Source organism: Triticum urartu, chromosome 1A (assembly GCF_056163025.1).
Source record: "Triticum urartu cultivar PI428250 chromosome 1A, HENAU_Tu73, whole genome shotgun sequence".
Taxonomy (NCBI): Eukaryota; Viridiplantae; Streptophyta; class Magnoliopsida; order Poales; family Poaceae; genus Triticum; species Triticum urartu.
The window spans coordinates 302,276,998-302,349,086 of NC_141873.1; the positions used below are offsets into that span (position 1 = coordinate 302,276,998).

A 72,089-nucleotide genomic window follows, 5' to 3' on the forward strand; every position below is an offset into this window, starting at 1 on the left:
AATACATACTTCTCCAAAAGTCTGTATAAAACTATATACTTTGATCACACTATCAAAGCATATATTCCAACTCCGAGAGGCTTGCACCAGTTCATAAATGGATCGCTAGAGCTTGCACACTTTGTTAGCACGTTTTGGATCGACAAAACCTTCTGGTTGCATCATATACAACTCTTTTTTAAGATATCCATTAAGAAATGCAGTTTTGACATCCATTTGCCAAATTTTATAATCATAAAATGCGGCAATTGCTAACATGATTCGAACGGACTTAAGCATCGCTACGGGTGAGAAGGTCTCAACTCCTTGAACTTGTCAAAAACCTTTCGCAGCAAGTCGAGCTTTGTAGATAGTAACATTACCGTTAGCGTCGGTCTTCTTCTTGAAAATCCATTTATTCTCTATGGCCTGCCGATCATCGGGCAAGTCAACCAAAGTCCATACTTTGTTCTCATACATGGATCCCATCTCAGATTTCATGGCCTCAAGCCATTTTGCGGAATCTGGGCTCATCATCGCTTCCTCATAGTTCGTAGGTTCGTCATGGTCAAGTAACATGACTTTCCAGAACATGATTACCGTACCACTCTAGTGCGGATCTTATTCTGGTTGACCTACAAGGTTCGGTAGTAACTTGATCAAAAGTTTCATTATCATCATCATTAGCTTCCTCACTTACTGGTGTAGGAATCACTGGAACTGATTTCAGTGATGAACTACTTTCCAACAAGGAAGAAGGTACAATTACCTTGTCAAGTTCTACTTCCTCCACTCACTTCTTTCGAGAGAAACTCCTTCTTTAGAAAGGATCCATTCTTAGCAACGAATATCTTGCCTTCGGATCTGTGATAGAAGGTGTACCCAACAGTCTCCTTTGGGTATCCTATGAAGACACATTTCTCCGATTTGGGTTCGAGCTTATCAGGTTGAAACTTTTTCACATAAGCACCGCAGCCCCAAACTTTAAGAAATGATAACTTGGGTTTCTTGCCAAACCACAGTTCATAAGGTGTCGTCTCAACGGATTTAGATGGTGCCCTATTTAACATGAATGCAGCCATCTCTAAAGCATAACCCCAAAACGATAGCGGTAAATCAGTGAGAGATATCATAGATCGCACCATATTTAATAAAGTGCGGTTACGACGTTCAGACACACCATTACGTTGTGGTGTTCCAGGTGGCGTGAGTTGCGAAACTATTCCGCATTGTTCCAAAAGAAGTCCAAACTCATAACACAAATATTCACATCCACGATCAGATCGTAGAAACTTGATTTTCTTGTTACGATGATTTTCCACTTCACTCTGAAATTCTTTGAACTTTTCAAATATTTCAGACTTATGTTTCATTAAGTAGATATACCCATATCTGCTCAAATCATCTGTGAAGGTGAGAAAATAACGATATCCGCCACGAGCTTCAATGTTCATTGGACCACATACATCAGTATGTATGATTTCCAATAACTCTGTTGCTCGCTCCATTGTTTCGGAGAACAGAGTTTTAGTCATCTTGCCCATGAGGCATGGTTTGCAAGTACCAAGTGATTCCAGAAGTTCATCAGAATGGAGTTTCTTCATGCGCTTTACACCAATATGACCTAAACGGCAGTGCCACAAATAAGTTGCACTATCATTATCAACTCTGCGTCTTTTGGCTTCAATACTATGAATATGTGTATCACTACTATCAAGATTTAGTAAAAATAAACCACTCGTCAAGGGTGCATGACCATAAAAGATATTACTCATATAAATAGAACAACCATTATTCTCTGATTTAAATGAATAAACGTCTCGCATCAAACAAGATCCAGACATAATGTCCATGCTCAGCGCTGGCACCAAATAACAATTATTTAGGTCTAAAACTAATCCTGAAGGTAGATGTAGAGGTAGCGTGCCGACGGCGATCACATCGACTTTGGAACCATTTCCCACGCGCATTGTCACCTCATCCTTAGCCAATCTTCGCTTAATCTGTAGCCCCTGTTTCGAATTGCAAATGTTAGCAACTGAACCAGTATCAAATACCCAGGCACTATTGTGAGCATTAGTAAGGTATACATCAATAACATGTATATCAAATATACCTTTCACTTTGCCATCCTTCTTCTCCGCCAAATACTTGGGGCAGTTCCGCTTCCAGTGACTAGTTCCTTTGCAGTAGAAGCACTCAGTCTCAGGCTTAGGTCCAGACTTGGGTTTCTTAACTTGAGCGGCAACTGGCTTGTTCTTCTTCTTGAAGTTCCCCTTCTTCCCTTTACCCTTTTTCTTAAAACTGGTGGTCTTGTTGACCATCAACACTTGATGGTCCTTCTTGATTTCTACCTCCGCAGCCTTTAGCATTGCGAAGAGCTCAGGAATCGTCTTATCCATCCCTTGCATATTATAGTTCACCACGAAGCTCTTATGGCTTGGTGGAGTGATTGAAGAACTCTGTTAATGACACTATCATCAGGAAGATTAACTCCCAGCGGAGTCAAGTGGTTGTGGTACCCGAACATTCTGAGTATATGTTCACTGACAGAACTATTCTCCTCCATTTTGCAGCTGTAGAACTTATTGGATACTTCATATCTCTCAATCCGGGCATTTTCTTGAAATATTAATTTCAACTCCTGGAACATCTCATATGCTCCATGGCATTCAAAACATCGTTGAAGTCCCGGTTCTAAGCCGTAAAGCATGGCACACTGAACTATCGAGTAGTCATCAGCTTTGCTCTGCCAGGTGTTCATAACATCTGGCGTTGCTCCCGCAACGGGTTTGTCACCTAGTGGTGCTTCCATGACGTAATTCTTTTGTGCAACAATGAGGATAATCCTCAAGTTACAAACCTAGTCCGCGTATTTGCTACCATCATCTTTCAACTTAGCTTTCTCTAGAAACGCATTAAAATTCAACGGAACAACAACACGGGCCATCTATCTACAACAACATAGACATGCAAAATACTATCAGGTACTAAGTTCATGATAAATTAAAATTCAATTAATCAAATTACTTAAGAACTCCCACTTAGATAGACATCCCTCTAATCATCTAAGTGATCACGTGATCCATATCAACTAAACCATGTCTGATCATCACGTGAGATGGAGTAGTTTTCAATGGTGAACATCACTATGTTGATCATATCTACTATATGATTCACGCTCGACCTTTCGGTCTCAGTGTTCCAAGGTCATATCTGCATATGCTAGCCTCGTCAAGTTTAACCCGAGTATTCTGCGTGTGCAAAACTAGCTTGCACCCGTTGTATGTGAACGTAGAGCTTATCACACCCGATCATCACGTAGTGTCTCGGCACGACGAACTGTAGCAACGGTGCGTACTCAGGGAGAACACTTATACCTTGAAATTTAGTGAGAGGTCATCTTATAATGCTACCGCCGAACTAAGCAAAATAAGATGCATAAAGGATAAACATCACATGCGATCAATATAAGTGATATGATATGGCCATCATCATCTTGTGCCTTTGATCTCCATCTTCAAAGCATCGTCATGATCACCATCGTCACCGGCTTGACACCTTGATCTCCATCGAAGCATCATTGTCGTCTCGCCAACTATTGCTTCTACGACTATCGCTACCTCTTAGTGATAAAGTAAAGCAATTACATGGCGATTGCATTTCATACAATAAAGTGACAACCATATGGCTCCTGCCAGTTGCTGATAACTCTGTTACAAAACATGATCATCTCATACAATAAAATTTAGCATCATGTCTTGACCATATCACATCACGACATGCCCTGCAAAAACAAGTTAGACATCCTCTACTTTGTTGTTGCAAGTTTTACGTGGCTGCTACGGGCTGAGCAAGAACCGTTCTTACCTACGCATAAAAAACCACAACGCGGTATAGTGATTGCTTTTTGATCTTCCGAAAGAACCCTGTTCATTGAATCCGATTCAACTAAAGTTGGAGAAACAGACACCCACTAGCCACCTGTGTGCGAAGCACGTCGGTAGAACCAGTCTTGCGTAAGCGTACGTGTAATGTCGGTCAGGGCCGCTTCATCCAACAATACCGCCGAATCAAGAATCAACTAGTGACGGCAAGCAATATGTATATACCCACGCCCACAACTCCTTTGTGTTCTACTCATGCATATAACATCTACGCATAAACCTGGCTCGGATGCCACTGTTGGGGAACGCAGTAATTTTAAAAAATTCCTACGCACACGCAAGATCTATCATGGTGATGCATAGCAACGAGAGGGGAAGAGTGTTGTCTACGTACCCTCGTAGACCGTAAGCGGAAGCGTTATGAAAACGCGGTTGATGTAGTCGAACATCTTCACGATCCGACTGATCCTAGCACCGAAGGTATGGCACCTCCGCGTTCTGCACATGTTCAGATCGGCGACATCCCACGAACTCTAGATCTAGTTGAGTGTCGAGGGAGAGTTTCGTCAGCACGACGGCGTGATGACAGTGATGATGAAGCTATCGGAATAGGGCTTCGCCTAAGCACCGCTACGATATGACCGAGGTGGATTATGGTGGAGGGGGGCACCGTACACGGCTAAGACAATTGTCAACTTGTGTGTCTATGGGGTGCCCCCTCCCCCGTATATAAAGGAGTGGAGGAGGGGGAGGGACGGCCCTCTATGGCACGCCCTAGAGGAGTCCTACTCCCACCGGGAGTAGGATCCCCCCTTCCCTAGTTGGACTAGGAGAGGAAGGAAGGGGAAGGAAGGAGGAAGGAAGGAGGAAGGAAAGGGGGGCCGGCCCCCCACCCAATTCGGATTGGGCTTGGGGGTGCGCCCCCTCCTAGGCTTCCTTCTCCTCTCTCCCACTATGGCCCAATACGGACCATATACTTCCCGGGGGGGTTCCGGTAACCTCCCGGTACTCCGGTATATTCCCGATTTCACTCGAAATCATTCTGATGTCCAAACATAAGCTTCCAATATATCGATCTTTATGTCTCGACCATTTTGAGACTCCTTGTCATGCCCATGATCACATTCAGGACTCCGAACTACCTTCGGTACATCAAAACACATAAACTCATAATACCGATCGTCACCGAACGTTAAGCGTGCGGACCCTACGGGTTCGAGAACTATGTAGACATGACCGAGACTCATCTTCGGTCAATAACCAATAGCAGAACCTGGATGCTCATATTGGTTCCTACATATTCTACGAACGTCTTTATCAGTCAAACCGCATAACAACATACGTTGTTCCCTTTGTCATTAGTATGTTACTTGCCCGAGATTCGATCGTCGGTATCATCATACCTAGTCCAATCTCGTTACCGGAAAGTCTCTTTACTCGTTCCGTAATGCTACATCCCGTAACTAACTCATTAGTCACATTGATTGCAAGGCTTGTAGTGATGTGCATTACCGAGAGGGTCCAGAGATACCTCTCCGATACATGGAGTGACAAATCATAATCTCGATCTATGCCAACTCAACAAATATCATCGGAGACACCTGTAGAGCATCTTTATAGTCACCTAGTTACGTTGTGACGTTTGATAGCACACTAAGTGTTCCTTCGGTATTCGGGAGTTGCATAATCTCATAGTCATAGGAACATGTATAAGTTATGGAGAAATCAATAGCAGCAAACTAAACGATCATCGTGCTAAGCTAACGGATGGGTCAAGTCAATAACATCATTCTATAATGATGTGATCCCATTCATCAAATGACAACTCTTTGACCATGGCTAAGAAATTTAACCATCTTTGATCAACGAGCTAGTCAAGTAGAGGCATATTAGTGACACTCTGTTTGTCTATGTATTCACACATGTACTAAGTTTCTGGCTAATACAATTCTAGCATGAATAATAAACATTTATCATGATATACGGAAATATAAATAACAACTGTATTATTGCCTCTAGGGCATATTTCCTTCAGAACCCGCCTTTGTAACTACCCAGTCACATAGTAGTGTTTGGTCGGCCCAAAGCAGGTATGTCACCAACCTGAGTACGTGCGGCAGCTCAGGTCTTAGGACATAGAATGTATGTTGTACTAGAGACTCACAGATGATGTATTCTTGCGTCTCATAGTTGGGTCTGTCTGACTCGGATCTGACTACGTCGAATCCGACCAGATCCTTCCGGGCACATATTATCCAGTTAGCATTCAATGCTCCATGGCTAGTGAGACCAAGCGATCCACCGTGTCATATAATAGTCTAGTCGGTTGCACGTCCACACAACCCTTTCGACTAGGGACCTTTTAGGACACTCATTATACAATGCATAGTCACACAAACAAGTCACGTACTTGCTGATGCACATCATTGATAATGTTCAAGGACTGTCTTTATTCATAAACACATAGGAAATATCATCATACATGATTGCTTCTAGGGCATATCTCCAACAAATTTCACATGTCTAAAATGATGGAGAGAATTCCTTATTTAACACTGTCTTAAAATTTATTGCCTTATCTGACACTGGATTTCCCCCCTTCCTTATATAACATTGTTTCTAAATTTTATGCCCTTTATAACACTTTCAACCAGTTTGAGCCTTAACGATGTCAAATGACACCTGAAAAGACCTATTTGCCCTTCATGTGACATGTGACATGTGACCAGAAATTTACGTGTATGCGTGTATCCGGCCAACTCGTTTTGCTAGGTGTGTGAACCAATTCCCAAGCAAAATCGATTGACATATGTTCGTCTTGCTGCACCTATGAACCAGCCCACCCATTACTTGTGGTGTCCATGTCTATATAGAGACTTAGAATTATTTTTTTAGAGCTCTGACCAGACAGAAATTTGCAGCTTAGACCGCATCTTCACTTTCAGTCTTTCACCGGCGTGTCCGCGCCTCTGTGTATGCCTCACGAGTCGCGAGTGCATATACGTACGTCGTTCATGCCCTTATCACTGTTGGGGATCAATCGCCCATGAGCAGTAAATAAATATATGTACATGCAAAGCTAGCTAAAGAAGTAACTTGATCGATCATACACAACTAGTAGTACATGTGCATTTTACCGTAGACCTGTGTACGTGAACATGGCACGGGCTAACTCTAGCTGTGCACTGCCAACAAACTTGCGTACGTGAACATGGTCTGATCACCATTGCTCTGTTTCAGCCCTCACGCGCGCCACATGAGCACCATGGTTGATGGAAATTTTATCTATTTTTTGGCCCATGACAAATGGGCCCACAGCTGATGTGGCGTTCGCGACGTGTATTGCAAGTCTGACACATCAAGTTTGAGGACCGTATTGAGACAGATCATTAGTTTGAGGACAAAACAACGTCAACAACGTTAGAGACCACACATGCATTTTACTTGAAAAATTGGCCACATACCCATGAGGGGCAAATAGGTCATTTCATGCGTCATTTAACACTGCTAAGACTTAAAAATGGACGAAAGTGTTATAAAGGGCATAAAATTTAGACAGGGTGTTAAATAAGGCAGAAAAGTTTTCTAGTGTCAAATAGGGAAACAAAATTTAAAGTAGTGTTATATAAGGAATTTTCTCAAAATGATGTAGTTGCCACGCATGAACTACCATACTTGCCATGTCTGATATGCTATGTTTGCCATGTATGTAATACTATAATTGTCATGTGCAACACACTAGATTTCCACTTAAACAATGTTATAATCACCATGTGGGAAATAATAGAGTTGCCATCTGAAAGGTGATTTGTTTGACATGTGGACATGACTAAAAATGCCATGTCTGAGCTACTGTATTTGCCATATATACACTACTATAGTTGCCACGTCTGATCCACTAGATTTGTCATGTGGTATCCGCTAGATTAGCCATGTGGGATTTGCTAGATTGTGAAAAAAAATGCCATGTGTAAACATTTCAGAAAACACTGACCATTAGGAGAAGGCAACAACCCTTGTAGTACATCTTTTTGGCAAAGGCATCATGAAGGAAGTCATCAATAAAATTATACCAATTCATGTTTTAAACATCTTTCAGCTTGTCCTGCAAATTCAAAAAGGACAGCATGCACGGTTAAAAAACAAATTGAAAAAGCATGTTAGTACGAGACAACAGAAAGAAGAAAGCAAAACAAAAAGTGATGAAAATGTACCAGGATAGGTAAGCATATGTTGCTTGGGCGAAGGGACATGGTAGGCGCAAAGACGGACGAGATCAGGTACGTGAGGAGCTTCATCTTGAAGACATTGCCGTGGATTTTCATAGCAGCCAACGAATTCACAAGGGCAGTCATGGCAGACATGGATTGCTCGCTGGGAAACAATCGAGGGAACAAATCTTCCTCAGCTTTGCTGTCCACCTGGTAAGGGACTTCCATTCCTCCATGGGGGACACCCAAGGTGGTGAAAATAGAGTACTCGTTCAAAAGGAGCCTTCCATGTCCCGGAATGACAAATTCCCTAGAAGCAGGGTCATAAATCTCCCGAGCCAATCGCACATAGTATTCACTAAGTTTGTGCATCGGGCATCCATCAATGCCTGCATCCCCATCTCGGCAACAACTGCCTTCTAGTCAGAACTGAATCCCTTGTTCAGTTCAGTCAATCGTTCTTGCGTGGTTTCTTCTTCTGGAAACAATTCAACAAGAATAAAAAATGAAGGTAATAAGAAAGAAAAACTTAAAACTTGTCAAATGTGCATCTGAAAAAATAAATAGAATCTTTGTTCCACTTGGAATATATAATGTATATGGTTTTTTTTTAAAATTAGGGTGCTGAGGTTGACATGTTTCGTGTGCTGGTATTGCCATATGAAGTAAACTGTGGTAACCAGGTGCAATGTGCTAAACTTGCCATGTGGCAGCTACTGCAGAGAAAGCATGAAGTCTGGAAAGGTAGTTACCGTATGCAATATGTTGTAATTGCCATGTGCAATAACTGAATGTTGCCATGTTCACTTTGATATTTTTTTTTGCCATAATAAAGGCACAAACCGTCAAAGGGGAGATGAAAAGCAAGAATAAACCTCCTTCTTGTCTTTTTTTGCAACCAGCCGCATCATTTGGTGGCAGCGGCATGAAGTCATCATCTTCATCTTCCTGATGGTTGCGAATCATGATGCTGTAAAAAAGAACAAATGCACTAAAAGAGAAAAGGAAAAAAATGTTAGAAAACTGTTCAAACAGTGCAACTACGTTGCACAAGAAGTACACCAGTATGGCAACTATTTACATGTTCTTCCTCGTTTTGCAATATCAACTTCATCTCCATTGGAAAATTTTGAGTATGCAAATGAATAAATACGTAGTTCATATGTCTTGCTTAATCATTAGGCATGACAGAAAATCAGAGTGATAAACACAAAAAAATAGTAGGATGTAAGGGGGGGACCTGATGGAGCGTGGATTGCAAAGATTGAAGAAGGCCGCTGAATGAAATGCAGGTACTGTGTCATGCCCATGATAACTAAATAACATGGTAACTTTGTTTGAAAACATCATGAAAATGTTGAAAGTCAGAGAAAAGATGCCATGTATTTATGCAGTACCATGGTAAGTGATGGACCGTGGTTTAGAGAAAGTTGCCATGGTTTTTTTAGTAGTATTGTTATGTTATGCTCCAAATTCAAGTATAAAGAGAAAGACTAACTTCTGACGAGCAAGCAGAGCGAGGCCCGTCGCCGGTAAGCTTGGGCTGAAGCGGAGAGTACACACATGGCAAGTATTGGGTTGTTAAGAGGAAGTTGTCGTGTTCGTCATACACACATTGTGATGAAAAAAAACAGTTGTTGTGATCGTGTACACTGACATTGCAAAACAACCATGGGGACCCTCGGATCTATTTACACGTTGACATCATGAAAGCCACCGAAACTTGGACATTCACACTAAATAACCCATCATAATAGCAGGAAATGTGGCATGCCCAATATGACTAAATAACATGGCAATTTTGTTGAGAAACAACATGACAAAAATTAAAAATCAGCTACAGTACCCATGTTTATGTTCACTGGCATGACATTTGATGGATTATGGTCCATAGGAAGTTGCCATGTTCTTAGTGTAGGACTACGACAAGTGTTTAGGTTATGGCACATGGAGAGTTGCCAAAGTTGCCATGTTCATATTCAGTGGCATGGTAGTTGATGGATCCTGGTCCAGAGAAAGTTGCCATGTTTATTATTCAGTAGTATGAAAAAAATGATCGGTTGCAGTTTAAAAAATTTGCCATGTTCTTATGAAAGGAGTACGACAAGTGTTCAGCTTATGGCACAGGGAGAGTTGCCATGTGTGTAGTGAGTAAGAAGTCAAACTGATGAGTTGTAGTTGAGCAAAAGTTGCCATGTTCTTATACAAAAATTGCAAGGAATCTCTAAATTACAACAAAAATGCAGGTAATGTGGCATGCCCAAGACTAGTAAATAACATGGTAATTTAGTTGAAAACAACATGTCAAGTGTTGGAAAAATAGAGAAAGATGCCATGATTATATTCAGTAGCATGGCTAGTGATGGTTATGTGGTTTAGACAAAGTTGCCATGTTTTCAATCAGAAGTATGGCAATGAGTATATGTTCCAGGTTCTGGCACAAAGATAGTTGTCATATTTTTCTACAGAAACATGACAAGTAAGTGGTTGTGGTTAGGAGGAAGTTGCCATGTTCTACCTAAGCAACATGACAAAGTGTTCAGGTACCAATTCAGAGGAAGTCGCCATGTTTGCATTTAGTAACATGACAATTAGATGGGATGTGATTAAAAGAAAAATGCCATGTTCTTGTACCAATTGTGACGATAAAAAACAGTTTTCTATGGAATCTCAATCGAATGTTTGCACCAAAAAAAGCAATTTAAATATAGGGCTCATACAAACTGAACAAAGCATGCGCTGTGTCTGTAGATTTACACTGTCATAAACTTCAACGATGAGGCTAGGCTAGCTACACTGCAGGGACTGCCCCCCCCCGGCGACCGTAACCGGCTGCCCGTACCATTCTGTCGTGGATTCGTCAAGGAACCAACACGGAAAAACAAAGGAGCAATATGGAGAAAGTGAGTGTTCGCGCGACACTGCGGGTGGAGCTTTCCGCGGGTGGAATGCCAACTCCGTGACGAACCTATCTATGCGGCAGCGACTCCCCGGTGACGGGAAACGAGATCCCGTACCATTGCACCACGGATTCGCCATGAAACTGCCACCGGAGCACAAAGAAGAAATGGGGAAGCATCGAGGGGTTCACGGTTACCTTGCGCGGCTTCAAAGTTTCCCGGCGATGCAGCGGCTGCATGGACTCCCGACGACGGGAGCCGGCCTACGTGACACTTCTGACGCGGTTTCGCCGGAGAGTCGCCATGGAATCGCCTCTGCGTCGCCCCAACTGCCACAAAGATGGGAAAAATGAAGTAGAATGCGGGGTGGATGAGAAGTGAAGGCAACTGGATGATTAAAACATATTCGTGTTGAAATAACCGCGAGGTGGCGCATATGATTAAAACATATGCGCGGCTTCAAAGTTTCCCGGCAATGCAGCGGCTGCATGGACTCCCGATGACGGGAGCCGGCCTACGTGACACTTCTGACGCGGTTTCGCCGGAGAGTCGCCATGGAATCGCCTCTGCGTCGCCCCAACTGCCACAAAGATGGGGAAAATGAAGTAGAATGCGGGGTGGATGAGAAGTGAAGGCAATTGGATGATTAAAACATATTCGTGTTGAAATAACCGCGAGCAAGCAGATAAAACATATTCAAGTATAAAGAGAAAGACTAACTTCTGACGAGCAAGCAGAGCGAGGCCCGTCGCCGGTAAGCTTGGGCTGAAGCGGAGAGTACACACATGGCAAGTATTGGGTTGTTAAGAGGAAGTTGTCGTGTTCGTCATACACACATTGTGATGAAAAAAAACAGTTGTTGTGATCGTGTACACTGACATTGCAAAACAACCATGGGGACCCTCGGATCTATTTACACGTTGACATCATGAAAGCCACCGAAACTTGGACATTCACACTAAATAACCCATCATAATAGCAGGAAATGTGGCATGCCCAATATGACTAAATAACATGGCAATTTTGTTGAGAAACAACATGACAAAAATTAAAAATCAGCTACAGTACCCATGTTTATGTTCACTGGCATGACATTTGATGGATTATGGTCCATAGGAAGTTGCCATGTTCTTAGTGTAGGACTACGACAAGTGTTTAGGTTATGGCACATGGAGAGTTGCCAAAGTTGCCATGTTCATATTCAGTGGCATGGTAGTTGATGGATCCTGGTCCAGAGAAAGTTGCCATGTTTATTATTCAGTAGTATGAAAAAAATGATCGGTTGCAGTTTAAAAAATTTGCCATGTTCTTATGAAAGGAGTACGACAAGTGTTCAGCTTATGGCACAGGGAGAGTTGCCATGTGTGTAGTGAGTAAGAAGTCAAACTGATGAGTTGTAGTTGAGCAAAAGTTGCCATGTTCTTATACAAAAATTGCAAGGAATCTCTAAATTACAACAAAAATGCAGGTAATGTGGCATGCCCAAGACTAGTAAATAACATGGTAATTTAGTTGAAAACAACATGTCAAGTGTTGGAAAAATAGAGAAAGATGCCATGATTATATTCAGTAGCATGGCTAGTGATGGTTATGTGGTTTAGACAAAGTTGCCATGTTTTCAATCAGAAGTATGGCAATGAGTATATGTTCCAGGTTCTGGCACAAAGATAGTTGTCATATTTTTCTACAGAAACATGACAAGTAAGTGGTTGTGGTTAGGAGGAAGTTGCCATGTTCTACCTAAGCAACATGACAAAGTGTTCAGGTACCAATTCAGAGGAAGTCGCCATGTTTGCATTTAGTAACATGACAATTAGATGGGATGTGATTAAAAGAAAAATGCCATGTTCTTGTACCAATTGTGACGATAAAAAACAGTTTTCTATGGAATCTCAATCGAATGTTTGCACCAAAAAAAGCAATTTAAATATAGGGCTCATACAAACTGAACAAAGCATGCGCTGTGTCTGTAGATTTACACTGTCATAAACTTCAACGATGAGGCTAGGCTAGCTACACTGCAGGGACTGCCCCCCCCGGCGACCGTAACCGGCTGCCCGTACCATTCTGTCGTGGATTCGTCAAGGAACCAACACGGAAAAACAAAGGAGCAATATGGAGAAAGTGAGTGTTCGCGCGACACTGCGGGTGGAGCTTTCCGCGGGTGGAATGCCAACTCCGTGACGAACCTATCTATGCGGCAGCGACTCCCCGGTGACGGGAAACGAGATCCCGTACCATTGCACCACGGATTCGCCATGAAACTGCCACCGGAGCACAAAGAAGAAATGGGGAAGCATCGAGGGGTTCACGGTTACCTTGCGCGGCTTCAAAGTTTCCCGGCGATGCAGCGGCTGCATGGACTCCCGACGACGGGAGCCGGCCTACGTGACACTTCTGACGCGGTTTCGCCGGAGAGTCGCCATGGAATCGCCTCTGCGTCGCCCCAACTGCCACAAAGATGGGAAAAATGAAGTAGAATGCGGGGTGGATGAGAAGTGAAGGCAACTGGATGATTAAAACATATTCGTGTTGAAATAACCGCGAGGTGGCGCATATGATTAAAACATATGCGCGGCTTCAAAGTTTCCCGGCAATGCAGCGGCTGCATGGACTCCCGATGACAGGAGCCGGCCTACGTGACACTTCTGACGCGGTTTCGCCGGAGAGTCGCCATGGAATCGCCTCTGCGTCGCCCCAACTGCCACAAAGATGGGGAAAATGAAGTAGAATGCGGGGTGGATGAGAAGTGAAGGCAATTGGATGATTAAAACATATTCGTGTTGAAATAACCGCGAGGTGGCGATCGTGCGAGCATGATGATGCGACGCTTAACTCAGGAAATAGTTGCAAGATTCGTGCACGCAAAATAAACGTAAATAACTGCGTTTGGACCAAATTTTTTGAGCATCGGTACAGACACAAGCGCTCATATACACGCGCATACACTCACCCCTATGAACGCACACACACACCCTACCCCTATGAGCACCTCCGAGAGATCATGCGCCTCTCGTCGACGGGAGCGTCTCCTCCCACTGAAAGCGTATCGCCGGAAATCCTAAAATAAATCCAGAAATAATGCGAGCATCAGGATTTGAACCCTGATGGGTTAGGGATACCACTGTACACCTAACCAACTCAACCACAAGTTGATTCGCGTTTGGACCAAATTGATAAGTGCCAAACGTGGGGCATTTATCATTTTGGATAAAAAAAAGCGGTGTGTGTTCTGCAGCTTAGATTAGATTGGGCCCGGTTTTATGAAAAACCAATACGCGCCGGTGGACTCGTGGGTCTTCTTCTCTGCAGCCTTAAACCCCCACGCGCCCGCCGCCTCCTCCCCTCTCCCCTCCCTCTCTAGGGTTTTACCCTTCCCGCCGAAAGCCGAACGCCGCCGCCACTCGTCGTAGCCCTACTTCTTCGTGCCATACCCCAGCGCACCGTATCCCTCCTACGGGCATGCAGACGGCGGCCGGGAAATCGTCCGCCGCCGCGGCGGCGGCGGCGGGTAAGGAGGAGGACTACGCGACGCTGCGGGAGCTGTACCGGCCGCACATCGAGTCGTTCGACTACTTCCTCGACGAGGGGCTCGACAAGATGCTCCTCTCCATCCGCCCCATGGAGATCACCGACCCCTCCTCCAACGCTACCCTCAGAAATATCCTTTGTGCTTCACTTCGTTTTGTTTTCACTCGCCCAGAAAAATGTTTATTTTACGGATTTATGCTTTGTTCGTCATTGCACTTGCTATGTTAGCTATAGGATTTTAGCAATCGCGACTTGGAGCAAGTAGTACCCGCTATCAGTGTCCAATTTCCCGTTGCTTGCCTGGTTAGCAGCTGTTGCAGGACACAGTCACTTTCATCTGTATTCAGAGCAGGAAGTGAACAAAAAGACATAGTGGTAGATTTTCTGGAGCACGACACCAGTATTTCTGGCCGCAGGCCCCCTTTTTTTATGTGGATTTGCATTTGTTACCCACCCCAGTGGACTGTAGCTAAGTTAATACTTCCTCCGTCCGAAAAAGTTTGTCCCAAGCTTGTTCCTCAAATGGATGTATCTCGCACTAACTTTGTGCTAGATACATCCATTTGAGGGACAAGTTTTTTCGGACGGAGGGAGCTTTAGGATAAGAACTCGGAGAGTCGTTCTAAATAGTACTTGGTGCCAACTCAGAACTACTAAAGTACACATTAAGCTTTCGTCTATTGCTTCTTTGGACGCGGATACTTAATTACCATGAAACCAATTAATTTCCAGTACAGTTTATAAGGCATGCTAAATTAATGGATACTTGGATATTACAGTGAATGATGCATAAAACAGCATGGTTAATGCTCTCCTTGTGTCTTCTCCTTAACAATTGTCTGTACTGTCCTTAGAGAAGGGTCATGTGCTCCCACCGATGAAGGATGGTCGGTTGGAACAACCGCTCTACCCGCAAGAGGTTTATATATTTCCTTTCCTCGCAATATTTTATCCATTTTTATCTTAAGCATTGACACATATGAATATATCATAGTCCGTACTGATTTGCTATGTTATTGGAGTTTACTTTGTAAATGTATACTGGTGTTTGTAGGTCTGACTCATTTTTCCCATTTTCATTTTGTCGGAGCAGTGCAGGCAAGGTAGAATTTCATATAGTGGCGAATTCAAAGTGGAGGCTGTCTTCCAATTTAATGATGGGGCGCCAATCAGACAAACCTTCAATTTTGGTCATTTGCCGATTATGTTGATGGTTGTTACCTATTCTTGACTACTCTTCTAATTTCACTTTTTGATTCATGTGCTGAAGTAATTTCTTTTGCTCTTGGTACTCCCTCCATTCCAATGAATAAAGCGCGCACACATTCTTAAATCAAACTTTGACCATAAATTAGACCAACAATATATATTTTGTGACTTGAAGATCATACCTTGAGAACTTCTTTCGAATATGAATTCAACGGTACAAATTTGGTCACATATAACCCACATCTGGCTGGTCTAATTTATGGTGAAAGTTCAATTTTGAAATGCATGCATGCCTTATTCATTGGAATGGAGGGAGTAGATGTTATGTTAGGAACCTATAATTTGCAAGTTTGAAAGACAAGTAACCCAAGTTGCTTTGGTACTTCGTCTATTGTACTGCGGTCAACATGTCAGTATGCATTGTGTGTCTTTTTGAGCTTGGCCTTCTATGGTCTACTTCGTCTATCGTACTGCGGTCAACATATCAGTGTGCATTGTGTGTCTTTTTGAGCTTGGCCTTCTATGATCCCACATATGGTCCCACATAAGTTCAACAGTTGCAAACCGAACTAGCAAGTCAGGAGTTCCTCCCAACATTTGGCCTTAAATACGCCTCAAAATAGCCATTACTATATTATAAGCTCAGTTGGTCGCAAGTGATTAAAATGTCCACGTTATGCCGTGAAGTTTGTTATGTTGTCTCATTTGAAGTAAGCTCTGATCATCCACGTGCCAGAACCTTGACTAGGTTTCGAGATGTTATGGCTTTCAACTATAGCCTACCCCTACTTGTTTGTGACTAAAAGGCTTTGTTGTTGTGGGTTCTTGTGACAACTGTTATGCATTTATCTTATTCTTCAGACAGATGAAAAATAGCATACTGTACAATAGTATAAAATTAGGAGTTATTTGTCTTACAACTGGTGTAATTACACCCACGTATCGTGCACAAATATCTAGTGTAAAGGGAGTATGTAGCTGTAGTTTGGGAGTGTATAAGGTTTATGTAGGTAGTATATATACTACTTCTTTATGCCAGTGTAAAGAACTGTTGTTGTTGCTTAATATCTTTTTAACTATTTATTTATGGGTGCTAAATTATTTTGTTTCAACCTCTGTGTGCATTCATTGATTCTTTTCCCTGAACTTTATGCTCTTGCTATTCCAGTCAAAACTTTGCCACCTAAGAGGCGCTGATCCACGTAAATTGATCTACCACGGTGAAGAGGCCACAGAAATGGGCGGGTGAGTTTGTTATGTACTTGCATGTTCATTTACTTTCCCCTTTCAGTTTACATTCTCTTTTCTGTGTTGTCAACTCCTTCCTCTACCTGTCATCTTTGGCTTGTTTGAAAATCAAATAATAAGATATTGTACGGACTGCATGCACTAGTGTGTTTTATACTTCTTCTCTGGGGCAGGCAACTGCACTACCAAATGGAACTCTTCAACTTTGTTGAAGTTGTGTTCTCATCTTTGCACCGTTCCAAGGCTTATAATTTTTTCTAATAGCATCGTACTTGTGGTAAATAAAAATGATTTCGGTATTTAGTACAGTGTCAAACTATTCATACTTCTTTGTTGGTCCTGAATTATGCTGTTCATATTGTTCCCTCTTTTTATTATTTCACTATTCTGATGCATGTTCTATTTTCTTTTAGGTACTTTATAAGTGGTGGCTTGGAGAGACTTATCCGAATTCTTATTTTACAGAAGCGTAATTATGTAAGGCAGGCACACCATTGCTTGGAGCTTTATATCAGTAGGCTACTATTTGTTAGATAAAAAAAAGTAGACAACATCATTTCTGATGAGGAATTTGCTATGTCAATTTTCAGCCTATGGGCATGGTCCGTGGTGCTTTTATTAAACGTGGTGCGGGATACACTGACAAAGCAGTGGTGATGAGGTATTGTCTGCTTGCTTCTTTAAGTTTCCAACTGCTTATATACTTTCTGCTTATACTAGATGGTCACGGCAGACTAACTTTAAAGCATTAAAATACAAATAAGCTGTCCATTACTACAATATAACTGTATATTGCACACAGAACTGGATAATGATTGGAAACAGCTTGACATCTCTTATATCTGGATCACATTATAGTTTGGGAGTCCATCACTGCACTGGAAAGAAATAGGGGTGATGTTATCAACTTGAGACCATGGTATCTTCGGTTGTTTGCCACTTAATGGGAAATGGACATGATTTCTGCCTGATATTTTCTTCAAAATCTACCTTTTTGTGTCCAGACCAGCTGGATGCAAAACCTGCACCCTGTTCTTTTTTGAGATGCTTTATACTTTATAACTTTAAAGTTTCAAGCTGTCATTTGAATTAGGGATTATAGGATGAGCATCACCTTAAGCTGACATGTGGCAGCAGAAATGTATGGATTCACTGTGAGATACCACTATACAATAACTTTGTTCATAGTTTCCACCATTGAGATGGTATGGTTTAGAACTCGGAAAGTTTGCTGGAAAGTTGTCACCAAGTTTTGTTTCAGCGTCTCTTGTACACAAGCACTAGTAAGCGCTAATGGGATGGTGGGGACAAAATACTGGACAGGGCCTTGGTTTTACTGACTTAAAGTCCCTCCACCTTCTCTTACATATCTTTGTTTTTCTAAAACCTCGTTTTAACCAGGGTTGGGCACTTCTTAAAAAAATTGGACACTGAAGAGATAAAAAGATCTTTTGTCTGGTTTTCTGTATATTAAGCAGGAACCTCGGATGGATGAGGTGTCTATATTAAGCATCAAGTTTCTTCTGTATGCTTTTACTGTGTTACTTGATATTGCCATTTATTTTCCCTCCAACAGATGTGTTCATCACGACCAGTCCAGTGTGACTGTAAAGTTGTATTACCTACAAAATGGAAGTGCAAGGCTAGGGTTTTGGTAAGTTTGTGTTGGTACATAGCGAGTCGAAGAGGAGGAAGGTTTTTCCCCCAAATTGACCTTTTTGAATTTGTGGTCAAAATAGGTTTGCAGGCAGAGAAATTCTCCTTCCAGTTGGGATTGTTCTCAAGGTAGAATACTATCATCATTTGCTGATGCTTACCATTTCATAACTAGAATTATAATCCATCAACGTTCATTTTGTGTACAGTGCCATGGTTTATGTGAGTAAAAACAACATCTGTTTACTTTCATCTCCATTTCTTCATCGTAGATCCCCGGGACAGGCATTGTATTACGTTGAGGGCCTCTTTGATTCGCAGGATTCTAGAAACACGGAAATAGAAAAAACATATGATTGGAATGGCGTGGTCATCTCAATCCTACAGGATTTTGGGTTGTTTGATTGCATCATAGTTAAAACAAAGGATTCTTTCGAAGAGGTTTGAGTGGGTACTATAGAAATCCTATGGGAAGTAGTACAAAGAAATCCTTAGGAAAAACTCCTATAGGATTCAATCCTATGAATCAAACAACCAACATAGGAAAAATTCCTAAGGATTCTAATCCTCCAAAATTCCTATGAAAATCCTTTCAATCAAAGGAGTCCTGAAAGTACTTAGAATGTTGGACATTTGCTGTGTTCCAGTTTGTTAAGCTGTGTTCTATTAATGATTCTTAACATCATGAACTAATTCTATGCTGTAAAGTCACTATTCAGCTTATTTTAATAGTTCCATCCTCATCTTTTGCAAAGCTAAGTATCCTTTGGTTTAAATAGGTACTGTGCCCCTTTTGTATTAGTATTTAGCTTTTTACTGGGTTATCAAATGATCATGCTTTTATCTTATAGATAATATATCCAGGGTACGTTCTCAGTATCCTTACCATTGGTTCCAAGTACACTGCCTTTACTGGATTTTGGATCTACCAATGCAGGCCCTTATTGATACAAGTGACCGGGAAATATTTGCAAGCCTGACATGCTGCTACAGTGATAAACGTGAAAGAGGAAAGGGAGTTGTCAGCACTCAGCTAATTGGTGAAAGGACACAAATAATTCTTGACGAAGTCAGAGCTCTGTCCCTTTTCACGCGCACGCAATGCTTAGTGCATATTGGTACTTTTTGGTAGTTTGATATATTTATTTTGCATTATAGTATCTTCAAGCCCTCTTATTTGTTGACATCGTTAATGATCTCTCAAATGCAGGCAAGTACTTTCGGTCTGCAATGGAAGGTTTTGAAAAAGATGATTATGAAACCGTGAGTGTTTTCTTTGTTTTTGTTTGCATGTGTTAATATTTGGATCTTTCTTCACTTTGGCCATTCCACACTGTTTAGGTTGCTGAGGCGGTTATCAAGGACTATATTCTCGTGCACCTGCAAAATGACAACCACGCAAAGTTTAATCTTTTAATGTGAGTTAATTTTTTTGTTACCATATCATGAAATTTCTGTCCTTTCGATTACTTTTAACCACGTGTGTTTCTTTCTTTTTCTTGCATTAGATTTATGCTGCAGAAACTTTATGCTCTTGTTGATCAAACTACGTCACCTGATAATCCTGACGCACTTCAATTCCAAGAAGCACTCTTGCCTGGGCACCTGATCACAGTTTTTCTTAAGGTTACGGAGCTTCCCTTGTTTATTTCTTTTGGAAAAGCGGTTCTATAGAACTACTCCCTCCGTCCCATAATATAAGAGCCTTTCGGACACTACACTAGTGTAAAAAACGCTCTTATATTATGGGACAGAGGGAGTATAACAGTGCACCGTTACGATGTTCTAAATTCCTATTTTATTCTTCTTCGTCACTCCACATTTGCAATGGTATTTTATTTGTCTACCGTGATGTTGAGTTTATTTCAACATCGCTCCTTATATAAATACAATATTGAGAAAATAGACTGGAATTTTTTTCTCAGAAGGTGCAAACAAGCATATTTTGCACATCCTTCATTAAGAGGAGGAGCAAAACCATATTTACCAGAGTTTAGAGGTCCATACTTGCGTCTCACATGCCCATAACAACACTTTTATACAACACAAACGTGTTACGCATGATTTATGTTGTTGTTTTGGTGTGTCTTATGTTGATGTTAGTGCCATTAATTCCTTGGGGCAATTTTTGATTCTTCTATCTCCCATATTTCTTGAAGTTTTCTTTTATATCTGCAGGATAGGATTCAAGATTGGTTGCAAAAGTCTAAGCGTTTAATTATGGAAGAGATTACGAAGAATAAAAGCTTTCAACTCAATAACTGTATGTTTATTCTACTCAAGTTTTATACCAAAAAGCATTAGTTTATGTGTATATGCCTGCAATTTTTTTCCACATGAGGATCTAATTGCTGATCGTATTGTTCCATAACACTTGGATCTGTGTAGAAGTGTACCATAGTTATTTTGATCTCTTGGAATATCAAGATCCTGTCGTGATAATATATAGGTTGATATATGAAACATTTTTTGAATTATAAATTTATTTTATTTACTGGTTACAATATGAAGCATGTGTTGTGTGCACTTAATTTAGTTTGGTTCATTTCCGAGATTCTTCTTTCGGTTCTTTTTCAGAGGAGTACAATGAATTTTCTACTGATGCATTAATGATCATGCAATAACAAGCACACCTTGCCTGACACACTCGCCCAACTAGCTCTCTTAAGGGAAGTGTGATCTGCTGCAAGTATCCTAATTCTCTGGAGTTGTGCTCTGAGGTGAAACCACACAATTCATTGACCAATATCTAGAATAATGTTTAACCGGACCACGAAAATAACCATTTCAGAGGGCTGGGATAGCAACTGGAATTTGCACTCACAGCTATAAATAATACTCCCTCCATTAAAGAATATAAGGTGTATCAATTTTTGTGCAAGTCAAACATTTGTATGTTTGACAAAGATTAGAGAATAAAACATCGACATCTGCAACTAATAGATAAACTACGAAGATACTTTACATGATGGATCAAATGATATAAATTTGGTATTGTAGATATTGATATATTTTTCTAGAAACTTGGTCAAACATGCACATGTTTGACTTTTGAAAAAACTAATTACACCTTATATGTTGGAATGGAGGGTGTGTTGCATATCCTTGAATTGTTTAAGTATATTCAGTTCAAGATCTCATGGTGATGCTTGCTTGAACTCTGTAATGAGGATCTCTAGTTAGCTTCAAGTTATTGAGAGATAATCTAATACTATTTCTCGTGAGTATATAAAATGCCATGGAGATAACTTCAGGGTAACACAAGCATGTGAATTCTGTCTTCACTCTTTTATCCCTTCTGTTGAAATATGATTGGTATGGAGAAGAGAATCTTCCTTTTAGTCAATTGGTAGCTGCTTTATAGACCAAATCGACAATTTTATCATGTACCTTTTCAGTGGTATCGAGAAGTCCTATTTTGGAAGGCCGGGGAATCTGGATGTGAGTGTAGGCGGGGCATTTTTTAATTAGGACAGATCGCAATTTATAAATCACTAATGCATGCACTAAAATTGTGAAATGGCCCCAGCTTATAAAATATTGTTAAGGATGTGTGCCGACATGGTGATGTACTTTGGATTTGGATCCTAGGGCTTAAAGGAGATGAACACTGTTGTATGTTTTGGTTATTCTGACCAGTTAGATAATACCACAAGCCAGACAAGCTGAACACCGAATAATGAAGTAGCATGATTGCACTCAGCAAACAAAAAACTAGCTCAATAAAGCAGTCTAAATTGGCCAGATTTGGGTCAATTGGTGTTCATTTCTCTAGTATATTTACATTTACTCACCATTTAATGGCCCTTTTGCACCAGTTTTTAGGTTGAGATGTGGTTGTTGGATTTTGTTAGCTGAGTTATTTTTTCAGTACATTGGCATGTTTTATGTTTCACTAATCGTATGTGTTGATTTGTGCAGCACTGGAGATTAGGAAATTTCTTAGTAAATATACAACATCTGTAGGCAGAGCTATTGAGACCTTGATAAAGGTTGGCAGAGCGAATTCACAATCAATGTTGGATCTTCCACAGGTGTGCCCCTTGGGATGCCTACTTCTTTGCTTAAAAAGAAAACGCAGCGCCTACTTCATTTACTTCATTTATTATAGGACACATAATAGTTTTAGCTTGTAAGACATCATTTCCCTGGAATTTTATTGACGCAATTGATTCCTTTTCTTCTGATTATGAGAAAGACGGTACTTGACAAAGATTATGAATTCTGATCCATTTTTCTGTTGGAATTTTGATGTCAATGCTGACGGCATCGATCTTTTCCAAGCCGCTTCTGTTCTTATGTTGTCAGTGTTTATATGTTTATTCCATGCCACTTTGAGAAATAATATGCATTTCTTTGTTAAATTTCAGAGAGAAGGGATGACCATTCAAGCTGAGCGACTCAACTTTCATCGCTATATCTCACATTTTCGTTCTGTTCATAGGGGTTCTTCTTTTGCTAAAATGCGTACAACAACTGTTAGAAAGTTACTTCCAGAGTATGTGATCCTCACGCGTTATTATATTATTGTTTTCTTGCATCCAACATTGCTTGTTCTGAGAATTTCTATGTAGGTCCTGGGGTTTCCTGTGTCCAGTTCATACACCGGATGGAGAGCCTTGTGGCTTACTGAACCATATGACTTCCATATGCCGTAAGATATTCACAAGTTGTCATTCTTTTGGATTGAATTTTGCATCTTCTCTGTTGTCTTTGCCAACATGATGCATGCGTGTGCAAAGCTTCTTGGGATTGGGAGTAGTGCTGCTAAGAATGTCAGCGTATTATACTTTTTACCATTAGTTAATCGTTGGTACTTCCAGGTATTTCATCCTGCTACAACTCAGAAGGGGCAATTAAAGATTTTCAGAAAATAAAGGATAAGCTTTTAGTTGAATTGGTTCGTGGTGGAATGATCCCGTTGTTGCCGAAGATGGAGCATACTGGTCCCCCGGAGATCCTACATGTCCATTTGGATGGATGCATTGTCGGTTCTATTGCTTCTGCTAAGATTGAGGAAGTAGTTAACTATCTTCGAAGATTAAAGCTACTGGCACACCCAGCGGTTTGTTCTCTTACATATTTGTAGTTTTTTTGTTTTTTCATGTGAGTGACATATTTTGTTGTAAAGCACTAACTCAGAGGATCATGTTCCAAATTCTGCATTAGACTCCGGAGGATTTAGAAGTGGGCTATGTTCCCTTAAGTCTTGGTGGGGCTTATCCTGGGCTCTATCTTTTTACAAGTCCTGCAAGATTTGTTCGACCAGTGAAAAATCTGGTTAGCCTACCTGATGGAGAGCCACGTATTGAGCTTATTGGACCATTTGAACAGGTCTCCTTTGATCAATTCTTTCAATCTCATATCAGTTCACTTGCCACTAATATTATGAGAACTGATTTTTAATTGTATTTTAGGCATTTATGGAGATACGATGTCCTGATGGTGGGGACGGTGGGAGAAAAAAGGAGTTTCCTGCGACACATGAAGAAATTCACCCTACTGCCATTCTCAGTGTAGTTGCAAATCTGACTCCTTGGTCTGATCACAACCAAAGTCCTCGGAACATGTACCAATGCCAGGTCAATAGTCTTATATTGCCTATGTGATGATCAATTGATCATGCATAATGATTAAATAAGGGCGAGGCTCTTCTCTTTTGGACTGACTAATCCTCCTGCCTATTCTCTGTAGATGGCAAAGCAAACTATGGGTTTTTGTGGCCAAGCTTTAAAATATCGTACAGATGTCAAGGCATTCCATCTACAGGTTTGTTTTGCCTGTTTCATATTCAAATGACCAGTGCATTCATGAGTTGTCTTTGTTTAAATTTTATACATGTATTATACTTGCTTAATCAGCTTTATATGTTTCTTAAGGAATTGATAATTTGAACTGCCTATGAGCATACATCTAAAGCCTGGGTTTTGTGAATTTGTAGCAGACAGTTATCAGATGTCACTAGGTAGAGCTATAATTTGGCTGTTTATTACTCTAGTGCATAACGTAATATTTGGTCATGTATCCGCACCAACTGTATCTCATCCAGGCCCCAGCAGAATTTGGTGATCCAGTGCCTTTCTAAAGCCTTCAATAGTTTTCTTAAAATATACTCCCTCTGTTCCCAAATATTTGTCTTTCTAGAGATTTCAACAAATGACTACATATGAAGCAAAGTTGGTTGCGAGATCTTATGGGTTTCACCTCTAGCCTACCCCAACTTGTTTGGGACTAAAGGCTTTGTTGTTGTTGTTGTACTACATATGAAGCAAAATGAGTGAATCTACACTCTAAAATATGTCTACATACATCCGTATATTGTTACCATTTGAAATGTCTAGAAAGACAAATATTTGGGAACGGAGGAAGTATGAAATAGTTGGTAAAAGTAGGTAGAGTAAAAATCACTCAGACTTCGGAGCTCCTCAAGTGGCTCGTTGTTCAAATACAGAATTAAGTTTTGTCGGGATTTCTTGAGACCAAGTTGAAGGGTTAATATTTTCCATGGATGACAGAAGGTTCATCTCTTTGTGATTGAGAATTTGCCATGAAAGAGCTAAAAAAGGAAAATTAAGCATGAACACACACAGCCTTCACGCGCCGCTCTACCAATATGATGTCATCTATCTATCTCTATTATTACAATAGGATAGATTTCCGAGTAACTCTATTAATTTTTCTCTTGCTTACACTTCGTCTGCTCCCCTGCCCCTTCCCTGCATACACAATTAACACCACTTGTTGTAAACTATTGTCTCCTTATAAACCATCTTTCTTGGCTTGCAGACTCCTCAGTCACCAATTGTTCGAACAGCTACATATAAAAAATATCATATGGATGAATTTCCATCAGGAACAAATGCCATTGTTGCGGTGCTATCATATACAGGGTAAGCCTTCTATCATGCTACGGCAGTATGATTATTTGTGAAAATTTTCTGGACATGATAAATTGTTCTTGTAATCTAGTTATGACATGGAGGATGCCATGATTTTAAATAAATCAGCCGTTGACCGTGGGATGTTCCGTGGAGATATCTTCCAGGTAATTATGGCCTGTGAGGCTGTGAGCTGTTCTTTTATCTACAAGAACTTCACTAGTCATGCATAAATTCGTGCTGTCTAGTTTAGAACCTTTTCTTTCATACAATATCTATGGAGTCTCAAAGCATGCTTTATAGAGCCTAAACAGCTGTAGGCAGTTTTTGCTTTCCCCACCTTTCGCAATGTATGGGATGTAGTCTTTTTTTTTCTATGACCAGTCAATGGTTCTCTCTGGCAACATATGAGTAGTCCACTAACAAAGTCTACTTTAGTTGTGCCGCTATATACATAAGAAAAATTCTGATTTTCTCTGTGGAATGTTTGTCTGGCTCCCTTCTATAATTACAACCTCAGATTCGTCATGTGTTTGAAGAATCACAAACGATCAGTTTGCTGTGAATAGTAGCGTTTGTCCTTTGGTTTTCCTTTTTTCTCTGGTAATTTATCAGATTTGTCTCCTTTGAAGTAACATAGAATGAACTCCAAATTTTAGACATCATACAGTAAACTCTGAAGAAAGTGGAACAAAATTACCACTCTCATTTCATCTTCTAGACTCTGAAAAACTAGAACATAAGTGCTGTACTCTTATTCCACCTTATTTTCAGTGTGAAACGTGTAGAACTTGAAATTGTACATGTTGTATACACCTTATTTTCACTAAGAACAATTGTAGTTTTCTTAGCATACACAGTGTATCTTGTTGTATATTTATATTTAGATGAGCTACATTGAGATTATTTAATGCTATTTTAATTGCATATACAAATAGATCGTAGGAGAATTCGAAAGTATGAGCCTTGACTTCTCAAAATTTTGTAAGTACTTTTCTGCGAACTCTTCCTGCAGACAGAGTGCATTGACTTGTCAGCAAAAAGGACAGAAAATGTCCCAGAAATCTTTGCCAAAAGCCCTCTTTCGAGGGACACGAACAATGTAATTGATTCAGATGGCCTTCCTCGGGTTGGAGAGGTAATGATCTATTTGTATGAATTAAGTCTTTCCCGTTTCAAGAGGAAGGAGAAGTGGTCAAGTTTCTTCTTATGGTATTGTCCTTACTCTGAGATGTATTTTCTGTGAACAGACAGTAGTTCCATATGAGCAGTACTACAGTATCTATAATACACTCACCGGTGCAATAAGGCCAGTCAGACTAAAGGGGACAGAGCCAGCAGTTATTGACTATGTTGCTCTCAACGGAACAAATTCAAAAGGTTCCCTGCAGAAGGTGAGTGCACCTCCACCTCAAGTTAAAAAAGCTGTTGCTTAAATTATTTCTAGGATTAGATTTTGTAAACCAATGGATTTCTCAAACGCTTGTATGACAGTGGCACTTTGTGTATGCTTAAATGCTACAAGAGGAAAAACTCTTAATTTCTCCAGACCACTTAAAACCTATGACTTCTTATGAACCAATGAACTTCAGTACTCCCTCTGATCCAAAACAAGCGTCGCAGTTTTGAACTAAGGTTAGTTCAACCTTAGTTCAAAATTGCGACACTTATTATGGATCGGAGGGAGTAGTATTTTGTACATTGAATTTCTCAAATGCTTACATGAAAATAGTTTCTGAGAAGTGTTCAGAGTTGTTTTTTCTTATCTCGCGTGCTTTTCTCCTTTATGTGTTTATCAGGTAAATATTCGTCTGCGTCGCAAGAGGAATCCTATAATTGGTGACAAGTTCAGCAGTAGACATGGGCAAAAGGGAGTTTGTTCACAGTTGTGGCCTGACATTGATATGCCGTTCTCTGCAAATACCGGCATGAGACCAGATCTCATCATTAATCCTCATGCTTTTCCTTCAAGAATGACAATTGCAATGCTTATAGAGTCCATAGCAGCAAAGGTGATATTTGCTTTGTGTTCTTAGATTGAGATAACCCAATATCGTATTGCATGTTTAAATAAATAACAACTGGGTTAATCCATAGGGAAAATGAATTGCTAAAATCAAGTAGAACTGATGCCACGTAAGCTTTGCTTTTCATATCTAAATTATTCCCCTCCTGATACGCACAAAACTATAGAATGAGTTTGGTGTATTGATGTACCTTCTATAATGATAATGCTTGGCATGTTTGGTGCTTTGAATTATTATGTATCCCTGCAGGCCTTGTGTTTTATCACTTTGTGGCAACTTTAGCTTTTCATCTATTTGGAGTTCCCTAAAGAAGAGTAATGCTTCTGTGCCACCAAACTCGAAATTGCATCAATGCAGAAATAACCGTATTAATATTTGGGGTGATGGGTTGTTTCTAATCAGGCCCTTGTTTTGTTGTGAAAATGCCCCTACTTACTTTGACACATTGAAACACTTCGAAATAAATTTCGTCGTTGCCAGTAAGAAAATTCACATGTCCTACAAAATCGTTGTTCTGATTTCTGATAGATTATTAAGAGAAGTACATATCTGATGCTGGGATTACTTTTTGTCTAAGAATAAACTTCGTATAATGATGGATAACATGTTAGCTTGACTATTTTAGTAGAGAATGCGTCTTTGCACCTTCAGTGACTGACATTTGTCTCTCCATAGGCTGGAAGTGCACATGGGAAGTTCATTGATGCCACACCTTTTGCAAGCTCAGTCAAAGAGGACGGTGAAAATCGTTGTAAATATGATTCTATTGTGGATGAACTAGGTCCCATGCTAGCATCTTATGGATTTAATCATCATGGAACCGAGGTCCTGTACAGTGGGCTTTTTGGCACCGAGCTTCAATTTGAGATTTTCATTGGACCTGTTTACTACCAACGCCTTCGTCATATGGTCTCAGACAAATTTCAGGTGTGCAACTGTTTTATACTGAAAATAACACATGGTTCTCAAGCATAACCTGACAAGTGTTTACCTTCATAACGGTTTCGTTGCCATTCCTTTTGTAGACTGTCACTGACGTGCTATTTTTTTGTAGGTTCGCACCACAGGTCGTATAGACCAAGTAACGAAACAGCCAATAGGAGGAAGGAAACACGGCGGAGGGATTCGGTTCGGTGAGATGGAGCGTGACGCGCTCCTTGCTCACGGCGCTTCATATCTCTTGCACGACAGGCTCCATACCTGCTCGGACTATCACGTGGCGGACGTGTGCTCCCTTTGCGGGAGTCTCCTGTCGGCGACGGTAATAAATTCGGACACGCAGAAGAAATCCAAGCGCCACATGCTGGGCCTCAACACGGTGAGGCCCGCGAAGAACTTTGCGTGCCAGGCCTGCCAGACAAACAAAGGGATGGAGACGGTGGCGATGCCGTACGTCTTCAGGTATCTGGCGGCCGAGCTGGCGGCTATGAACATAAAGTTGGATCTACGGCTCAGCAACAGGAGAGAAGCTCCTCCGAGCAACGAATCTTGCTAGCAGGAACAAGGAAAGGAGAAGCATATGCATCTAGCCGTGGCGTGGCGCGGTGCAGAATATTCTGCTTAGTTAAGCGGAAAAACAGTATCTATGTCGTCCCATTTTTGGATCTTGTTTAGAGGGGCAGATTTTGCGTGTTGTATTGTTGTATAAAAAAACATCCAATGGATAGTTTGAAGTATACATTCTTTGCTTTGTAGTACTCCGTATCTGACATAGTCAGTTGTTACTCAGTATCAAAACAGAACCAGCAGCACTATTCGGGCACATATGAAAAGGGCGAAGAAGTACAAGGGTGATTTCGAGTTGCATTGTATTCATTCCGTAACTAAAGTGGCAGATTTTTTGAATTTATATATATGTTCCGCTTGGATCTCACTGTGACAGACAGGATGGCCTGGTCGTGCTGCTGCCTTGTTCCTGGTGTTCTAGGAGTCCTGGTCCTGGAGGTTTCAAAGTCGCATTGGACCTCCGGTTCCGGTAGTGTGTCCGTACAAATTTTTCTTGGTAGAACTTCACCAGGCAATTCGTACTCCTCCATCCGAAAATACTTGTCATCAAAATGAATAAAAAAAGAAGTTGCTTAGAGACAAGCAAATGTTCAATGACAAAATTATCATATAGGAAAGTGTTATTGGGGCCTAAAACCAATACTCTGCAGCATTTTTGGTATTCCCTTGGGCTGGGTTTAGAAGGCATAGTTTGTTGTCCTTTTTTTCAAGCACACACAAGAGAATTGCGTGTTTTTTATATTAAGGAGAGGGAAAACAGTTACAAGATGTTACAGCAGCGCTGACGAAACAGCACAATCCACGGATAGAAACTATTAAACGCTAAGTCACTCCTCTCGATAGCCCACGTAGCTTGGCTCTAATCCACATTTGAAATTCCTCTTGGACACGCCGAATTACCACATGAGGCATGGTAGCAACTTTATCAAACACTCGTTTATTGCGCTCAAGCCAGATGGAGCGTAGCACAAGGCATACCATGGTGTTGATTCTCCCATGGCCACCAATTCTTGATGTTGTCCTAAGTCAAACTATTCTAACGTTGATAGTGTTCCGAGGAAAATGTCAACATCTATGAATTTTCCTTGATTAGGAGTATGATTTGCTCACTGCAAGCATTCAAGGCCATGCTTAGGTTAACCCGAAGTTGGGTAAGCAAAACACCAGTGGGGTATCCCTGCAGAAGCCTATCGCCTCCCATGTATGGGTAAGAGCATCTCCAACAACCGCGCCAAACTAGCGCCGCGCCGTAAAATTTCCCGTTTTAGCGCACGCGCAACCGGAATAGTTGCTTCAGCGGGCGCGCGAAAACAGCGCGCGCGGCATATGTAGTTCAGCGCGCGGGCCGAAACTCAATCACGCATCGCTTATTTGCTGCGCCCGCTCCCGCGCGCTCGCTTGCACCTCCCACCCCCCATCCAGCCGCGCCGCCGCCGCCGACCGCGCCACCCGGCGACCGTTCCGGCGCTTCCCCGGCCTATCCCCGCCCCGCGGCGGCTTCTCCGGCCCCCCTCTAGTCCCGCCGCTCCTCGCGCGCGTCCGTCCTCCGACGAACAGCGCGCGCGCTCGCTGCTGCTCGGCGCCCGCAAGGTGTTCGACAAAACGCCTAGAAGGTATGTATTGCTCAAAAGCCATGAATTTCGTGCATGTTGATTGTAGTTTTTTATAGTATAGTATTGAACATTGTAGATGAGTTCGTCGTATGATTCTTCCGAAGAAGAATTTGATATGGAAGAGGAGGAGGATCTTGCAATGATCCTAGCTATGCATATCAATAAAAAACTGAAGCACGGTGGTTCGGTTATGGGTCGGCAGAAAATTTGGAGGGATAGGATCGATGCCCATAACAGATTGATCAGGCATTATTTTGCGGAGAATCCCATATACCCCGAGTCGTATTTTCGTCGCCGGTTTAGGATGAGCACCGAGTTGTTCAGACGCATTGCAGAGAAACTAGCGAGCCATGACCGCTTTTTTCAGCAAAGGAGGAATGCCGCCGGAGAGCTCGGGCATAGCACCTTTCAGAAGGTGACAGCCGCTTTGCGTATGTTGGCATATGGTATACCGGCTGATCTAGTTGATGATCACTTGGCTATAGGCGAGAGCCAAGTCATGATGTGTGTCAAGCGCTTCGCAGTCGGAATTGTGCAAGTGTTTGGCGAGGAGTATTTGAGATCTCCCAATGCTGAAGACGTCGCAAGGCTATTGGCGATGAACAAAGCTCGCGGCTTTCCTGGCATACTTGGCTCAATAGATTGCATGCATTGGAGTTGGAAGAATTGTCCAAAGGCATGACATGGGCAATTCCACAGCCAAAAAAAGGGTTCCACTATAATCCTTGAAGCGGTGGCCGATCAAGAGAGTTGGATTTGGCATGCATTCTTTGGAATGCCTGGATCTTTGAATGACATCAATGTTGTCAACCGGTCACCACTGATGAATAAGATTGCAAATGGTGAGTTGCCACCGGTGCAGTTTGTAGCAAATGGCCGTACATATAACTATGGCTATTATCTAGTGGACGACATCTATCCAAAGTGGCAAACCTTTGTCAAGCCGTTGAAAAAGCCAGAAGGTAAGAAAGAACTTGATTTCCACAATGCTCAGGCGGCGGCTAAAAAAGATGTGGAGAGAGCTTCTGGAATTTTGCAAGCCCAATTTGCTATTGTGAGAGGACCGGCTAGATTTTGGAATCAGAAAATGTTTTGGTACATCATGCACGCTTGTGTGATCATGCATAACATGATCATCGAGAATGAGCGTGGCCAAGATGTAGACTACTCTCAGTATGAGCTCTTGGGATATCCCGTGCGAGTGCGACGGAGGGCTGAAATGGTGGCCCGTTTTGTTGCCTCCTATCATGCCATTCGACGCCCCACAGCGCATATTGATCTTCAGAAAGATCTCACTGATGAGTGGTGGGCATGGAATGGACGATAAAGAGCATCATGATTTGTGCGTTCGATATTGTATTGTTGAACTATTTGTTGTGTTAAATTGCACTATTTGTTGTATTGAACGATAAACTGTTTGTTTGAGTTGTAATAACGAAATTTAACTATTTATTTTGATTTATTTTTGTTTGTGTTTGATCTTTTCTGTTTTGGAATGCATATGTTGTTTGTGCGAGAATCGCGCGCGCTGCATTTTTGCGCGCTGCTGGAGCGCTGCGCGCCGCGCCAAACCAGACGATGGACGCGTGACAAAGCTGTTTTTTGCGCGCGGCATGTTCGGCGCCTATTGAAGATGCTCTAACCATTTGCCGTAAGAAGCGCAGCTCCGAGAGTGACAGTTTGGTCTGGCATCACCGACCAAGGCATTGGTATTTCTTAGTTTCCTCCAAGATCGGTGAGGAGTCTCTGAATCTTGGGATCATGGTGCTTCCACCAAGTAGCACAACGTCATCAATCAGCTCCTTGCTCCTGTCTAGTTGAGCCTCTCTCATGGCACTCTCCACCAATGCCATGCCTTTAAGGAACAAGTCATGCTTGATCAGCTTGACGAAGTGGTCGACGATCCTCTGCTCCAGGTCCTGTCCTCCAAGGAAAACATCATCGTCTGCCCCATGAACTCCAACACACCGTCGCAAGCTCTGCCAAGTTTGAGTCGCAGAGTAATCAGGGCTAGGTTGATTAGTTAGTTTTTTTTTTGGGGTAAAATTGATTAGTTAGTCAAAAGTCCTCCCTCTACGTATTGGAGATTGCTAGTTGTCTGTTTTTTTTCTTTCTATTCGAGTCCTCTCCCCCTGGACATATAGTTCCCTAAAATCCCGGAGTCCACGAGTTTTGGTTAGGACATGTACAATAGTTGATAAAATAATCTTATCCTAAATATTGCATGCAATTTAGAGATGACAAAAAAGTATGTCTATAATGGGTTATATCTTGGCCTTATCTTTAATAACTAGCAATTCCTTAAAATATGGTGAGACAAATTGTGCTAAGAGATCATCTCTTGTCTTATCTTAAATAAGAGAAGATAATTTTTTTTTTATGAGTTCTCTTTTTTCTACATCATCATTTATCCTACGTGCCATTTCTAAAATAGCACCATTGTACATGCCCTTAGTCCTTAGGATAGGTAGTCTCGATAAAAGCATAAACCCTTACTGTCAGCGACCCAATTACAGCCACAGCAGCCCATGGGCCTGGCCTGGCTGAGTGCCACACCAAGGGGGGCCTGACTACAAGTATCAACGTAGAGCACAGTGAAGATTCATCCGGGCTTGGATCAGGCAAACGGCACGGCGGCTCCCTCCTTCTCCTACCTCTTGTACTTCCTTCTTCCTCCCCTTCCAAATTGCCTTGTATCAGACCTTGATTCCCCTGTAATGAAGTAATCCATGAGTGGAACCTAACATCGTGGTATCAAAGCCTTCCTCCACCCTTCTGACTTGCCACAAATCCTCTCGAGTTCGTTCAATTTTTGCCATTTTTTCCCCCAACCATGCATCCTGAGTTGAAAGCTTACCTTGACGAGTTCGAGGCGAAGGCCCAGGCACGCCACGACGCCAGTGCCAGGCTGTTCGACGCGTTGTTCTGCAAGCTCATCACGGGAGCTTCGACCCCTCAGCCGGCGCGCTCCGAGGTCATGGCCTCCGATGGCGGCCTCATCCACAATACCCTTGTTCCCGGTGTCGTCCCCGACGTCTTCTCCGCCCCCTCTTCCACCAGCAAAGCCCAGGAGGTCCTCGAGCTCATCACCGATGCGTCCCCCGCGTGCATCGCGAGGGCGCCCGTCACCTGTTCGACAGATTGCTCGAACCAAGTCCTCGCGGGCGTCTTGACTCCACAGCCGGTGCGTCCCATGGGCACGGCAGCCGATGGCGGCCTCACCGACGACGCAAGAGTCCCCACGGTCATCCCCGACGCCTTCTCCTCCACCACCAATTCCAAGGCGTTCATGGCGTCCCCCCATGGTGCATTTTTGGACTCCATCAACCCGATGCCCATGACCTGTTCGACGAATGGCTCGACCCAGGTCGACGCCGTCGCCAATGTCGATGAGGCCCAAGACGCCGCCACCACCGTCCACCCCGAGCACGCGGACATCGTCAACTACACGAAGGTCACGCAGCTCATACCGGTGCAGGCAACGCTCTCCATCGACATCAGCACCTGCTCTGCCGAGGTCATTTCCTCAACGGCAACCACCACCGACACCATCCCCATGGCAACCAAACCAGCTCCAACCAAGTGCTCGGCAGAAGCTCCTGCCCATGCGAGTGTCTGGGTGCAGCCTCTGATCGCCACCATCGATAGTGTCGACGAGACATATGACACCACCACCGAACACCTGCACCCGCCTTCCTTCGAACATCGACCTTGGCCACCACCTATACAAGTGCAGATCAATCACGCGGGACACCTCTTCAGGCCAAGTCCGTGGCCGTCGTTCACACCTCTGTCAAACACAACCTACCCGGAAAGACCATGTTCAGGTATACATCGTCAATCACATGGAGGTCCCTGCTTCAGTCCTTGGTTAATTAGGTTGATGTTCAGAGATGTTCCCCTGGAGGAGCCTAGCCATTGTTTTCCAGCTCCAGAGATGCAGCTTGAGTGTAAAATTGGGTCAGCTATGGGCTTGTTCTGTCCCTGATCAGAAAAATGGCATCCCCTCAATCAAACAAGTCTTCATATCGACCGGATTGTGCAACCAAACGTGCACTAGTACAGAACACCGAGAAACACTTCACCTCATCCGTGCAGCAATGGGTGTTGGATATTTCTGTAGATTTCAGTCAGACATCCTTGGAGGAACTCTCTGTCCATTCAGTTGCAGGCTATCCTTTCAGTTGTTTCTTAGGCGCACAATTGCAGTCCGGGCGTCCACTGGATCAGGCACCATCTGATATTAAAGGATTAATTGAGTTAGAATTTCTCGGTGTGTATACTCGGTTTGACCATTTGGTGTCATTTGCTGCTGCTATTCCTGTGTCATGTACAGTCTTCTCCAGCCATGAGTCAATGAGGCTTCATCACAGGTTGACACAATGCATGCGACATCAGGTTCGCCAATTGCATTTTCCTGGACAGACTAAGTGGCCATGCACATTTAGAACTGACAAGCGAAAGTCATGGTATCCACCTCAAGGCCTCTTGTGAGACCAATATACGGGTGAGCGTCATGAACATATTTGCCTTGATACTATCTGTCGTGCCTTGCATACAAAGAGCACTTGTTCTGAATATTATGCACAAATTTCAATGGAGCAAGATTCTCAGAAGTGGTCGATGTTACTCCATTTGAATCAGTGGGCTCCCCTTGCATATTTGGGAATGTCGTACTCCAGTCAAATCAGTCTCTGTGATTGCACTGTATATACAAATAATTCAGTACAACGCTGGGTATTGGGTGTCTCTGCTGATGCATGGTTCAGCTTGAGATTCCTTGGAACAGACTGTAGGCTAATTGATACTGATACACATGCAAGACGTTGGATTTATTTGGATTTCAGCAACATTGGATTTCAGGGCCGTCAGTCCTATTCATGCTCTATATTGCACCTGATGGCAGAAGCTGAATATTTTGCCCATTGGATTATCATTTATAAGTTCTATCGAGAGGCACTTACTCTAGCAAGGGAGTTATGGCATACACACCAATTCAGATTTTTCAGTGTCACTCTTGTTCATCTTGTACAGTGGCACAACATGCTTCTTGCTCATGGATCAGTACTCTGCACAGTGCATAAAAGGGTGCTACAGATTGTGGAAGAATTAAGGGACCTCATACCTACAATATTGCTTAGGAACAATGGTTCAAAAAATTCAGTTGCGGAGCTCACATATAGTACAAGTATATGGAATCGAGACGGCTGCAACTTTGTGATTTGGACGACGCCCATCAATGAAGAGTCGACTTCAACTGTAATTCCACCTGTGAGAAGTTATTTCAATGAGTTTACAAGTTCTCGTTCACTGATGCATTCAGTACATGCATTCAGTTATAGCATGCCAAGTGCGACAACTCTCAAATGGGCTACAAAATTCGAAGCTCTTATTCTGGGCAAGCTGTCTCAGATCTTTTGTTCGCAATTAGTCCAACTAAAACACCGATGGCCTTTCTCTGTTGCAGCCATGTCCACTCAGCAACTCTTATTTCGCATGAAGACTAGTACTGAATCTGTGACACTACTGAAGATTTATTCAATAATGTTTCAAGATTGGATTGCTCATTTCCTTGGCCGTACTTCAGCTAGTGGCTATCACCTTGGGCAGTTGTGGGATCCCAGAGGCCTTGCAATTAATCTATGCAGTACACGTGCACTGACATTCCCAATACAATATCTGATTGAGTTCTGGAGTGCATGTGTGCTTTATGTATGCACGCAAATGAGACTGGAGAAGCCAATGACCAGAGATGAACTCAATCAGTGGATGGCCATAATTTTCTTCTTTGGAACATTTAGGTTTGATTGCAGCCTTGACACGTTGCTAGTGCTACTGGGGTTCTTGCCACCATTTTGTTGCCAGTCAAGCAAGTCCACGAGGAGTGGGAAAATCTGTGTGTTTGGCGCATCTGATGATCTAGGGAGCTTCATGGTTGTCCAGGGAGACTATTGGTTTTCAGCTTCAAATCATGAAAAATCAAGGGAGGGGTTTCATCAGTGTCGCTGCCCTCTTCATGCAAGGCATCGTCGACCACAAGTTTTACCTCGGCCTCGACCAAGTTCCGCATGGCAGCGCCTCAGCCACGACTGCTTCTCCAAGTTCGTTCAAGTCCACCTCGATAATTGCTACTTCCGTGACAAATACCATGAAGAATCTGACACGATCAAGGATCTTCAAGCACCCTAGGACCCTGGTGAGCTCTGTGTGACAGCGGCTTGGGGTCAAGCCGAATCTCAAGGGGTAGGGAATGTCAGCGACCCAATTACAGCCACAGCAGCCCATGGGCCTGGCCTGGCTGAGTGCCACACCAAGGGGGGCCTGACTACAAGTATCAACGTAGAGCACAGTGAAGATTCATCCGGGCTTGGATCAGGCAAACGGCACGGCGGCTCCCTCCTTCTCCTACCTCTTGTACTTCCTTCTTCCTCCCCTTCCAAATTGCCTTGTATCAGACCTTGATTCCCCTGTAATGAAGTACTCTATGAGTGAAACCTAACACCCACTCAGCTCGCAGCTCCAACAAACGCCGTCCCAGGAAGCCGGTCATTGCCCCCAAATCCAGGTGAGGTCTTCCTCCTCTCTCTGACTTTTGCTTTCGCCTTCTAGATTAGATTAGAGGGTTTCGACGACGACTTTCATCAGGCTAACAATGCGACTTAGTATTGGATTTCTTCGTCATCGTTTGAGAAACAACCGGTTCTTTCTAACCTCCCAACTTGTGGAGTGTTCCCCCCTTAGACCTTCTGATTGCTCCGATTTAGTTAGGGTTTAACAAGATATCAAGAATCTTTATCAAGATTAGACATCTTGTCCATTGTGCCCTCACTAAGGCGCCACGATTAATTTCACTTGCAGACCAAGTGGAGACAAGAGGACGGGGCAGAGCTATACATGGGCAACTCCGGGAGCACAGGTTTGTTAATTTGTCTGCCCAATTCAACTTCAGACTGCTACTTTATACTATTATTAGTGGTGTCACCTCTTACAAATCACCGTATGCAAGATTTTCATTCATATAATTTTGACTTGTTGCCTTCTTCGGTGGAAATTTCAGCTCCTGCAAGATTAGGAGAGGCCCATGTTCCACATTTTAAATGGAAGGTTCATGACTTCTCAGCGCTACTTGAGACGGAAGCTACCACGGCGTTCTCTGCTGCTTTTTGTTAAACATGCTATGGTGCACCCGGCGCATGAGGTAGTTAGGATAGATAGATAGAGATAGATTATTTTCCTTTCTCTCCAAGTTCTATCTCTTCCTTGAATATCTCCCTCTCTTATGTAATCTTAATAATGTATGCGTTATGGTTGGGAGGTGTGCCCCAACTCTATATAACACGAACCCGTTGGCCTCAACAGGCTAAGACGTTTCCAGCTATCGCACATGGTAGTCAGAGCCATCCTTTTCCCATCTAAGCTCCATACGAACTCCATCTAGCCCTAGCCATGTCTTCCTCCTCCGGCGCCTCCCAAACCAGCCTCAATGGCCAGGTGACCGAGAAGCTCACGCGCACAAACTATGTGCTATGGCGCACGCAAGTCATTCCCCAGCTGCGTGGCGCCGGTGTCTTCGGCTATGTCGACGGCACTCAGCCGGAGCCGGCGAGACTCCTCGTCACCACCAAGGACGGCAAGGAGACTTCATCGCCCAACCCTCTCCACCCAATCTGGGTCAGGGAGGATCAGCAGGTTCTTGGATACCTGCTGAACAATCTGACGCGCGAGGTGCTGCTCACGGTGACCACGGTCACCACCGCGGGCGCGCTCTGGACGACGCTCGCCGGCATGTTCTCCTCGCAGTCTGCCAGCCGCATCAACAACGTCTGAACCTTCCTCATCAACGCGCAGAAGGGCAACCTCTCCGTCGCCTCCTACTTCACTGCCATGCGCGGCTATGCCGATGAGCTCGCCGCCGCGGGCAAAGCGATCCCCGACGACGAACTCGCCTCCTACATCATCCACGGGCTCGACGCCGACTATTAGCCCCTTGTCCCTGCCCTTGACACTCGTGTCACCGAGGTAACCCTTGATGAGCTCTTTGCCATGCTATCCAACTTGGATCAGCGCATGGCTCACTTCCAAGGATCTGGCGGCGGCGGCTTCAAATCTTCTGCCAACGTGGCCACTCGTGGGTGGGGCAGCAGCTCCCGATCGCGTGGCTCATCTCGCAACAAGGGCAGGTCTGGCGGCGGCAACCGTAGAGCCACACCACACCAATTTGGTGGCCGTGGTCGCCGTGGACGCAGCGCTGGTGGCGGTGGCAGAAACCGCCCGGACGCTCCCCGGTGCCAGATCTGCGGCAAGCCCGGGCACACAGCAAAGGACTGCTGGTATAGGTATGAGGAGGACGACTACGACTCGCAAGATGAGGAGAAAGTCGCTGCGGCGGCCGATGGCTCCTATGGCATCGACACGAATTGGTACGCCGACAGCGGAGCCACCAACCACATCACCAACGAGCTCGAGAAAGTTACCATGAAGGAGAAATACCGCGGCAAGGATCAAATCCACACTGCCAGCGGAGAAGGTATGAGTATACGTCACTTTGGTCACTCAATATTTCGTACCCCTAATCGCAACATTCATCTTAGATTTTTTTTGCATGTTCCTAGTGCCAACAAAAGTCTTCTTTCTGTCCATAGAATTGCCCTTGACAATCATGTCTTTCTCGAATTTCACCCTTACTTCTTTTTGATCAAGGATCAGGCAACGAGGACAATTCTCTATCGAGGTAGATGCGTTGGCGGCCTCTATCCGTTGATTCCAGAGTTTCGAAGACAAAATAAACACGCTTGTGGTGCCATCAAGCTTTCATCCACACGTTGGCATGATCGTTTAGGACATGCTTCTTTTTCTTTAGTTGAAAGGTTGCTTAGGAAAAATAAGCTCCCGTTTGTTGGTGAGCGTCATAATGAAACAATTTGTGATTCATATCAGAGAGCTAAAAGTCATCAGTTGCCTTACCCAATTTCTACCAGTATTTCTACCAAACCATTACAGTTGATTTTTTCTGATGTTTGGGGTCCTGCTCCCACTTCTGTTGGTAGACACAACTATTATGTCAGCTTTATCGATGACTATAGTAAATTCTCGTGGATATATCTCTTAAAGAAACGATCTAATGTGTTTCAAGTTTTCAAAAACTTTCAAGCTCTAGTTGAACGAAAGTTTGACAGCAAAATCATTGTTGTCCAATCCGACTGGGGAGGGGAGTACGAAAAGTTGAACTCCTTCTTCCAGACACTTGGTATTTCACACCACGTGTCATGCCCTCATACTCACCAGCAAAATGGGTCAGCTGAACGAAAGCATCGGCACATTGTTGAAGTTGGCCTTGCTTCTTGGCAGGCGCCTCCATGCCTCTTAAATTTTGGGATGAAGCGTTTCTCACTGCCGTTCATATCATAAACTTGCTACCTAGTCGTGTCATTAATCATGAAACTCCGGTAGAAAGGCTTCTTCACACCAAACCAGACTATACGTCTCTTTGTGTCTTTGGGTGTGCCTGTTGGCCAAACCTACGTCCCTACAATAATCGAAAACTCATGTTCCGATCAAAACAATGCGTGTTCCTTGGCTATAGTGCTCAGCATAAGGGGGTCAAGTGCCTGGATGTCTCCACGGGACGTGTTCACATATCCCGTGATGTAGTCTTTGATGAAACTAAATTTCCTTTCACTGATCTTCACCCTAATGCCGGCGCACTTCTTCGAGAAGAAATTCTTCTCTTGCCACCTCATCTCACTAGCTTTGATCAAGGGGGACAAAATGTTGATGATCATTTGTTGACTAACTCATCTAATGGCATGCATGAGTCTTGTGTCGATGAAACAAGATAAAACCGCGAAGAAAACGGTGCAAAATTTGGGCTATATCCCATGTGTCCCGTGGCAGGAGACAGATCCGCCTCGTGATCGGCAGCGACGCAGACGATCGGATCCGCCTCGGGATCGCTAACGGCGCAGGAGATTGGATTGTCCTCGGGATCAGCCACCGCAGAGGGGACAGGCGCAGGCGCACGCGCCTCTGCGCCGGACTCACGCCGCGATGTCTCCGCGCCTGACACGCGGGCTCCTCCGAGTGGCGCGCGGTACGGTGCCCAACCAGTCACGTACAAGTGGCGGGACGCGGCACGCGCCAGGGAGGACGCGGACCCAGTGGGTCCCCCCACGAGCGGTCGGCCGACCGGTGCGCACGCAGAGGCGCGGGGCTCGGGATTCTCTGCGCCAACCGTAGACGCGGTGCTTCAGCCATTGGCCACAGAAGATCCGGTCAACCCTGCGGGCGCCGAAACTGCTGCCGCGACAGGATCCTCCTCGGGATCAGTTGCAGCTGCAGCTGATGATCCTGTGCAGCTTCCTGGATCCTCTGCGGCCACAGATTCTGCTGCTCCACCATCGCGACGTACACGGCTGCAACAAGGGGTAACTCAACCCGTAAATTACAAACATATAACTAAATATGGTTTGGTCTGTTCCACAGGAGAACCAGATGAGCCCAAAATCCTTGATGCAGCACTTTGTGATGATAAGTGGAAGGAGGCAATGAATGAGGAGTACATGGCACTAAAGAAAAACAAAACATGGCACCTGGTTCCCCCACAGCAAGGTAAAAATTTAATTGATTGCAAGTGGGTTTTCAAAATTAAGAGATCTGATGGAACCATTGATCGCTATAAGGCTAGGCTCGTTGCAAAAGGCTTCAAACAGCGATATGGCATAGACTATGAGGATACTTTTAGTCCTGTGGTAAAAGCTGCCACTATTCGCCTTGTCTTGTCTATTGTTGTTTCCAGAGGTTGGAGTCTCAGGCAGCTTGATGTACAGAACGCGTTTCTTCATGGTGTTCTGGAAGAGGATGTGTACATGAAACAACCTCCTGGGTTTGAAAGTAAGAATGCTCCCTCTTATGTGTGCAAGCTTGATAAAGCTCTATATGGATTAAAACAAGCTCCAAGGGCGTGGTACTCTCGTCTCTGTTACAAGATGCAAAAACTTGGATTTGTTCCTTCTAGATCAGACACATCATTATTTATTTATAACAGATCCAATACATGCATATTTGTTCTCATCTATGTTGATGATATTATTGTGACCAGCTCATCCGATGAAGCAATCAGAGGTCTCTTAAAAGACTTGAGTGCAGAGTTTGCGTTAAAGGATCTTGGAGACTTGCACTTCTTTCTTGGGATTGACGTAAAGAAGCATCAGAATGGACTTCATCTCTCTCAAGCAAAATATGCAACTGATCTGATTAAAAAGGCAGGATTGCAAGGTTGCACACCCTCACTCACTCCATTATCCAGCTCAGAAAAATTGTCTCTTGCAAAAGGTAAACCTTTGAGTCAGGAAGATAGCACAAAATATAGAAGCCTCGTAGGAGCTCTTCAGTATCTAACTCTTACCAGGCCCGATCTATCTTTTGCTGTCAACAAAGTCTGCCAGTTTTTGCATGCACCTACTGATGTTCACTTGACAGCTGCCAAGCATATAGTCAGATATGTTAAACATACTCTCAACATAGGTCTAAATTTCAGCAAGTCATCTTCTACCCTTGTCGGTGCCTTTTCTGATTCTGACTGGGCAGGATGCCTGGATGACAGGCGCTCAACAGGTGGTTTTGCAGTCTTTTTTGGGCCTAACTTAATATCATGGTGTGCACGCAAACAGGCTACTGTATCTAGGTCAAGCACTGAGGCAGAGTACAAAGCATTAGCAAATGCTACAGCTGAAATCATATGGGTTCAGTTTATGTTGAAAGAGCTTGGGGTGAAGAGTAAACAAGCTCCATGCCTGTGGTGTGACAACCTTGGTGCTACTTATCTTTCTGCTAATCCCGTGTTCCATGCCAGAACAAAGCACATAGAGATAGACTTTCATTTTGTCAGAGAGAGAGAGAGTTGCTCAAAAGCAACTTGACATTCGGTTTGTGCATTCAAAGGATCAGATTGCAGATGGATTTACAAAGCCTTTGCCCACAAGGAGTTTTGAAGAATTCAAGTATAATCTCAACTTAATGAAGCTGGGATTAAGGGAGGGTGTTAAACATGCTATGGTGCACCCGGCGCATGAGGTAGTTAGGATAGATAGATAGATAGAGATAGATTATTTTCCTTTCTCTCCAAGTTCTATCTCTTCCTTGAATATCTCCCTCTCTTATGTGATCTCAACAATGTATGCGCTATGGTTGGGAGGTGCGCCCCAACTCTATATAACACGAACCCGTCGGCCTCAACAGGCTAAGACGTTTCCAGCTATCACACACTTTTGACTGCTCTGGGTACAAGTGGTACGCATCATAACCGCTGTAGCAAAATTAACATATTAGATGTATAAATATCATCCGGTTTTTTCTAGCGTATAAAGTAACTGCCTGGTTTGTCTGATGGAGTAATTTAGAGTGTTGGAAGTGCTCAGAAATCATGTTTCAGTCAGTCATGAAGCTTGATAGGATGCATGAAGTGAAGAAATTAGGCTTGATTCAGTTATGACTTGTAGACTTACCTGGATTCCTTTAATTCCCATCCCAGGTTCCTGCAAGCGACTCCAAAGCACAAATAAGGTCTTATGGGAAATCCATATGTGGCTCTTTCTCTTAAGTTATCAAACGGATGCTTGGAGCTAGGTCACACGGTGCATGCAGTGTTTGAGTTGTCAATATTCAACCATTCAAAAGAAGAGTACTGTGGATGCAAAGGTAGACTCGTGAATGTGTTTTTTCAACTACATCCATCCAATTTCACTGCAAAAAGGTGCATCCATCCTATTAGCTGGGAGTCCATACAAAGTCTTGTGTGCATCACAAATTTGAGCTATAGATACCAATATACCATCATTACAAATCAATACCTACAAATTTCGTAACATAATCAATTACTTTCCCATTAACAAGTCGCTTGATATTTTTTTGCTGTTAAGTTTGTCCGTCGACCTTCTGTATTGTTGTCACACTTGAGACTCTTCTGATTCGAACAATGTTCCAGAGTACATATGCATGTACTCTTTTACTTTGTTTTTTTATTCTGATGGATTTAACTACTTTGATCTCTCCTTAAATGCTAACTGGGGTGAAAGCTGATTACATGTTTTTTTTCGTGGAAAAGTTGATTATATGTTATTTGGGATATTTTCATCTTACATAAAAGTTCTTCTTTCTCTAATTTTCTAACTTTTACCTAAACACAGCTAGTTTCTTCGTTCTCTAATCTTCTAAGTTCTAACCTTTACCTAAATGCAGCTAGCTACAACTTTGGTTTCAAGAATACCTACTCGAAGCAACATTGCTTGATTCCTCTTCAGGATCTACTTAAATCATCTGCTTTCCTAGTTGATGATAGCTGTGTTTTTGGTGTGGAGATACTAAAAATTGATGTCTCTTCTCCTGAAAAGAAGGCTGTTGTGGTTCATAAGAAGGCTACCACAGTTCAGAATATCTTTGTCCAGAAGAAGGGGTTCATTAAAGGGACATACACTTGGACCATGGACAATTTTCTTGAATTGGACTTGAAGCACTTCGTCAGTTCTCCTACATTTGAAGTTGGCGGACATAAATGGTATACATCTGGGTAGTTACATCACAAATGATTTATATAAATAGTATGCATGTGTTGTCCAATATTTTAGCTTATATGTATCCTTCAGCTTACCAGTCCTTCATATGTTCCAACTGGATATTTTAGCTTGATCTCTAAGCATGCAACCAAGATATTTACAGATATGGTAGCAAATTCCAATTTCAATACAAACAGGGTTTTGCAAGGTGTACGGAAAATTCAGTGACAAATTAGAAACAATGTAGTACTAAACTCTATGCTGGCGTGTAAAATTTCATGGTCATACGTTTAGGAGGAAAAATATCCAGAAATTTGGTTATCATGTATATATTTGGTACAACTGGTCCTTGTATGTATCACACACCATCAATTATTTTCTCAGGTTTTTTGGTGTAACATTGTAATATCTTGTACTGCAGTCATGCTTTGCTTAGATTTTTTGTACAGTTCTAATGCCACCAAGCTGTGTCCAAAGTTTCTGATTTCAGTAACCAACCACATTCTTGAAATACATTTTCCCGTGCACCCAATTATCTTTGAAGTGTCACCTCCTATTCTTGTCAACAGGTACGTCGGCATGTATCCACGTGGTAACAAGCACAGCACTGATTGCCTCAGCTTGTACTTATACCTGGATGCCTCGGATGAGCTCCATCTCGAATCCAAGAAGGTGGTTCTAATGACTCTCTCCATCCTGGATCAAAAGAATGGGAAACACTTGACTGTAACTTCAGGTTCAGCTCTCCTTAGCAAGTATCAGTGCTACTGATATGTGTGATTCAAGCAGCTAGTGTCCGTAACCTCACGATGATTACAGTTGATCTTACTTTTGTCTTGATCACAGGTCTCTTGGTGTTTACGGGTACACACAGATGGGGGTGGCCTGATTTCCTTGGACTCGAGAAACTCAAGGACCCGTCGGGAGGCTATGTTGTGGGATCGAGCTGTGTTGTGAAGGCAGATCTTACCATCGTTGGTTCATCCAATGATGGCTAGATCTTTACCTCATGGCCTGAAGAAGAGATAATGCGCCTTCATCGTAGCAGTTATATACTAGCGATGGTGTTGTGAACTTGTTTGATGTTCTTATGTTCACAAGGAGTCCAGTAATGATTTCTAGGTACATTGTCTGTGATATTATATTATTTGGAAGCACTTCAATAGACAAGTTCCGTTTGTATGCTGCGTGTGGTTCTATGATCCCATTTTCATGGCCGCGGGCATTCAAACATCGCCCACAAGAGGTTAAACGCGATTTCATTCTACTAGTTTATGTGTGACTTGTTACATTACTACTCATCAACTGAACATCACCAGGGTATCAAGAATCCTGCCATCGAGTGACCCCGATGGTTCTTTTGCACAGGTGTTCTCCCTTATGCTGCATTTCAGGTTGAGTTGTCGACTTCTAATCTGAGTTTTGCATGAATTCGTTTAGCATGTTCCCGCAGGGGACTCCAATTGCATAAAGACCCTGTTTCTGCGCAGCTTGGAGCTTGGTTACGGTGACTGTAGTACTTAGTTGCCAGTATACGTGCAACTTTTCTCTGCACACACACCTATCATGTTTTATAAGCCTATTACTTTATAAGCCCTCAGCTAATTTCCGAAACTTGGATTCGCAATTAGAAATTTCTTTCTAAATTCCATCATTATATCTAGAACATTTGGAACAAGGCAACATTGGACATTTAATCTGATTGCGTGCCTATACACCTGCGTTTTCTTCTTCTCGAGAAATCTGGTATCCCCAGTTCATAAATAAGTGATATTTTGGACATATATTCGCTCAAACTTCGAAACTTTGACCACTAATATCATTTTAAATACCAATATTGTTCATGCTCCTTTTTAGTGAAATTAGCAAAGTTCATGCCTAGTTCGTTAACAAATATGAATATACTACCTCTGTAACATAATATAACTAGTGTAAAAAAATGTCTTATATTATGACACACACACACACACACACACACACACACACGCACGCACGCACGCACGCACGCACGCACACACACACACAGACACACACACACACACACACACACACACACACTCACTCACTCTTTTGAGGTAGTATGTAGTACTATATTTTAGCATAATCCTTTTTGTGTACAAACAGAAAGGCATTTCAAAAAAATACTGAAAATATGGGCTCAATTCCAACGTTTCACGTGGTTCACTTTATAATAGCTTAGAAATGCTCCCTCCGTTTCTTTTTTACTTCACATATTAGATTTGTCTTAAGTCAGGGTTTCTAAAATTTGATTTTTTTAATAGAAAATATGAATTTTCATCATACCCAATCAACATCATTAGATTCAGCATGGAATATATTCTCATATTGTATTTATTTGTTACTAGCAAACGGGCCCATGCGTTGCAACGTGAGAAAAAAAAAATCATAATCTCCAATGCCAATTATCACATTTTGCTGCATCACCAAGATACACTATCACTCATAATTTTGTAAAATCATGAACAATTTTTAAACTCATGAACATATTTGAAATCGCGAACATTTTTCAAATTCATGAGCACTTTTACAAATTTTGAAACATCTTCTAAAATATAGAACATGTTTGAATTCATGAACATTTATACTATTGGCAAACATTGAGATACACTATCACTCTCATTTTGTGAAATCGTGAACAATTTTTGAAAATCATGAACATTTTTTAAAAACTCGTGAACATATCTGAGATTGTGAACTTTTTTCAAATTCGTGAACATTTTTACAGATTTTCGAACATTATCTAAAATTATGAAAAAATTGAATTCATAAACATTTTATACTATTTGCAAACTTTTTTCAAAACTGTGTACATTTTTTATTTTTGTTCTTGAATAGGTGAGCATATCAAGAATCGACAAAAATTTTGCTTTTTGGAAATTGGTGGAACAATTTTTAAAATTCACTAATATTTTTTTATTTAACGAACATTTTTTGAAATGCAGGATCATTTTCTGAATCCACGAATATTTTATGAATCAATAAACTATTTTGTAAGTCAAGACCAGTTTTTTAAAATTTTAGGATATTTTCAATTCATATTTTTGAATTGACGAAATTTTGTTCAATTTCATTAATAATTTTTAATACATGAACTTTTTTAAAATATCATGTTTTTTTCGGTTTCCGAACATTTTTTTCAAAATTGTGAACATATTTTGAATATGGAATATTTTTTAAAACTCGCAAAAGTTTTCTAAATCCACAAACATTTATGAATTATTAAATATTTATTTCAAAATTCACTTTTTTTAAAAAAATTCAGAACTGTTTTGGAGTCCCAACTTATTTAAAGTGGAAAAAACGAATACGAAAAAGGAAAACGCAAAATAGTAAATAAAATTTAAAAACGCCTCCCGGACATGGGCCGGCTCAAACAGGCGCGTTGTGTCTTCTCCCAGCGCGCAGAGTGCAATATAGAAGGTTCGTACTATAAAGGGCGGCCCAGGCAGAGATTCCCCTATGTGAAACGTTTCTTTTTGACAGAAAGACTGTAAGGGAACCCCTACAGTATAATTGGTGCAACAAATCCAAATTGCAAGTACCATGTCTTGAACCTGGGTGGGTAGGAAGGCATCAGCCCCTTCCCACCACTAGACCATGCCTTAGTCTGCATGTGAAACGTTTTTTTTATCACTTATAGGTGGCATCGATGGGTAATATTTTGCAAGTTTGGTGCAATTTCGATGACGTACCGCCAGAAGCAATTGCCCCTTTATTATTATTAGGTATAGATATAGATAGATTGTAGATGTTGATACTTTTTAAATATAAATTTGGTCAAACTTTACAAAGTTTGATTTAAGACAAACCTAACACGCGAAGAAAAAAAGAAATAGGGAGTAGTATATGAACATACTCAAAATGATAAAAATAATATTTATACTACCCAATGATGGTAGTATATGAGCAGATCTCATTATCGTTGGTTCATCTAATGATGTCTTTACCTCATGGCCTAAAGGAGCAATAATGCCCTAGTAACTAGACTTATACTAGCTTAACCCATGCGGTGGCACGCCGCGCCAATCTGTACATCGTGATAGAATCATGACACAAAACATAACTAAAATGTTGAAATCTTAGTGGATAAAATAATTCATTGTCATGGCTCCTCACATTGCAAGTTCACCATGATACGGAATCATTCCAGTTCCACTAACCTACATCAAACATATAGTTTATCGGACGCCAAATCATAAACTACACATATGGATTCTTACTTTTCTCGACCAAACTCTTATTTCTTTTCTGGTCTTTTTTAGAATTTTCCAGCCTAAAACTGATTAATGGTATTGACGTACGTAATTGGTTAGGATCTGGCGGGGTACGTGATCGGTGTGTAAATAGTTGTTTGCTTTTTGATTCGATTGTGTTCTGTCGGGCGGTGGCAGGGAATTAGTTTCTGGATTTTTCTTAGATACACGTATGCAGTGGTTGGAGGAGATCATGTGTGATGTGACCATGTGCATGAAACAACTGTTCCCCGGTTTTTCTCGAGGATTAGTTGGTGTAGGTGGTTTTAGATTATTTCTTCGTGTACGGTGCTAGTGCTTGCCCCTTGATGTAAGAGGTTGTATTTTTTTCCTGTTTGGATTGATTTTCTTGATGGCACTTAATTTGGTTTTAACGTCCGACGTGCTGTGATTGCGTGGGTAGGTACACTGCCTATGGTTCTCGACGACGCTGCTTAACGTGTTTATGTGACATACCCAGAAAATCCACGGAAGCCAGGGGCGAAACCTGCATAGTGCTCACACATCAACTCTTGCGTGTAGCCCTTTTGGTACCAGCAAAGCTCTAGCGTGCGTGCGTGTCATGTGTACCTGGCTAAATTGATCGGTGAGACATTGTCTAGCCTATGTACGCGTATGTTTGTTTCCAGCAAAAGAAGAATTAGTCGTAAAAGCAAAAAACTTAACGCACAAATGCAAATAAATCTGAAATTCAGTTAACACAGAAATGCAAAATACTCCCTCCGTTCCTAAATACTTGTCTTTCTAGGCATTTCAACAAGTGACTACATACGGAGCAAAATGAGTGAATCTACACTCTAAAACATGTCTACATACATCCGTATGTAATAGTCATTTAAAATGTCTAGAAAGACAAATATTTAGAAACGGAGGGAGTACTTCTAACATTTAGAAAAAGTTGGACCCTTTTATGCCCACTGTCTCATTGCCTTTGCTGCACGTCCCCTTTCTGTCCACTACTCCACTTAGCTACCCGCTAGCACTGGCTGGGTTAGGAACTCAAGCACCTAACTTTAGGGCCTGTTTGGTTCCAATAAGCCACCTGACTTATAAGTCAGGTGACTTAAAACCAGTGACTTATAAGTCACGTCTGTTTGGTTGTCACCTGACTTATAAGTCATCTGACCACACCTTTTCACCTTGTTTTTTAATGTAAAGGTGATGGGACCCACACAAAAGGAGGTGACTTATAAGTTTTAAGTTGGGGTGGAGCAACTTATGACTTATAAGTTGGGGTGACTTATAAGTTGGGTCCGTTCGGCAAAATAAGTCATTTTTTTTCACTTTTTGACTTATAAGCTGGTGACTTATTTGGAACCAAACAGGGCCTTAGGCAGCACGGATGCCAGCGACGGACTACGAACATGGCCGACGGGCGGACTGGCCATGCGGCCGGAGGCAGACTCGGCACACGAGTACTGTTGGGCACACGGCGGACAGACTGCTACACGGCCGGTGAGTGATTGCGCACACGGCCGACGGGTGGACTAGACACAGTGTACGGGGTCCTCTGCCGGTGCATCCCATGTGATCACATGTCTGGCAGGCATACGACGTCACCAAAACCCCGATCCGCTGTCACACCACGGCGAGGAGCTCTGTGTAGGCGAGCAAGACTGATCCTTGTGGTCGTCCTCTCCGTGTCGTTCTCCCTCCTCACATCAGCGTCATCGCACCTGATCTGCCGCAGCAACGACAAAATACAAATTGCCGATCGATCGATCAGTCAATTTGCGGTCCATGAGTCGGCCGACTTGGAACGGGCATACCTAGCGTCGAGTGGAGGAGCTGCGCCCCGCTTGCTTCTAGTGGTGGTGGTGGTGCACCGCCTTCTTGGAGATGTTGCCGTTGGGCTTGCTTGCCAGCCCATGGGTATGGGCCTTCTGCTGCCGGAAGGACTTGACGTAAATGCTCATCGTGTCTCTTTCTTCAGCGAAGAGGATGGAGCTGTCGTGAGCTCGCCATCTTGCAGTTCAAGAAGGGGTTGAGCGCCTCATCGCGTCGCTGCCGGCGGTAGCCTACCCGAGGCGACAGTACTCCATAGTTCCGCATGGTGACGACGCGGGTCGGACATGACAAAGTCCCAACGGCCTGGGCATGCGCAACAATAATTCCCATGGAGACGACACATGATAGAGACGATGGGTCACCGGCTGCTTGGGACGGCATGAGGAAGATGCTGCAAGCGCTAGGTCGAGTTGCCGAGCCGACAGCGTAGCCGCACACGCATCCTCCGCTCCATCGGCTCCACCTTCGTCTCCTCATCTACTCCACACCCTTGTTGACGCCGTTAGCGGCTGGGTTGATCTGTCGATACCACTGGACTCGCGCCCGAGCACCTCGGTGCACATCTCCATGTTCCCTTTCACACCGTGCTGGTACACTAGATTATTCCCGGTATCGAGCCGTAGAACGGCGGACATAGAAGCTAGGTGCCAGCGATAGGGAGTCACGCCAGTGAGTCGAGCTCTCTTGGATACAAATCATGTAGATGGGGAGGAGCAGGAGCAGGTTGGCGGCACTCAGCGGCTTGCAGCTCTGCGGCTGCCTGGCGATGCATGCCGACGTGTGAAGCGAGGCTTCGAGCATGCCACGAGCCGGGGCCCTACATGGGCGTAACCTTCTCGATCGTGGCCTTCGTGTGCGCTCCCTTTTACGTCGTATCTGATGGCTTTGTGGAGAAGAGATGTGGGAAGAGGATGCACACAACGCGTGAGGTCTTTTATACGACTATGGGGCGGTGGATCGGTGGCAACTCGAGCCTTTGAGAGAGAAGAAGCTAATCGAGGACGAGATAGGATCGACGAAATATCTCGAAACCTGCGTCCACATGCAACAGCCGGACAGATACACATGTACAGAGAAGAAAATATCAAGCGGCACGCCACCGAAATCAAACAAACAAAAGCAGGTAGTCTTTTTCTTTAGAAGACAAAAGTACGTAGTCAAATTAAACATGGCACCGCACATGCAGCCAGCGGCCCACAATTCTAATTATCTCAGCGCCCACGCATGCACACAACTGCACGTGATCAGGTCAACGCGACGGGACGGTCCACACGTAGCATAAATCGCTAACCGCGCCCACGAAATCCGCAAGCACGTTAAGACTAGCCACAGTGGGAGTAACTTCAACAGTAACATCGAGTCCAACTCAGCAAATTTGCTTATGTGGCAATGAGTTAATGAAGAGAGAGGTAGTTGTAGTAAGTTAGCTAGTTACTGTAACATCACATGTTCCAATGCAATATGAGTCTATAACCTAATAAATGAATCTGGCTAGTCTAATAAAATTCTGATGGAAGGCCTACAGTCACAACCGATTTCTACCTCCCAGCCTCCCAAAACAATACACGCGTCACCATTCGCTAGGCCTGAAAGTCACGGTCAAACAAGTGGTAGGACGTTAGTGCCTAAACTTTTTGGGATATAGTGACTTGGGTATATGAGAAAATGTTGTGGTAGTAGTACTAAAAGCTTGTGAGACGACTAGTAATAATGTGCTAGATTTGAGAAGTGAGATATATTGAAGACTTGGGCCCTGAAAAGCAGATCCCCCCCCTATGGTTAGTGGCACATGACATGTGATGGACTGCTGATTGGCTCGCGTGCCGTGGACATCCTCATCCAGAACATCGCATGCTGTGTGATCAATGGTCAACCATCTACTATTCTAGTGTCATATCCCTTTACAAGGCAATTTGGGTACTCTACCCTATAGTTGGGTTGCAGCACCTTGCTCCCCAACTAGCTGAAACGTCGTTTGGTGATTGGTGGGAATAAGCATGGCAAACAACTCTTGGCCAGCTAAGGAAGGGATTCAATTCACTGGTTGCGTTAGGTGCTTGGATTCTTTGGACTCACCACAATGCATGTGTTTGATGGACTGGTTCCAAGCATGGCAAGAGCGCTGAACACCGCCGACGATGAGTGACGTCTTTGGGAGATTGCTGGCGCATGGGGCCTTTCTTCCTTGACTGCCCTGACCTTTGGCGCTTAGTTGTTTGGTCGTAGTCCTGTTTGGTCATTTTTTAATGATAAACATGCATGAATGTAATCTAATAACCATAGTATGGCGTGCGTAGCGTGTTATAGTGGGTGCTGTATGGGTTCTTGTCCCATTTCTTCTTCTTCTTCTTCTTCATATAATGATACACAGACCTCCTGCGTGTTTGAGAAAAAAATGGTATATATATATATATATTGGATAGAAATACGTTATTGGAAGTACTTCCATATGCATGGGTGGCACACCTATGTCCTCAGCTTGTCTCGCTACATGGATGTTCGATTTAGCTGATCCATGTTGTCTCTCCTCTTAGTTTTCATGGCTCAAGTTCTCAGTTGATGAATCATTGTTCCATCTAAAACATTTCACCTCTATTTATCTTAAGATGGGAAGTGGTTGCTTCATTTACCATTCGCTCATTCTCCGTTTTGACCCCATGGACCATGTGCCTCATATGTACAATTGCAGCATGACCTCTAGAGTCTCAAGCCATAAGAGACGAGACGACCGAGGGCATTTCTAATTGAACCCTATTGTTGTCGAGGGGGCACACCTGATCGTTAATGTCTGTGTGGTGGCAATCACTTTATACTTGGACGAGTCCTCCATCTTTAGGTTAGTTACCCAGTAACATGGGTCTGGGCCACTTGGGCCAATAGGACATGGGCCACACATACAACACTCCTCCTCAAGAAGGGTGATATATATTTATCATTCCTATCTTGTCACACGCCAGACTTCATTCTTTAGTTTCTAATCCTTGAGTCAAGCAGTCCGCAATCTTTTGTTAATTTTTTGCGAGTGACTCTACCTTCTGATAACCCGGTAAGGATTTGGTCAACATCCACATGCCCAGCTACTCGAGGCATGATAGAAGTTAAGGTTTCATGAGGTTCCATTTCATTTCCATCATCCACATCCTCGACATATGGGCCCGAGATGTGAGGTGGCATGACATCATCTTCACGCTGGACTTGTTGAGGTTCATTGTCTTCTTCTTCATTTTCTTATTCATATGTTTGTGGAGGGTCTTGTTTCTGTTCTTGGATAACAAGCTCGTCTTGAGCAATGGGATCTTGTGGTGGTGTAATTGCTTGAACATGGATGTAGCTTGTTTCTTCTTCATCATCTTGATGAGGCCCTTGTTCCGTAGAAAGAATAGCACCAACACCCATGGACAAAATATTTTGAGAAGGATCTTCATCAGCTACATCACTTAGATCAACTTGCTCCCCATGGGAGCCGTTAAATTCATCAAACACCATGTCACAAGTTTCTAAAACATATCCGGTGGATTTGTTGTGGACCCTGTAGACATGAGAGTTTGACCCATAATCAACTAATATACCCTCAATTATTCTGGATCAAAATTTCCTAACCAATCTTGTTGAGAAAGAAACACTTACTACCGAATACAGAGAAGTACTTGACATTTGGCTTGTTCCCGGTTAGGAGTTCGTATGGAGTCTTCCCAAAGATTTTGCGAAGATAGAGCTGGTTTGATGCATGACATGCAGTGTTGACGGTTTCAGCCCAAAAGCTATGTGGTGACTTGTACTCATCCAACATGGACCTTGCCATCTCCACAAGTCTCTGGTTCTTCCTCTCTCCCTTGGAAGCCATTCTTTCTTCTATCCCTTGCCCTTAAACATTGGCCTTTTTCATGGGAACCCATTCTTTCTTATGTCCCTTTCCCTTAAACTAACAGGTAAGAGCTGCAAGTTCTGCACCACCCACTCCATCGGCCTTACATTTATTCTTATTGCCATTGTTGTTATTGTTGCAGTTCTGGCCCGACTAATTGTTGTCGCCACTGGCTCAACCTTTGCCACTTCTCAATCAGTCGTCCTCTTCGCCATTTGCGTAGAGGTTTGTGATCTCCATCATTTGACTCAAGGAATAAACGTCCGAGCAACCGAATTTGAGGATTAATTTCTTGTATCTAACGCCTTACTTGAAGGAGCATATTGCTTGCTGCTTGGTTACGTTCTCCACCAAATTATGTAAGGTAGTCCATCTATGAATGTACTCTCGGGGAGTCTCATTTGATTTTTGGACACAATGCTACGGCTCGGCTAGAACGCCGGGCAATCTATAGGTTCCTTCAAAGTTTTTCACAAAGACACGATGTAGATCATCCCAACTGTAGACCCTATAACATCAAGGCGAGGTGCTTCATGATGACATCATCGTTGCCTCCTCCAATCTGTACCGCCACTCGGTAGTCATCTAGCCTATGTCTCTGGTTTAGAGTTACCACAAAATTTGCTAATCCCGGTGGCCATCCTGAAGTTTGACGGGATGACAACCAAACAGATGTAATGACTAAAACAAATCAGGCCCGAAGAACTGGATCCACTCGTAAAGTCTCTTCACAATCATCTCTCTCTATGCGGCCCCAGTCCAGTCAGGACTATACTATGTGTGACCGAGCATCGTATGGAGGATCATTGTACCCACGTAGCACATCATCATGTCCGCGAGGTTATAAACCATCTCGCTGATGTAGAGGACTACGTCTTCAATCATCACCAAGATGATACTGATCATCATAGCGCCGGGGCGAGTACAGAGGACATCGAGGTGGACTCACTCGGTTGTGGTGTTGATTGTTAGGCTGAAGAGGGATATCTGGTCAACAAGGAGGAACCATTCCCCTCAAAGGAGGAGATACCCTTGGCATGCACGAGCCATGAGGGCTGTAAGCCGGCTAAGTGGTTTCTGCTCAGACCGATTCATTGTGGATCCAATTGTGTGATTGAGTAACTGCATAATTTTGTGCCATTACTGCATGCCTTTAACAGAGATTGTACATGTCGAATTCCTTCTGTAGCTGATCCAGAGGGTTGGAGGGAATCGGCTATCTGAGTATCCACAACCAAATTTTGCACCGGAGTACACATAACTTGATAGTTTTGAGCGTTTGCATTTGCCGCTTCAAGGGCCTACTCCTTCAACCTCAGTTGTTCCTATTGATATATCGATTATTAGGAAAGACGAGATAGACTAGGATTTGTAAATCAAATTCTTGTAGCAAGAGAACCCATCTAATAAGTCTAGGTTTAACATCTTTCTTTTCCATAAGATATTTAATAGCAGTATGATCAGTGTGAACAGTTACTTTGGAATCAACAATATAAGATCTAAACTTATCACAAGCAAACACAACCGCTAAAATTCTTTTTCAGTAGTAGCATAATTTCTTTGAGAACTGTCTAGAGTTTTACTAGCATAATGAATAACATATAATTTCTTATCAACTCTTTGTCCTAGAACAACACCAACAACATAATCACTAGCATCACACATAATTTCAAAGGGTAGATTCCAATCAGTTGGTTGAACAATAGGTGCAGAAATTAATGCTTTCTTAAGAATTTCAAATGCTTCTACACAATCATTATCAAAAACAAAGGGAACATCTTTTTGTAAGAGATTAGTGAGAGGCCTAGAAATTTTAGAGAAGTCTTTAATAAATCTCCTATAGAAACCAGCATGACCAAGGAAACTTCTTATACCTTTGATATCTTTAGGACACGACATTTTTTCAATAGCATCAACTTTAGCTTTATCAACTTCAATACCTCTTTCGGAGATTTTATGCCCCAAGAAAATACCTTCATTAACCATAAAGCGACACTTCTCCCAATTCAAGACAGGATTAGTTTCTTCACATCTCTGCAAAACTCGATCAACCGTTTCTTCACATCTCTGCAAAACTCGACCAAGGTTGCTTAAGCAATCATCAAAAGAAGTTCCGTAAACGGAGAAATCATCCATGAAAACCTCAACAATCTTTTCACAAAAGTCAGAGAATATAGCAGTCATACATCTTTGAAAGGTAGCAGGTGCATTGCATAAACCAAAAGGCATACGTCTATAAGCAAAGGTACCAAAAGGGCATGTAAAAGTAGTTTTTTCTTGATCCTCTTATGACACAGGTATTTGAGAAAAACTAGAATAACCATCTAGAAAGCAAAAGTGTGTATGTTTTGATAGTCTTTCTAGCATTTGATCAATGAAAGGTAGAGGATAACAATATTTCCTAGTAGATTTATTTAGTTTTCTAAAATCAATTACCATTCTATAACCTGTAACAATTCTTTGTGGGATCAATTCATTCTTATCATTGGGAACAACAGTAATACCTCCCTTCTTAGGGACATAATGAATAGGACTTACCCATCTACTATCAGCAATAGGATAAATTATACCTGCTTGCAGAAGCTTTAATATTTCATTTCTCACCACTTCTTTCATCTTAGGATTTAACTGTCGCTGGTGACACTACAAAAAAAGACACATCCGTGAGATTTTGGGCCAAACGAATTTTTTTCCTGTCATCCTTATGAAACTTCTATGACGATAATTGTGACAAAACCCGGTATCATCATAGATGTGGTGGGCTCCTACTTCTATGACAAAAAATCATGACAGAAAATGGGCTTTTCGTCCTGGGCGGGCTGGAGACGCAGCTGCATGACATTCTTTGGGCCATCCATGATGGAAAAAACATGGTAGAAGCAAGGGCGAGGAAAATATCTAGAAGTTCCCAGTTACGGTGGGTGGTCGGGGCCGAGCGATGAATGGAGGTTTGCGCGTTTCTCTCGTACACGTACGTGCGTGTGTGCGAGGCATTGCGCTCTAACTGAACCCAAGCGATTGCACTAGCTACGTTACTGAACCCCGATCGATCCCTTGCTATTAACTGAACCCGAGTGATTCCTTCGCTACTGCTGCTAACTGAAGCCGATCAATGCTGCCTCTTGATGAACAGTGAGCGTTGCTGGGGAGGGGGGTTGGATGAACAGTCTCCGGTGGGGGGTGGATGAACAGGACCCCGTGGTAGTAGAGGTCATTGCCGCTGGATGAACAGGACCCCGATCGAGCTGGTTGGGGGTGGATGAACAGGACCTCGTGGAGGGCTGGATGAACAGGACCCCATGGAGGGCTGGTTGAACAGTAGCCGGTGGAGGGCTGGATGAATAGTAGCCCGTGGAGGGGTGGTTGAACAGGACCCCGTGGAGAGGGCTGGTTGAACAGTAGCCAGTGGAGGAGCGGTGGAGACTGGATGAACAGGAGCCTGTGGATGAACAGTGGCTGGTGGAGGCAAGAGGGGAGACGCCGTGGATGAACAGTCACATGTGGAGGCTGGAGGAGATCAATGGTAGATGAACAGTAGCCTGTGGAGGCAGTCGACGGTGGAGATAAACAGTATCCCGTGGAGTCCCATTTTGCGGTACGCTACACCCTTCCCGATGAACAGGACCCCCGTTTCGACCTTAGCGCTCCAACACAAGTCCGTTTCCTCCTTTTGCGGTACGCCACACCCCTCCCGATCAACAGGACCCCGTTTCGACCATAGGAGGTCCAAGAGAAGTCCATTTCCTCCATTTTGCGGTACGCCAGACCCCTCCCATGAACAGGATCTCGTTTTGACCGTGGCCGGTCGAACACAAGGCCGTTTCCTCCGTTCTGCGGTATGCCAGAGTAGAAATCACACACTTATTACATCGAATGTCTCCAAAGAGAACTTACTACAATAAATATGGCTTAAGGCCATCTAATACGATAACGGCGGAAGGCTTGGAAGATAAAGTGAGTCCATCAACTCCAACGGCATAGCTGAGCTGCACGGCAACGACCTAACGAACCTTACTCCTCGTCTGAAAAGTCTGCAACATAATACGTTGCAGCCCGAAAACGGGTCAACACATGGAATATGCTGGCAAAATAACGCAGTAGAGCAAAAACAGAATAATGCTATCACTACATGCATATTTGGCTGGTGGAAAGCTTTATGGTTACACTTTTGTGAAAAGCCAATTTTCCCTACAACAAAGGAATAGATTTTAATTTTAACTATCATGGTAGTTGAAACATCATTGAGAAGGTTCCTCCAACTCAATCCCAATTAAAGTAATTATCAACCCAACAATATTAATTTTTAGAGTGATGAGATACTTAAGATACTCCAAGTACTAGATACTCAAGATTGTCCATAACCGGGGACACGGCTAACCATGATTAGTTTATACACTCTGCAGAGGTTTGCGCACTTTTCCCCACAAGACTCGATCTCCTCCGTTGGTTTTCTCGCACTACATGGTGTTTGAAAAACGGATGACCGAGACACAGTCTTTCATAAACATTAACTCTCTACTCCGGGCAGACCATACCAAACCTACAAACCCACTACCTGCTGATCCACCTCTTCAAGGGCTTCACGTAACTTACTCAACTATGCTAGAGCCCATAATATCTTGTGGCTGCACATGGAAGTTTCTAGCATGACAAATCTCAGTTCCCTTTGAGCCTGGGTGGCGGTCCATAGGAAAATCACACGGGTACTCCGGGATTTCCAAAAATACAGGCAACACTGGGTACTCCAGGTGCCTCAATCCACCCAGATGTGTATGTAAGTTGTCACCTTAAGTTGAACCATTAATTAACAATCTCACATCTGCCATGGATTTCACTCACCCAAACCACGTCTACGAGCATACCATAGCAATATAAGCATCGCGTAGAAGTAACTCCCAAGGGTTTGAATATAACAGGGCAATAGGTTCTACCTCATCAACTAATTCCCAACCCACATGTTAATGACATCCTAACCATGCAATGTTTGAGGATTGGAACTAATGCATAAAAACTGGGTGATAAAGGGATATGATCAAAGTGTTACTTGCCTTGCTGACGATCCGCGTAACCTAGAGACTCCAAATAACACGCTTCGCACTCCGGGAATTCTATCGCAAACAAACAATAGCATACATAAGCAATCAAACTAAGAAACACGGGTAAAACTCAAATAAGAAGATCTAACTAGAAAGTTCAACTTAAGAACTCCGGTTTGCAAAAAGAATCAAATCAAACGGAGCAATGAAACTCAAACGGCGAAAGAAACAAGATCCGTTTACTAATCTGGACCTAAGTCAAATTTTACAGTAGCAAAAGCTTGTGCAAGTTGGTTAAACAAAAAGAGGGTCTCAAGACGAAGATCTAGGCGCTTGAATCGCCTGATTCCGACTAATGAGCGAAAAGAAAACTAAAATGAAAATCGGACCAGAAATCGCGATCAGAAATAATCGCAGATTAATCCGATAAAAGAAAACTGATGAACAGGCTAACGAACGAGCGTTCGTTTTCTGTAACTAACGAGCGAAAACCGTTCATTAAAACGAACGTCCGGACGAACGTCCGCTAAAAAAAAAACTGAAAAGAAAAACCGGCAAACTAAAAAAAATGTCTAGGGTTTTCTAACGAAAACCGAACCGGTTTTCTAAAAAAAACCGAACGACGCTAACCTCTGGCGAAGTCCGGCACGGCGGGGCTTCGGCGAGGGGCGGCGTGGCGTGGGGCAACGGCGGTGCGGGCAGCGGGCAGTGGCGGCGGCTCCGGGCGACGGCGGCCAGGCAACGGCGTCGGGCGGCGCGGCGGCTTCGGTGGCGGGGCGGCTCGCAGCGGGGTGGGGCTCCAGGGCGGCCGGGGGGGGGGTGCAACTTTAAAGGGGGGAACGGGAGTCTGAGCCGGACTCCCTGTCGGCGGCGGCGGCGCAGTCCCGCTAGGAGACGACGGCGCGGGGGAGGTGTGCCGGCGCTGGGCTTTGGCCCAGCTAGGCCTAGGCGCGTTTTTTTAAACAATTCCGCTGAAACTCAGAAAAATCCTAGAAAATAAAATAAAATTCTAAAAATGCAAAAACAAATTTTCTCCATCTAAATAAAATATTTAGAATGAGATGAACATTTTCTTGGCCCTAAAATGAAATTTTGAAAATGTGCAATTTTTCTAATGCAACCAAAATTGCAAATAAAATCCAAATAAAAGAAAAAATTGATTTTAATATTTTTTCCTCCAATATTTCATTTATTTTGGAGAAGTCATATTATCTCCTCTCATATATTAATATGAAATATTTTCGGAGAGAAAACAAAATAATTAAAACCAAAATCCTCGTTTCAATATTTGATATAAATCAAATACGAAACCTGGGAAATCCCCAACTCTCTCCGAGGGTCCTTGAGTTGCTTAGGATTTCGAGGATCGCGAGACGAAATGCAACAAAACATGATATGCAAGAATTATCTATGTATAACATTCCAAATTGAAAATTTGGGATGTTACAAACCTACCCCCCTTAAGATGAATCTCGCCCTCGAGATTTGGGTTGGCTAGAGAATAGGTGTGGGTGGTCCTTGCGGAGATCATCCTCTTGTTCCCATGTGGCTTCGTCCTCGGTATGGTGGCTCCACTGAACTTTGCAAAACTTGATGACCTTGCTATGGATGACTCGACTAGCAAACTCGAAAATCTTGACTGGTTTCTCTTCATAAGTCAAGTCATTGTCCAACTGAATCGTCTCCAAGGGTACGGTATCTCTTAGTGGTATGTCGGCCATCTCAGCATGGCACTTCTTCAACTGGGAAACGTGAAACACATCGTGAACTCCTGACAGTCCTTCAGGTAACTCCAACTTGTAGGCAACTTCTCCCATCCGTTCCAAAACACGATATGGTCCTACAAATCTCGGGGCTAACTTTCCCTTAACTCCAAAACATTTCACTCCCCGCAAAGGCGATACTCGCAAATATGCTCAATCTCCAATTTCATAGGTTACCTCCTTGCGTTTCGAATCTGCATAACTCTTCTGTCTGGACTGAGCTATCTTCAGTCTATCCCGGATCAGTTTAACTTTCTCCTCAGACTCTTTGATCAAGTCTGGTCCAAACAACTGTCGGTCTCCAACTTTATCCCACATCAACAGTGTTCTGCACCTTCGTCCATATAGGGCTTCGAACGGTGCCATCTTCAAACTGACTTGGTAACTATTTTTGTATGAGAACTCTGCGTAGGGCAAATTTTCATCCCAACTAGATCCATAATCTAGCACACAGGCTCTCAACATGTCCTCCAGAATTTGATTGACTCTCTCAGTCTGTCCATCCATCTGCGGGTGAAATGTTGTAATGAACTCTAATCTGGTTCCCAAAGTCTGGTGCAGCTGATGCCAAAACTTTGAGGTAAACTGTGTCCCTCTATCCGATATGATGGTCCTCGGAACTCCATGCAGACATACGATCCTGGTCATATATATCTTGACCAACTTTGCACTAGTGTAAGTTATTTTCACTGGGATAAAGTGTGCCACTTTGGTTAAACGGTCAACTACTACCCATATAGAATCATATCCTGATTTGGTCCTGGGTAATCCAGTGATAAAATCCATGCCAAATTTATCCCACCTCCATTCGGGTATCGGCATAGGATGTAACAATCCTGCTGGCTTTTGATGCTCTGCCTTCACTCTCTGACATACATCACATACGGCCACATACTCGGCGATATCCTTCTTCATCCCTGTCCACCAGAAACATTCCTTCAAATCCAAATACATCTTGGTGTTTCCGGGGTGTATCGAGTATGGTGAGTCATGAGCCTCCTGAAGTATTAACTTCCTAATCTCTGCGTTATTGGGCACATAAACACGGTCCTCAAACCATAAGGTGTCGTGCTCATCCTCACGAAAACCTTTGGCCTTTCCTTCGATCATTTTCTCTTTTATCTCGGCAATCTCTTTGTCATCCTTCTGAGCTTCTCGAATCTTTCCCAACAATGTAGACTGTACCTCCATTGTTGCAACAAAACCTCTAGGAACAATCTCCAATCGAAGTTCCCTGAGATCCTCCGCTAACTCTTTCGGCAATCCCGTGCTCACTAGGGTATTAGCATAGCTCTTTCGGCTCAACGCGTCTGCTACGACATTGGCCTTTCCTGGATGATAATGAAGCTTCATGTCATAATCCTTTATAAGCTCCAACCATCTTCTCTGCCTAAGGTTCAGTTCCTTCTGTGTGAAAATGTACTTCAAACTCTTATGATCCGTGTACACATCACAATGGTTTCCAATAAGGTAATACCTCCAAGTCTTCAACGCATGAACCACGGCTGCTAGTTCCAAATCATGCGTGGCATAATTCAACTCGTGTGGTTTTAGTTGTCGCGAGGCATATGAAACAACTCTTCCGTCCTGCATAAGCACACTTCCAAGTCCTAAGCGAGAGGCGTCGCAATACACTTGAAAATCCTTGCGTATATCCGGCAGTGTCAGCACTGTGGCTGTAGTCAAACGTTTCTTCAGCTCCTGGAAACTTGCCTCACAATCTTCCGTCCATTTAAACTTAGTATCCTTCTTCAATAATTCTGTCATGGGCTTTGCAGTCTTTCAAAAATTCTCAATGAATCTCCGATAGTATCCTGCGAGTCCAAGAAAACTGCGGATCTCGCTTACTGAAGTGGGTGCCAACCATTTAGTGACTAACTTAACCCTGGTGGGATCTACCGCTATGCCTTCTCCTGATATAACATGCCCAAGGAATCTGACTTCTTTCAACCAAAACTCGCATTTGCTGAACTTGGCATATAACTGATGTTCCCTGAGTTTCTCGAGAACTAAACGCAAATGCTCCTTGTGTTCCTCTTCGTTCTTCGAATATACCATTATGTCATCAATGAACACCACAACAAACTTATCCAAATATTCCATGAACACCTTGTTCATCATGCTCATGAAATAGGCAGGGGCGTTAGTCAGTCCAAACGACATGACCATATATTCGTATAACCTGTACCGTGTGGTGAAGGCTGTTTTTGGTATATCCTTCTCCGTATCTTCAACTGATGATATCCTGATCGCAGATCGATCTTCGAAAACACCTTAGCTCCTTGCAGCTGGTCAAACAGATCATTGATCATCGGCAATGGGTACTTGTTCTTAATTGTTACCTCGTTCAAGGCCCGATAATCAACAACCATCCTTAGGGGCTTATCCTTCTTTTCAACCAAAAGCACTGGGGCTCCCCATGGTGATGAACTCCATTGAATATAACCATTCTCCAATAACTCCTTGATCTGTTTCTTAATCTCTTCCAAATCGTTCGCGGGCATCCTATAGGGTCTCTTGGATATTGGCCCTGTGCCTGGTAATAGCTCTATCAAAAACTCGATATCTCGATCCGGTGGCATGCCTGGTAACTCCTCTGGGAAAACATCAGGATAATCCTTTACTACAGGAACTTCCTCCTGAACAACTCCCGTGAGGGTATTTACTTGGCTACTTCGTGGCGCAGGCCTAGATATATACTTGATCCTTTTTCCCTCCGGGGTGATGAGACAAATTGACTTACTAACACAATCAATGTTTTCTCCATACTTTGACATCCAATCCATTCCTAATATCACATCCAATCCTTGTGACTCCAAGATAATTAGGTCGGACGGAAAAACATGGCTACCAATGGTTAAGGGTATCTGGTCGCACCATCGACTAGCCATATACTCTGCTCTAGGTGAACTTACTAACAGAGGGGTCCTAAGGGTTTGGGTCGGTAGTTTAAACTTATCCACGAATTCCCTTGATATGTATGAATGCGATGCACCAGTATCAAAAAGAACAAGTGCGGTAAATGACTTAACCAAAAACTTACCTATAACAACGTCTGGCTGCTCTTCAACCTCCTCCACGTTAATGTGGTTTACTTGTCCTTTGCTGAATGGATTGGGATTCTTCCCAGTGCTCCCGTTTCCGTTTCCATTCTTCCCTTCAGGGCACTCCGTGGCATAGTGTCCAGTCTTCCCGCACTTGAAACAAGTAACGTGGCTTAGGTCCCTCTTGGTGGGTGTGGCTGGATTGGGGCGGTTCTGATTGTTTCTTGATCCATTCCCATTTCCATTCCTTGTGCTAGTATGATTATGGTTACTTCCTCCATTATGGGTATGGCCTCCATGGTTATGAACAAGTCCTCCCGAGTTCGGGGTTAGGCGAGGCTTCTGCTGAGCTCCCGAGTTATACCTCCCTTGTCCATACTTCCTCTTACGGCTCTCAATCTGCTGCTGCTTCCCTTCAATCATAAGAGCCTTATCTACCAACTTCTGGTAGTTGGTGAATGTTGCCACCATCAACTGCATACTCATCTCATCATTCAGCCCTTCCATAAACTTCTCCTGCTTTGCGGCATCTGTGGCCACATCATCAGGGGCATAGCGTGATAACTTGCTAAACTCATCCGCGTACTGAGCCACAGTACGGTTCCCCTGGCGTAAGTTGCGAAACTCACGCTTCTTCAAATTCATGTCTCCAGTTGAGACATGGGCTGTATGGAAGGCTTGCTGAAATTGGTCCCATGTCACCGTGGCTATAGGGTAGGTGACAGTGTAATTCTCCCACCATGATGCTGCTGGTCCATCCAACTGATGTGAGGAAAAACGCACCTTCTCAGCATCAGTACATCCTGCAGTGGTCAACTCCCTATCTTGCGGAGCCAATCATCTGCTACTATAGGCTCGGTGCTACTGGAAAATACCGGCGGTTGCAACCTCAGAAAGCAGGCTAAGTTGTCAACTGGTGGTGGTGGTGGTGGATTGTTGTTGTTGTTGTTTTTGTTGTTGTTGCCCTGATTCTGAACTAACAACTGCATCAGGGTATTCTGCTGCTGGATCAACTGAGTGAGCTCGGGTGGAAATGCAAATCCGGGGTCACGTCTCGGAGGCATCTGATGGGTTTAGAGGGGAGATATTAGAATAGAATGAGGTCTATTGAGAAAGCACTACCCATATGCACATGAGACAAACACAAACATTTCACTCAATCAATCAAGTCATACAAGCGGTCTAACTATCGCAAAAAGTGCTCGGACTACTCTATTTACATGGTGGAATACTACTACTAATATGGTGGTCTACTAAAAATACTCCTCGGTTGCAGACTCCATGATATCTGCTCCAGCTTCGTCTTCAAAGTCATCATCGCTCAGGTCAGAGTCGGTGTCGTCGATGATGATGTAGTCCTTGGGGCGAATCTCCATGGGTTCTTCGTCTTCTTCTACTGGTGTGGGGTCTCCCATGAATATTCCAATCTTCTTAATCAGGTCATCATTCTTCTCCACTAGTACGATGATTTCCTCCTCATAATCTTCACATGTAGCCTTGAGTTCTTCCTCCAGTTCCGCAATCCTAGTCATTGCCTTCTTCAGATCTATCATGCCTGCGCACATCTGATTCTCCTAGCGTCAAATGTGCTGGTTTAGTTCCTGGATGAAAGCTGCAATTGATCTATCTTTTCTGGTGCTGATCATCTCCCATTGCTCGTCTCGACGCCCACAAATCTGGTAGATAGTGTCTTTAAGCTCCTTTTGGTAAACTTCTCCAATGCATCCCATGGTGTTGTGAGCTGCCATACTCTTTCCTAAACTCCAGGTTGGTGCATCGAAGGAAAACTCTATAGGTTTAGTGACTGGCGTGAAGGTCCTTCCTGGAACTTGAACTTGAATCATCCATCGCTCCTCTTTTGGTAAGGTGGCGTTGTAGGTCCCGGTGAAGCTTGGTATTCCTATGTTCAGGTACCTAGTGACTTCCTTCAGGTGTCGTCCAAAAGGTGATTCTTCCTCTGGTTGTGCAAACTTGTTCCTTGCATCCACCATCCTAAAGAGTAGAAAATGGAGAGGAGTCAGAAGTGAGAAGAGAATAGTGATCTATGGCTTTAGCTTAGTGGTCGTGTCCTACACTGAGCGTGTGCTCTGATACCATCTTGTAGCGACCCGACCTTAAACGGTCAAGTCTCTGTGCTTCAGTGTCATCCCTGGATCGGTAATGCTGACACACACAGTACTCGAGGATTTATAACAGAGTAGCAATCACACACTTATTACATCGAATGTCTCCAAAGAGAACTTATTACAATAAATATGGCTTAAGGCCATCTAATACGATAACATTGGAAGGCTTGGAAGATAAAGTGAGTCTATCAACTCCAACGACATAGCTGAGCTGCACGGCAACGACCTAACGAAACTTACTCCTCGTCTGAAAAGTCTGCAACATAATACGTTGCAGCCCGAAAACGGGTCAGCACATGGAATATGCTGGCAAAATAACACAGTAGAGCAAAAACAGAATAATGCTATCACTACATGCATATTTGGCTGGTGGAAAGCTCTATGGTTACAGTTTTGCGAAAAGCCAATTTTCCCTACAACAAAGGAATAGATTTTAATTTTAACTATCATGGTAGTTGAAACATCATTGAGAAGGTTCCTCCAACTCAATCCCAATTAAAGTAATTATCAACCCAACAATATTAATTGTTAGAGTGATGAGATACTTAAGACACTCCAAGTACTAGATACTCAAGATTGTCCATAACCAGGGACACGGCTAACCATGATTAGTTTATACACTCTGCAGAGGTTTGCGCACTTTTCCCCACAAGACTCTATCTGCTCCGTTGGTTTTCTCGCACTACATGGTGTTTGAGAAACGGATGACCGAGACACAGTCTTTCAGAAACATTAACTCTCTACTCCGGCCAGACCATACCAAACCTACAAACCCACTACCTGCTGATCCGCCTCTTTAAGAGCTTCACGTAACTTACTCAACTATGCTAGAGCCCATAATAGCTTGTGGCTGCACACGGAAGTTTCTAGCATGAAAAAAAATCTCAGTTCCATTTGAGCTTGGGTGGCGGTCCATAGGAAAATCACACGGGTACTCCGGGATTTCCAAAAATACAGGCAACACTGGGTACTCCAGGTGCCTCAATCCACCCAGATGTGTATTTAAGTTGCCACCTTAAGTTGAACCAGTAATTAACAATCTCACATCTGTTATGGATTTCACTCACCCAAACCACGTCTACGAGCATAGCATAGCAATATAAGCATCGCATAGAAGTAACTCCCAAGGGTTTGAATATAACAGGGCAATAGGTTCTACATCATCAACTACTTCCCAACCCACATGTTAATGACATCCTAACCATGCAATATTTGAGGATTGGAACTAATGCATAAAAACTGGGTGATAAAGGGATATGATCAAAGTGTTACTTGCCTTGCTGACGATCCGCGTAACCTAGAGACTCCGAATAACACGCTTTGCACTCCGGGAATTCTATCGCAAACAAACAATAGCATACATAAGCAATCAAACTAAGAAACACGGGTAAAACTCAAATAAGAAGATCTAACCAGAAAGTTCAACTTAAGAACTCCGGTTTGCAAAAAGAATCAAATCAAACGGAGCAACAAAACTCAAACGGCGAAAGAAACAAGATCCTTTACTAATTTGGACCTAGGTCAAATTTTATAGTAGTAAAAGCTTGTGCAAGTTGGTTAAACGAAAAGAGGGTCTCGAGACGAAGATCTAGGCGCTTGAATCGCCTGATTCCGACTAACGAGCGAAAAGAAAAACTAAAACGAAAATCGGATCAGAAATCGCAATTAGAAATAATCGCGGATTAATCCGATAAAAGAAAACTGACGAACAGGCTAACGAACGAGCGTTCATTATCTGTAACTAACGAGCGAAAACCGTTCATTAAAACGAACGTCCGGACGAACGTCCGCTAAAAAGAAAAACTGAAAAGAAAAACCGGCGAACCAAAAAAAACGTCTAGGGTTTTCTAACAAAAACCGAACTGGTTTTCTAAAAAAACCGAATGGCGCTAACCTCCGGCGAAGTCCGGCATGGCGGGGCTCCGGCGAGGGGCGGCGCGGCGCAGGGCAACGGCGGTGCGGGCAGCGGGCGGCGGCGGCGGCTCCGGGCGACGGCGGCGCGGCGGCTCGGCAACGGCATCGGGCGGCACGGCGGCGGGGCGGCTCGCGGCGGGGTGGGGCTCCAGGGCGGCGGGGGGGGGGGGGGTGCGGCTTTAAAGGGGGGGGAGGTGCCTTGGGGGAGGGGGCACGACGCGGTGAACGGGAGTCCGAGCCGGACTCCCTGTCGGCGGCGGCGGCGCAGTCCCGCTAGGAGATGGCGGCGCGGGGGAGGTGGGCCGGCGCTGGGCTTCGGCCCAGTTAGGCCTAGGCGCGTTTTTTTAAAACAATTCCGCCGAAACTCAGAAAAATCCTAGAAAATAAAATAAAATTCTAAAAATGCCAAAACAAATTTTCTCCGTCTAAATAAAATATTTAGAACGAGATGAACATTTTCTTGGCCCTAAAATGAAATTTTGAAAACGTGCAATTTTTCTAATGCAACCAAAATTGCAAATAAAATCCAAATAAAAGCAAAAATTGATTTTAATATTTTTCCTCCAATATTTCATTTATTTGGAGAAGTCATATTATCTCCTCTCATATATTAATATGAAATATTTTCGGAGAGAAAACAAAATAATTAAAACCAAAATCCTCGTTTCAATATTTGATATAAATCAAATACGAAATCTGGGAAATCCCCAACTCTCTCCGAGGGTCCTTGAGTTGCTTAGGATTTCGAGGATCGCGAGACGAAATGCAACAAAACATGATATGCAAGAATGATCTATGTATAACATTCCAAATTGAAAATTTGGGATGTTACAATAAAGCACTCACTGGAATCACTCAATAGTATATATTTTTGTGCACTTCAAATGTATGGTTGAAATCACTCTTGTTTACCAGTGCTGAGGTTATATCAAAATATTATCAAGAACTTCCAGCAGAGTTAAAGCACTGGCTGGGATACAGTTCATTGTCTTGTCTTGTGTAGTTCCACTAAAATGTATGATTGGCACAACATGATCCCTGTTTGCACAAGTAGGAACAAGGTGAAACCATCATTAGCTTAGTGAGAAAGGATAGAAAGACATTAGAATACTACTCTAACAGTAGCATCAAATTCATGATGGACAATACGCAAAACATTGCCTTATTGAACCAATGGCAATAAATTGACATGCAAAACAATAGCACTATTATGTCATGACACTACCAAGATTCCCTCCCTGCTCCACCACATGATTCACCACCACAGACACACATACACATGTACATGATTCAACATAGGGTGCTACTAAAGATTTTTTTAACTCCGTCAGGAAAATTAGGCAGCAATAAATTAGTGCTACTTAAGTACTCCTAATTAATTAAGTGACCTTGCAGGAGAGACAACAGAAGTGGAAGGGTTCTCCCTAGAGGATCGTCTCACATGTAAGGTAGACGTTGCCGGAGCCCTTGAATGGCCTCGACTGACGCCTCGGGCTTCAGCAAGATCACCTTGGCATTGTTGATCGTGTAGAGCTGGGTCACAGATGCATCCAGAATCCAATTAATTAGTATGATGTGTCGTCAACCCAAGTACTACTCTACTGCATTTCTCTATCTATCTCTACTCTACTCTTATCTACTCTACTCTTATAAAAAATAGATTTGGTCATGATGGTGTGCCTGTCATCCTGCAATATAGGCCGTCCGATTTATATCTGATGGATAGGAAGGAAACTATGGCAATTTTGCAAAAAGGTACCCACAACCCTCTCCACATTTGCAAATAAGGCCTTCCCTCGTTCATCCTTTTCTCTCACAAGATAAACTACTCATACAAATGCATCTTGATGTTACGTGCAACGCACGGGATTCTTGCTAGTCTTCCAAGTAAATTAAGACTAGTAGCAACACGGCAATACAATACCACTAGCAATATGTCAGGATAACATAGGACGGTACCATCGTGTGATCTCCATTTCCTCTTTATTCTTCTTCTTCCTCTTCATGCTCTATTTCTCTTTCTCCTCACGAGTTGGTGAAACCAAGTACATGATTGGCCTTCTATTTCAGAATTGGTTTTGTCAGTGAGGGAGTACAAGTGTACTAGTAAACAATAGCATTATTTTCTCATGGCAGTTACAAAATAGAGATGAACACATGCATTAAATATCATTCTTATCTAAAGGAAGGTTATGGTGCCAATATGGATGATGAGGATTGGAACACAGATCTCCCTTTGTGCAGTTCCACCGAAATGAACCAACTGTTCCATTCTGACATTCTAGTTAAACATTACAAAAGTCACTTCTTTTAAGAAGTGTTTTGTGCAGTGCACCAAAAGGTCACAACAGCAACAAGGTGAAATGGTTATCCCTGTTTGCACAAAAAGCTATTGAGGAAACAGTCAGAGTCTCAAACAATTACAGGCAAAAACATTTGGCTAAACTTGTCATGGATTATAACAGTGGCATGGCTTCATTTTACCAGGGGCATTAGATTGAGAACAACAAAATATTTGGTATAAGGGCATGGGATAGTGGGTGCACCAGCAGTCCAGCACCATGTACCTAAACTGGGGCATAAAGTGGTGATTCAGAGTCTGTTGCCCCGAGAAACAAACATCCAAGAAACATATATGGGTTGGTCCCATTTTTGTTCACTCTAGCCACCTACTCCTATGTGTGGATAGCAAATCTAGTCCTGGTCATACCACTGTGTACAACGTTTCCCCTATATTTCCCTTTTCGACCAAGAGACCGGTTGGATGACTAGTCTGTACTACTTTCACCCCCTTTCCTTCATGTTTGTACCAAGTCCGATGTACATACTAAATCCCCCCTCCTTTATTTCTTGTTTGAACCAAGTACAAGATTCGACTCCATGAAGTAGCTTTACCTCTAACAATAGAAAAAAGGTGAAGTTGGACCATCCGATCGAGAGGGGATGAGAGGTAGAAAATGATGCACATGCAGCGGCGTAGCGAGCTGGGGGAAGTAGAGCTAGTGCGGTCTCGAAGGAAGATATACCTGAAGGTCATCGGGATATGGATAGGTGGGCGGTAGGAGGCCGGATCTGCCCACACTAGGGCAACGATGAAGGGATCAGAGGACCTCCCGCGCCAGCGCTCGGCCAGAGATAATGGTGCCGCCGGCAGTGGGTCTCCTCCCTCGCTGTCGACGACGGCCTAAACGCTGCCCCTCCTCCCCTTCACTGGTGGCGGGGGATACGTCCGGATCTGTAACCAGCAGTGAGGATAGAGAGGCAGTGTTACCACCGCTATCTTGTTTAGATCTGGAGAGGATGAGAGAGTGTGAATAGAGCAACCCTAGCAAGCAAGCGCGGAGGCTCTGACCTATATATATACGTAGTGGGGTAGTTTTCCCTTTTCACTCCATCAAAACAATCGTTTAAAATTATGTACGTGCTAGGTCACCGTTTTTTGAGTTGTTGATTGTTTTTTGAGATAGCTACCCGCTTATTCCAAGTGGTGTTATGGTGTGCTAGGTCGCACTTTGTATCGTTCAAGTTTGGTACAAGACCCTCCATTAAATGAACAACCACCGCCTTGTAAAATTTGTGAGCAAGCCCACGGCTAAAATTATCGGAAACGTGGGCTGCCCCAACATGAATTATTATTTATATTTTCTATGTGGGAGTATCCTCAAAACAAAATGTGAGAGTACAATATTTATTGGGCCCCTTTGTAATTGGTGCTAAATTTTGACCAAAGATTTAACTGACAAAATGTTAGTGCATGTTAACAAAAATTATATCGTTTGATTCATATTTGAACATAGTTTTCAATGATGTAATTTTTTGTGACATGCATGAACATTTGGTTAGTTAAATTTATATTCAAAATTTGGCAAGGTGCATTAAATCAACACATGCAAGTATCAAAAGGAAAGTCACGGCATGCATGCATGCGTTGTAATTAATGCATCAGTGAACGCAAATTATTGAAATATATTGAGTGCAGTGCTTTGATGTGTCACGTCAACTCGTACAACAACGAGAAGTTTGATCACAACACCCTCCCTCACGGACCGAGCTCCGGTGCCTTAACTGCACCTGCCTTTGGCTG

General features: G+C 43.1%; 3 protein-coding genes across 6 annotated transcripts; all 3 read left to right on the forward strand.

Annotated features, from left to right (window-relative positions):
* The first annotated feature begins 14,272 nt into the window (after positions 1–14,272).
* NRPA2 (nuclear RNA polymerase A2) lies at positions 14,273–29,407 on the forward strand. Its single transcript, XM_087519262.1, has 27 exons — positions 14,273–14,638; positions 15,354–15,427; positions 15,602–15,721; positions 16,886–16,962; positions 17,379–17,442; positions 17,556–17,626; positions 18,542–18,619; positions 18,705–18,750; positions 19,559–19,739; positions 19,832–19,884; positions 19,963–20,039; positions 20,130–20,247; positions 20,800–20,884; positions 22,543–22,655; positions 22,992–23,119; positions 23,196–23,275; positions 23,445–23,686; positions 23,791–23,955; positions 24,039–24,203; positions 24,316–24,390; positions 25,408–25,511; positions 25,591–25,666; positions 26,515–26,637; positions 26,750–26,893; positions 27,299–27,511; positions 28,202–28,453; positions 28,581–29,407. Exons 1-27 carry the CDS (start codon positions 14,440–14,442, stop codon positions 29,019–29,021), a joined length of 3,564 nt encoding a protein of 1,187 aa, XP_087375388.1. The 5' UTR covers positions 14,273–14,439; the 3' UTR covers positions 29,022–29,407.
* Positions 29,408–33,147: 3,740 nt separating this feature from the next.
* LOC147990962 (uncharacterized) lies at positions 33,148–37,209 on the forward strand. The gene has a single exon (XM_087519236.1). It carries the CDS (start codon positions 33,479–33,481, stop codon positions 34,631–34,633), a length of 1,155 nt encoding a protein of 384 aa, XP_087375362.1. The 5' UTR covers positions 33,148–33,478; the 3' UTR covers positions 34,634–37,209.
* Positions 37,156–45,379, forward strand: LOC147990963 (ubiquitin C-terminal hydrolase 12-like). 4 transcript variants are annotated; one of them, XM_087519242.1, is made up of 6 exons: positions 37,156–37,210; positions 37,504–37,561; positions 43,175–43,341; positions 43,882–44,197; positions 44,765–44,931; positions 45,042–45,379. In XM_087519242.1, exons 3-6 carry the CDS (start codon positions 43,212–43,214, stop codon positions 45,191–45,193), a joined length of 765 nt encoding a protein of 254 aa, XP_087375368.1. In that variant the 5' UTR covers positions 37,156–37,210; positions 37,504–37,561; positions 43,175–43,211; the 3' UTR covers positions 45,194–45,379. The 4 variants fall into 4 exon arrangements, with proteins under 4 accessions (XP_087375368.1, XP_087375378.1, XP_087375372.1 ...); XM_087519252.1 differs by lacking the exons at positions 37,156–37,210; positions 37,504–37,561 and adding an exon at positions 37,707–37,843; XM_087519246.1 differs by lacking the exons at positions 37,156–37,210; positions 37,504–37,561 and adding an exon at positions 41,174–42,717.
* Positions 45,380–72,089: the final 26,710 nt, after the last annotated feature.

What these genes read in the sequence shown, in the direction of transcription:
- NRPA2 (XM_087519262.1), top strand. Translation starts at nt 14,440, where the DNA reads ATGCAGACGGCGGCCGGGAAATCGTCCGCCGCCGCGGCGGCGGCGGCG. An exon ending in AACCGCTCTACCCGCAAGAG is followed by an intron (nt 15,428 to 15,601) that starts GTTTATATATTT and finishes TTGTCGGAGCAG; the next exon opens with TGCAGGCAAGGTAGAATTTC. An exon ending in TGGTCTCAGACAAATTTCAG is followed by an intron (nt 28,454 to 28,580) that starts GTGTGCAACTGT and finishes ATTTTTTTGTAG; the next exon opens with GTTCGCACCACAGGTCGTAT.
- LOC147990963 (XM_087519242.1), top strand. Translation starts at nt 43,212, where the DNA reads ATGGGAAATCCATATGTGGCTCTTTCTCTTAAGTTATCAAACGGATGC. An exon ending in AGAGTACTGTGGATGCAAAG is followed by an intron (nt 43,342 to 43,881) that starts GTAGACTCGTGA and finishes ACCTAAATGCAG; the next exon opens with CTAGCTACAACTTTGGTTTC. An exon ending in GAAGTTGGCGGACATAAATG is followed by an intron (nt 44,198 to 44,764) that starts GTATACATCTGG and finishes TCTTGTCAACAG; the next exon opens with GTACGTCGGCATGTATCCAC.
- LOC147990962 (XM_087519236.1), top strand. Translation starts at nt 33,479, where the DNA reads ATGCATCCTGAGTTGAAAGCTTACCTTGACGAGTTCGAGGCGAAGGCC.